This window comes from Cucumis melo, chromosome 3 (genome assembly GCF_025177605.1).
Source record: "Cucumis melo cultivar AY chromosome 3, USDA_Cmelo_AY_1.0, whole genome shotgun sequence".
Taxonomy (NCBI): domain Eukaryota; kingdom Viridiplantae; phylum Streptophyta; class Magnoliopsida; order Cucurbitales; family Cucurbitaceae; genus Cucumis; species Cucumis melo.
Window position 1 is genome coordinate 20,967,477 of NC_066859.1, and position 60,948 is coordinate 21,028,424.

The 60,948-nt window shown below is 32.1% G+C and overlaps 5 protein-coding genes and 1 long non-coding RNA gene across 10 annotated transcripts; 4 read left to right on the plus strand and 2 right to left on the minus strand.

Annotated features, from left to right (window-relative positions):
* The first annotated feature begins 3,575 nt into the window (after nt 1–3,575).
* On the plus strand, nt 3,576–6,040 carry LOC103496602 (BTB/POZ domain-containing protein At3g56230). The gene is made up of 3 exons (XM_008458534.3): nt 3,576–3,817; nt 5,166–5,345; nt 5,417–6,040. The coding sequence occupies exons 1-3, from the start codon at nt 3,638–3,640 to the stop codon at nt 5,873–5,875; spliced, it is 819 nt and encodes a 272-aa protein (XP_008456756.1). The 5' UTR covers nt 3,576–3,637; the 3' UTR covers nt 5,876–6,040.
* A 4,188-nt stretch (nt 6,041–10,228) lies between these two features.
* LOC127148637 (uncharacterized) lies at nt 10,229–13,320 on the plus strand. Its single transcript, XR_007819727.1, has 5 exons — nt 10,229–10,736; nt 11,562–11,665; nt 11,787–12,027; nt 12,803–12,884; nt 13,027–13,320. It is a non-coding gene; the product is annotated as an uncharacterized LOC127148637 (long non-coding RNA).
* Nucleotides 13,321–21,306: 7,986 nt separating this feature from the next.
* LOC103496601 (uncharacterized) lies at nt 21,307–22,802 on the minus strand. Of its 4 annotated transcripts, none has more exons than XM_051082793.1 (4): nt 22,534–22,802; nt 22,205–22,339; nt 21,900–22,067; nt 21,307–21,579 (listed from the first exon to the last, which is right to left on the minus strand). In XM_051082793.1, exons 1-4 carry the CDS (start codon nt 22,612–22,614, stop codon nt 21,481–21,483), a joined length of 483 nt encoding a protein of 160 aa, XP_050938750.1. In that variant the 5' UTR covers nt 22,615–22,802; the 3' UTR covers nt 21,307–21,480. The 4 variants fall into 4 exon arrangements, with proteins under 4 accessions (XP_050938750.1, XP_050938748.1, XP_050938751.1 ...); XM_051082791.1 differs by having other exon boundaries at nt 21,900–22,070; nt 22,534–22,798; XM_051082794.1 differs by having other exon boundaries at nt 22,205–22,336; nt 22,534–22,797.
* A 6,471-nt stretch (nt 22,803–29,273) lies between these two features.
* Nucleotides 29,274–33,541, minus strand: LOC103496600 (pentatricopeptide repeat-containing protein At2g27610-like). Of its 2 annotated transcripts, none has more exons than XM_017046485.2 (2): nt 33,313–33,541; nt 29,274–33,217 (listed from the first exon to the last, which is right to left on the minus strand). In XM_017046485.2, the coding sequence occupies exons 1-2, from the start codon at nt 33,388–33,390 to the stop codon at nt 31,004–31,006; spliced, it is 2,292 nt and encodes a 763-aa protein (XP_016901974.1). In that variant the 5' UTR covers nt 33,391–33,541; the 3' UTR covers nt 29,274–31,003. The 2 variants fall into 2 exon arrangements, with proteins under 2 accessions (XP_016901974.1, XP_050938752.1); XM_051082795.1 differs by having other exon boundaries at nt 29,274–33,059; nt 33,157–33,476.
* A 12,073-nt stretch (nt 33,542–45,614) lies between these two features.
* On the plus strand, nt 45,615–52,034 carry LOC103496599 (alpha-soluble NSF attachment protein 2). The gene is made up of 9 exons (XM_008458531.3): nt 45,615–45,809; nt 46,753–46,802; nt 46,884–46,956; nt 49,205–49,284; nt 49,462–49,613; nt 50,431–50,590; nt 50,703–50,750; nt 51,098–51,178; nt 51,714–52,034. The coding sequence occupies exons 1-9, from the start codon at nt 45,665–45,667 to the stop codon at nt 51,792–51,794; spliced, it is 870 nt and encodes a 289-aa protein (XP_008456753.1). The 5' UTR covers nt 45,615–45,664; the 3' UTR covers nt 51,795–52,034.
* A 1,987-nt stretch (nt 52,035–54,021) lies between these two features.
* LOC103496598 (uncharacterized) lies at nt 54,022–56,772 on the plus strand. Its single transcript, XM_008458529.3, has 2 exons — nt 54,022–54,396; nt 54,910–56,772. Exon 2 carries the CDS (start codon nt 54,912–54,914, stop codon nt 56,568–56,570), a length of 1,659 nt encoding a protein of 552 aa, XP_008456751.1. The 5' UTR covers nt 54,022–54,396; nt 54,910–54,911; the 3' UTR covers nt 56,571–56,772.
* Nucleotides 56,773–60,948: the final 4,176 nt, after the last annotated feature.

Here is a 60,948-nt window from a genome sequence, read left to right on the forward strand (position 1 = left end):
ATATTGACTTTTGACTTTGAAAAGTCAAACTTTGACCGACTTTATATTCAAATGTGATTTAAATTTTAAAAAAATGAATGTGGATTCATGCTCAAAGGTCAAAATTAGTCAAGATGGACAAAATTGTAAAAAGTCAAAATGTTTGATTTTTGTCTTAAAAAAGTCAGCTTGATTTTGACTTAATTGGTCAAACCATATTGCCCTTTGACTAAAGTTAGTAGGAAAAATCCAACAATTTTTTTGGATAATTCCACTAACACTTAATGGGATAAGTTTACATATTAAGATGTAAACATATAGTCCATTAAGTTTAAGTGGAGAATGAGATGTTGATTTTTGGAGTTATTATTTCCCTACATTATGTATGTAATGTTTTTATAAAAGTAAGTTTTGAAATTTTTTTTGCGACTTTTGAAAATTTTAGAAATTATTCAAAATTTTCTCACCTCTTTCACATAACCAAATTTTTTGGTTCCTTCCATTACAAGAAATCAAACTTTTCCCGTCGTCGAAAAAGACGTCGGCATAAAAGACGTCGGGAATAAGAGGTTCTCCCGACACATAAAGTAAGACGTCGGGAGAAAAAGCTATTCTCGACGCATAAAGTAAGATGTTGGGAATAAGAGGTTTTCCCGATGCACAATTCATGCGTCAGACACAAGACGTCGGGAAATAAGGGGTATTCCCGACGCTGTAAGTAATGCATCGGGAAAAGCCTCACGTGGAAAATAAGGGGGCCTAGGTTTTCCCGACGCCGTAAGTAGTGCGTCGGAAAATGTCTAGGTTTTTTCGAAGCCTAAGTAGTGCGTCGAGAGATCCTCTAAATATTTATTTCGTTTTTGTTTTACACATAACTGAAAACGAAAAGGAAAGGGTTCGGAGAAGAGAGAAACATTTGTCGTCGTCCGTAGCTCGCCGCTGTCCGTTCCATCGTCGTTGCCGTCCCTCGCCCCCGTCCCTCGCCGCGGCCGCAACTTTAGCTTCAGCCTTCCTCCGTCCGTAGCTCGCCGCCAACCTTCTCTTAGCTGTCTTTCAAGTTCTTCTCTCTCCATTCTCACTTTTTCTGGATCCCGACCCGTTTGTCACCCTGTAGCTAAGTCAGTCAATGACTTTCAAAACAAATATATCTTAAATGAATATTTTTTTTATTGAAACAACTTTCATTGAATGAATATGTGTGCGTCTGTGCATCATAGGGTTGGCCTAACATTGGACAAACAAGAAAAATCTCAAGTTTAACGAATCTTTTCAAGTGCCTTTTCTCGAGCTTTCAGTATCGTGTCCACAAAGCGGTTCCTTAACAAAGCTGCACGGTAAAGCTTGTCGGGGGAGGCTTTCCCGATGCAGTACATGGCTCGGGAAAGCAGATGAGGCTTTTCCGATGCCGTGGATTGCGTCGGCAAAGACGGTGTCGGGGGAGGCTTTCCCGACGCTGTGTTGGTCACGCGTCGGGAAAGCCTATCCCGACTCACTTCGCTCGACGTTTGTTCTGATGCCGAGGAATGCGTCGGGAGATCCTTTCCCGACGTATTTTTCACTTTCCCCGACGTTTTTCGGCGTCGAGAAAATCCCGATTTCTTGTAGTGTTCCTCCTAATTCCATATCCCTCTCTCATTTTTCCTTCACTTAATGAGTCCCACAATATGGTTCTATGTCTGGAGAATAGTGGATCAACACTAATAGTGGTCTCGATTCATGTTCGTGAGGAGATATCGAAGATTGGGAGGCTTCAAAGGTATGTATTTTTCTCCTAACCATAATTAGTGTAATTAGGGTAGTTATTAAGCATGTTAACTTCTAAATTAGTTTAGATGCATCTAAAGTAATTTTGATTCGTACTTCCTCAGTGCATATCTCCTTTTTCCATCATTACATACCCAAAAAAAAATGAAAAAAAAAGAAGAAAAGAGGAAAAAGAAGTAAAAAAAAAAAGTTCTTACAATTATTCACGTTAAATTGTGCTATTAATCTTGATATTTAAGCAAATTTTGCATAATTGAGTTATTGCATTAACTATTTCTATTTTTCTATCATTCCCTGGATCAATTGAATGATAATTTGATTGTCCTTTCACCTTTATGTAATTGTCACTTTCAAATCTTAAACTTTTAAACTTTCTTATTATCTTTCATTTTCTTTCTCTTTGTAAATGACTGAATTGGCTCTGTGTCCTTCAACAATCTTTTAAATCAGCCTCTTATCTTGATTGATGTTTCGTCCTTCAACAAGTTTTGTGGTGTCATTTTTGCTCCTTGCTCAATATACGGAAATATTCAAACTGAAAATTTATTTATAAGTTTTGATTAACATGTCACATGTTTGTACTATCTTACATTTCGTGATATATAGGTTAACTAACATAATATATCAATATTTACAAGATACAATTGACTGAGTAATTTGAGCAACATGTTGGTCAACGCATGGCAACGATGTTGTCAAGAACATTGGTACCGATGGACAACAGCTTTAACAAAATACATTTTCCTTATATTATTCATGATTTCAGATTATGTGGATCCTTTATTCTTCTGCATTATATGTCTTCCTTATTCTTCTATAAATAATAACTATTCTCTCCAAAATATATTTCAAACGCTAACCGTATTAAAGGAACTCAAACTTATGAAGAGTCTAAGTTGAAATAATTGAAGAGAAAGCTACAAGTGAGTAATAAAGAGAGAGTCTGTCATATAAGTACTTTTGTTATAATTGTTTAACTTTAAAATACAATGAAGTTTCATTCCATCGGTTACGTTATCCTCTAGACGTAGATGCACCGAACTAAGTTATCAATATTTGTGTCTTTATTTTTCTATTTGCTTCTGTAAATAGGTATCGTGTTGTAGATCTTTTTTTGGGAAATTCGAGGTTGAGATTGTGTTATGTGTTAGATTATGCGCGATTGTTTTTTTGGGTATACTAATACAAGTACCCTCATAAGTCAACTGAATAACCAGAAAAAGAGGATTGAAAAGTGGTAGAGACTGTCAACACAACAGAACATATGAAAGGGAAAGGTTGATTAACCGTAATTTAAAATTAAGTGTAATATTAAAATTCCAAAGCATGAATAGAATAGGAAGTAAGTTTTGAAGAAGACGTGTTTGCCTCAAAGGTATGGGCTGTGAGTGAGGTTGGAAAGTCCTTTTCCACTTCCAACCATTTTCTATTATATATTTCCATTTCTTTAAAACACACTCAACAAATCTTTCATTTCTCCCCCATTTACCCACCTACTCCCAACAAACCTCCTCACAAGTTGAAGGGCAAGGTAGTCATTGCACTCCCTAAAACAAAATGTTTAAGATACAAATTCAAATCAAAGCCCAATTAAGGCAATCATTCAATCAGATTCTTCTTTATCATTTACAGGATAAACCAACAAACAAACATTATTCAATCATTATTTAACAAACTCAATACTTTAACAATTTCTTTCTTTCTTTTTCTAGATTCCTTTAAGTTGAGAGCACCAAATAAATATAACAAACTTTTTTTTTTTTTTTTAATTTAATTTATTTTATTTAAAAATAGACAACCAACACTTCTCTGTTTCTTTAAACCCAAGACATTGTGTTTCAAAATTATTCAACCCTCATCTTGTTCCTGGTGATTCATTTTGAAGGTGAGTTATATGGACTGCTCAATCTGCAGCTCACTTCCGGTGATTCTCCGGCCGCCACGAAACACGATTTGTGGGTCGTGTTACGACGGAGCAAAGTGTGTGATAAATTTGATAAACAAGCTTCAAAATGATCGTAAACCAACTAATGATAATGTCTCTCCTGTTTCCCAAATTGGATCTTCCTGTAAGGCAAGTTCTTTCTTTTTCTCTATTTCTTTTCAACTGTTACACTTCCACATTTGCTTCTCTAACTACACTTTGACTTTTGTTTTTTGTTATATTATGAATTTGTTTGACACTTAATGATGTTTTTACTTTGTGCTTGATTCTCTCAAAATTTTACCTTCGTTGACTTACTCTACACTATCTTTTAAACATCTTTTGGAGGTAGATATAAATATTAAAAGATAAGTGTGAATTTATTAGATCTCGAAGATTCAACCATTCTTTGTAGAAACTAAAAATGTCTTATATATTAGGTTGACAATGTATATATATTTTTATGTTATTGTATATTTTTAATGAATTATATCGATTTTGTGGACTTATTTCTGAACATATATAGATTAGAATTGTATAATTTTAATAGTTTAAAAGATTTTAAAACTTGCTTCTAAGAAAATAAACATATAGAGAGAGGATTTGTTTTTTCTTTTTTTTTTTCTTTTTTTTTTTCTTTTTTTTTTCAATTTTAGAGAAAAAGAGAAAATTTTAATTAATTAAGTTTATGACAAATATGAGATATGTGGGCTTTTTCTTTAAAAAAAAAAAAAGAAAGAAAGAAAGAAAGAAAGGAAAAAGGCTACTTTTGGGTAGACGTTAAATGGGCCAACATTGCTTCATTTGAGTCCCAAGAACAAAAATGTACGGACTATAGGAACAAGTTTTACAACTTACTTACAAGCAAAACATAATTTTGGGTGTACTGTCCGCTTTATTACGTTACCGGTTCTCAAATTTCAAAACCACAACTAGTTTTTTAAAAATCAGTGATAAAATAATACATAGTAAAGGAAGAATTCACTCAAACCCCTCTAAATATTAGCAAATGTATTACAATGTGAATTTTTTTTTGCAAAATATATTGGAGTCTATAAACAATTACACTTTTATAGACATGAATATGAATAATTAACCAATAACCCAAAAGAAAAAAAAAACATTTATCTTGAATAGCAATTTTCTTTGGAAATCGTAGATAAGAAAATGAAAGAAGGAGTAATTTTGATAGAGATCACTATAGAGGAGACTATGAAGTTGATATAAGGACCACAACAATGTGTTGGAGATAATGCATGGTGTGAATTCAAGGACATACCACCTACAAAACCATGACTCATGAGACTCGAGATAGTAATCTAAATTTTCATGTGTTTTTTCTTTTTGTGTGTAATCAATCCACTGCTTTAAAAAATTAGATGAGAAAGAATTAAAAAGGTTTAGGAAGGATTTGAATTTAAAATTACTTAAGACTTAAGAGAGTATTATTAATAAAAATCTAAAATTGAGGAGTAATGGATCGGATCTCCTTCTACAGACACTCACTAATGCTTCAAAATGGATAATAGACTTAAAAAATAGAGAAGAAGAATTAGAAGAAAGAATCAATTTCCTTGCCCAGTTCACCGCCGCATTCCGCCACCGAATCCACACCGATATTCAACTCAACCCCGGATCACCCGCCTCCCCTTCCATTTCCGCTCACAGAGCCCTCCTGGTATATCCTCATCACCTTTCTCCAATCTATATCTGCACTCCATAACTTAATTTTCCTCCAATTTTATATAGGCCACACGATCCGATATCTTCAAAAACATACTCGAATCAGACGGATGCAAGGCTGCTCCAACCAACTCCACGATTACGCTGCCGGAGTTGAGCCAGGAGGAGCTGGAATCGCTGATGGAGTTTCTGTACAGCGGGGATTTGGCGGAGGAGAAAGTGAAGAAGCACGTGTATTCGTTGGCTATGGCGGGGGATAAATACGAGATTCCGTATTTGCAGAAATTTTGCGAGAGGTATATGTTGAAATGGTTGAATTGTGAGAGTGCTTTGGATGTATTGGAGATTGGGGAAGTTTGTTCTTGTAGAGCGTTGAAGGAGAGTGCGTTGGATTTCATTGTTAGAAACATGGAGGAGATAGTGTTCTCTTCTGGATTTGAAGCCTTTGCTCTCAAGAATCCTCATCTTTCTCTCCAGATTACTAGAGCTTCTTTAATGGATGCTAGAAAAAATAGACCTAATTAATTCTGCTTGATTCTGAATTTGGATTCAACTATTTAATTACAAAGCACCCAAAAAAAAAAAAAAAATTGGCGAGGAACCATGAGATTAGATTAAAAATGGAGACGTAAGCATTGCTTTGATTTAGAAGAAAAAATAAAAATAGAATGTGTATATAGTTTGGATGTTTTTGTGGTGAATTTGTGTGTTCAGAGGAAAAGATAATGATGGATGGAAGAAGTATTAGAATTGAATATGGTCTTAAATTTCTTTATCCAGAAAGCCTCAATGGGTTATTCATAGGTTTTTTTTATAAGTTGGTTAGACTCGATTTTGATTTGGGTTAACTTTGGTATTGCATTTTAATATATAATTATTGTATTTCGTAAAACTCAAGGAAGGATTGTGGGTTCAATCAAATGGGAGGTCCTAATTAATTAATTTAGAAAGAAAGAAAGAAAGAAAAAGAAATGCAATATATGTTGTAAAAGGAAAAAAGAAAACAAAAAAGAAAATTGAAAATTTGACGCGGTTTTGCAGAGAGCTGTGGTTGGTGGTGTGGTGACAATTGCCAAAAGAAGCTAATTAATTTTATTTATTTTATAATAGTTAATTCAAACTCACATGTCTCATTTGTTTCTCCATCATTTTCTTTTTTTCTTTTTTTTTTTTTTTTATTTATAATATTTCTTTACTACATTGCATATACTCCTGATTTCAACCTTAATATATAAAAATGCAAATTTTTCAATCATTTTATTCCTTAATGCTTTTATCATCTTTCTTTCTTTTTTGTTGTACCATATTAGTAATCTTGTTGAATCAATCTAATTAATTAATAAATTTACTCTTTTTTAAGTCACTTCTTTTTAACTAATTAATTTTGTTGGAGTCGTCCTAAAATAATCAAATCTAATCTCTATAAGATTCAAATTAATTAAATACTAACCCAAATTAAAGATTCAATTAAATTAACTCAGGCTCATAATATAAAAATAAAATACCAACACACACCTCTAATTTGAATAAGGCTATGCTTAGATCGAGTGTCTAAACGCAACGCATGATAGCTTTTCTTGTAGATCTCCTTTTCTAGATAGAACACCTAAATTGTTCACCAGATGTCTCTCCTTGTGTATCGCATGGTAGTTTGTAATACACTTTGTATATCGTTTGGTCAAAATTATGTGTTATAATCAGAATGTCTAAGGATCAGCTCGCTTGGTCAAAACGCCTCTGATCAAAATAAAAACTAGTTAGGAAAGAAATACTAAGTCACGGATCTCGCTTTCTTTAAGACGTTTCGCGAGCTCTGCTCCTTTGTGCAAATAGAATTTTACCGTCTCATTCTTCAATTAGAATTGCATTGAAACTGATTGAAATACCAACACTCAAATAAACACTTTTGTTTTGCTCAACAAGCTCACGAAAAGATAATGTGAAAGAATGATTTTCTTGTTTTCTCTTATCTTTCAAAAATGAAGAAGAAAAAGTATTTATATAGCGGAGGAAAAGAAAAGTAACGTGGTAATTAATAAGGAGATCTAATTATGAAAACATCGGTAATCAAGGGAAAAGAACGTTGGAAATTAATTATAACACTACTACAAAATCTGCTTTACTCTACACTAGTTGCTTTTACATACTTGACGTTTTTGTTAAAAAAAACGTCAAATATTGACCATTTTAAAGAAAAAACGTCAAGTATAGTCTTAAAAACGCGGAGTTTTCATGGAATTTTTTAAACTATTTTACGTTAGTTTTACTTGACGTTTTTTTCACATCAATTATGAGGGAGATTTTACTTGATGTTTTATTCGTGTCAAGTATCGCGAACATTTACTCGACGAAAAAAAACATCAAGTATGGTTTGAAGAAGACTAAATTTTCACCAAGTTTTTCAAATTATTTTACATTAGCTTTTACTTGACGTTTTGTTTCCCATCAAGTATCAAGTATAACGGAGATTTTACTTGACGATTTTTTAGCTTCAAGTATAACGTAGATTTTACTTGACGTTTATTTTGCATCAAATATAGTTGACATTTGTTTGACATGGAAACAACGTCAAGTATAGTTAAAAAATTTATTTGACACTTTGAAAATGTTATGAAAATGTGAAGTATAAAAATTTAAAAATTTAAAAATAAAAAGTATAAAGATACTTTTTATTTCTGTCAGTCCACTGAATAAACTTATTAAAATAATTTATTAAAATCAACTTATTAAAATAAATTTAATAAAAATTTCCCTTCAAACCATTCATCTCCCCTTTTCTCTCCTAAAACCCTTACGCGTGTTTTATCCTTCTCCATCTCCACAACTCTCCATCACCAGCCGTCGACCATAGCCCACGCGATCTCCACTAGCCACGGACCACAGCCCATGCGATCTCCACAGGCCGCTGACCACAGCCCATGCGATCTCCACAGGCCGCTGACCACATACCATACGATCTTTTCAACGACCGCAACCATAACCCACGCGATCTCCACCGGCCGTCGCGCTCCATCTCTATGCCATTCTCTCCATTTTCGGACAGACGACCATATAAACTTCGACAGCGACCCACAGCAAAATAGGTTTTCAAGGCTGGATAATTTTTAAATATACTTCTCTTGCTTCTTGTTGACTAATACATTCTTTCGATTAATATGTTTTTTATTATTTAATAATTCTTTTTACCCTATTCTTGTGGGATGACTACCTTGTTTTCTTATTGTTTCTTTAGTCTTATTGCCATTGTTTAAAAGATTAGTACGTTCTTGGTGTTCTTCATTCTGCTTTTAATGATTATTGAAATTGTTTGTACTTTGAAGTATCGAAAACATTGACATGAGAATATATTATTGAAGTTTTGGAAATGGGCCTAAAGATTCTTTATTGGTTTTGAACTTTGATTTTATTGATTGAATTGAAATTGATTTAAGTTTCAAGGTTCATTGGTATTGACTGTAATATTATATATACCATTGTGCGTAATATGTCCAAGAATTCTTCCTTGTGTCTCTATGTCTGTCAAATTTAATTCAAATTTTTCTCAACTCTCTTATCTCAAATTACCTTCATAATTCATTAAATGAAGTTGCAACTTTTAGGTTGTTTAATTATGTTGTGAAACACTTCTTGGATTTTTTTTATCTTTAGATTTTTCCCATTTTATGTTGAAGTTGAATGAAATGTTGGTGAGAATGATACTTACAAACGAGTGGAAGAAAATTCTTTATGAAATCCAAGTCAAGCTGACCTTCACCAAAAGAAAATTGAAGTTTTTCTTTGACAAATTTTAGATGTGGTAACAATGCATGTTGAAGAAGAAATTGGCATTCAGTTAAAGCTTGAGGATATGGTTGATCTTATCGGCTTCTTGGGCCAATCAACTCAATGCATAGTTTTTTTTTCTCCCGTAAGTTCACATTTTAATATATTTCAATGTTTGAAAATTTGGTAGTCATGACTCGTACGTACCCTAGTTTTCTTTTCAGATTCTTAAAGATCCATGATCGGTTAATTTGTAAAAGGTTTATTAAGAATCAAATTATTTGAATCAAAGTGTGGACGTTTACTACTAGGAATTAATGAATTAATATGACATTCTTCGTCATTTTTTTTTTCAATTCTTTAGTGGCATAAGGAATGCAACTATTTGATAAGATGTCGCTATGTGAACCCATTTTAACTTGACATTGTTGTATTTTGTTTTAGGTTGTGGGATTTAAATTTCTATTTGAAGCCAAGTTCATCCAAGGTCATTGAGTTTCAAGCTTCTACTACTACAAAATCTACTTTATTTGACACTAGCTACTTTTACATACTTGAAGTTTTTATTAAAAAAAAAAACGTTAAGTATTGACCATCTTAAAGGAAAAATGTGAACTATAGTCTTTAAAAAACGGAGTTTTCACGAAAATCTTTGAACTATTTTATGTTAGCTTTTACTTGACGTTTTTTTCGCGTCAAGTATAAAGGAGAGTTTACTTGACGTTTTATTCGTGTCAAGTATAGCGGACATTTACTTGACGTGAAAAATGCGTCAAGTATAGTTTGAAGAAAATAAAATTTTCGAATTATTTTACGTTAGTTTTTACCTGACGATTTTTTTAACATCATGTATAGTGTAGAATCTACTTGACATTTTTTTCGCATCAAGTATAGTTAACAATTACTTGATGTGGAAATAACGTCAAATATAGTTAACATTTTTATTTTAAAATGTTTTGGAGATGTCAAGTATAAAAATATAAAAAGAAAAAAAGAAAAAGTATAAAAATACCTTTTATTTTCATCCTTTCACACCATAACAAATTGGGCTTTTAATAGCCTTCCAAGATAGCTCATTTTAAATTGAGCTATTGAAAAAAAAAAAAAGTAATTAAATCAAAACCCGCGTGAGCCTCAAATTTGATTTTCGTCATCTCTTTTCTCTACGAGCACGATAGCCAACCGACCCTCACATTGGTCAATCAACTTCTTCATCTCCTCACATTATTCAATCAATTTCTCATCTCATCTTTTCATCGACCGACCTCTCAAGACTTCCGTTCAATCGACGACGACGTCGCTTCCATCTCTGTCGTCGGCTCTCTGTTCATCGGCACATTGTCTTGCTTCCATTCAATAGTTGTTTTGTTATATTCCCCTTTGACGAGCAAGTGCCTCATACATTTGGTGTTTGCTCATTTCCTTATGATATTGAATGATCTCTAGTGCCTCAAGACTTGAGAACTCCTCAAGCATTTTAATCTAAAAACTCGTCGTGACCTTCTTCTCGATTAGTTAGGGTTTTTTTCTATCTCTCTGACCTCTGTTCTGTAAAAATCTCTTCACATCTCTTTCTTCCGTTCTTAACCATGAGTAGGTCAAGACAGCCTCCAGATCTCAAAAAGTAAGTGTATTCCTTGTTCATTATATTTTGGTTCGATTATTTCAAGTATTTTCATTTGGTTTTCATTTCCCCCTTCTTTTCTGCAGATATATGGACAAAAACCTTTAGAGTAGGTTCTATTTCTTACAAGCTTTTTTGCAATAATGTTCAAATTAGGGTTTTTCATTTTCAACATCTCTGCTTCTACAATATTTTCTCTTTCTCATTGTTTTGCCCACAAAAATTTCACTTACATTTTTTTTTCAATTCCAATTTATCAACAAAGCACTCTCTTCCTTCTTTCCTTTTGTTTATGAATTTAGTTACCTGAATCTTAGCTTAGTTTCTTTTCACTTTGATGATGAAAACTCAATGAGAAGTTTAAATTATTAAGTGTTAAATCAATGCTACTAAACTCAAAACACACATGTTCATATCTATGATGAACTTCGACTATTACTTTGATCAAATTTTTGAATGTTAATTGTCTAATTGTAGTGTCTTATTCACTAAGATATATGTTTGGATTACTTGTAGATCTGATATTTTCTTTAAGTAAATGATTGAACCTATCAACCTTGAGTTTTTTGCTGATTAGATATATGAAATCACATACTTAGTCTTTTTATATTTATTCTTTAGGTTTCTTTCATATTGAAGTTTAGTGTTTAATTTGAAGAAGAAATAATATTGAGAAAGTTAGAATTCACAACCTTATACTTTTGATATTATGTGAAAATGCCACTGGATTGAAAACAAAATGTTTAATCATTTAAACATATTCTTAATTCATAAGAAGATAAACACTTTTGCATTTCTTTAAATAATTTTTCTTTTACTTTTTAGATGAGAACTGTCAAAGTCAGCAATATCTCAAAATTTACTTGTGAGAGAGATATCAAAGAATTATTTTCATTCTATGGTGAAATCCTTTATGTTAAAATGCAAAGGTCAGTGATAATATCTCCTATTGGGAATATGGTTTACTAGTGATAGACTTTGAGAGTTTAATTTAAATTTTAGTATATTGCAAGCATTCATTTTATTTTATTGTTATTATTTTTGGTGTAGAGAAAGTGAGAACACTCAAGTGGTTTTTGTTACATATAAAGATTCTCAAGGAGCTGATATTGAAATACTTCTGACAGTATGACAAAATGGCATAATTAATTTGAAGACATGGAAGCATTCTAGTTTATACAAAATATCTTGAATGAAATACGCCTCATCATTTTTGGATTGGGAACACCATTTTGAGACTAAGGGACAGTTAAACCAACAGCTGAACCAAAATGATCCCACGAGTCTGAAGGTTGTGTGTGTCAAATCATCGCATTCTTAATGTTTGCTTTAATTGATTAACACTGCAATAATCCAAGAATTGATCATCGTTTTGGCTTTTATTTCCTCAAGTTGTCGAGACACTCGTATGTTTTCTTTACAAATAACATAATAATTAGATGCCACACCATCCAAAGCATGAGTTATCTTCTCCTTGCCTCCTATGAAAAGGTTGTTTGTCTATGTTGAAGATTCAATGGTTCAAAAATAGTTAGAATCATTTGTTATAAACTTTGCAATGATTCAAAAATGTTGCAATCAACTTGCTGATTGTTACAAACTTTTTGGATGTTATAGAGATGCATTTGTTTGATTTTCTGTTTGGTTAAAGTATGTTCCTAGGATTGCCTTTAGGAATGACAATGGACCTTTCAAGTTAAGGAAAAGTTCTCGAATGTCCATGGGTATTTTTCAGTTATTCTTCTTCTATATCTCTACGTCGAAACAAATAATTTTATGAGTTGTGTATTGTTTACTCAATGGTATTTAATGGTCTTTAATGAAGGTCACTATGCAAAAATTCACTGCTAAGATTGCTGAGAAATGTACTCACAGCCTCTTCATTTGCAAAATATCCAATTTTTATAGTAGTGATTTTAAATTGAAGCTTAGTAGTTGAGGAGAACACATGTTTGCAGTTCGTATCTTTTATTTTTTCCTTAGACAATTGATGATTAATATAACCTACAATTTTTGTTTTTTGACTTGTTAAATACTTAATTTATGATTGTCCTTGTCTTTCTTAGGTACTTCCTAATATGGTCGTTGTTAAATACTTGAGTGATGGTTGTTCTAATGGTTGACTGGAAGATTCCTCATAGTATGAAGGTTAGTACAACATGTACATTCTCAATGTGCAACCCTTTCATAGTATCGTTTTATATGTGTATGTGTTTAGATGATCGGACTACAAACTTTTAAAGATGAATTGTTTTTCTTTTTTACTAAAACTTGCTAAATTTTATTGTAGGTTGTTGCTTCAAGAATTATTTTGTGAAACTTACTATGAGGCTTTATGAAGTATTAATACTCGAAAAAACGTAATTATTGAGGGTCAGAACATAATTTAATGTTTTAGAGTTTTATATTTAGTAATTTTATTTATCGGTGTAAATTGACAGTAGTTTGTGGAGAGACATGAATAGTCATACTACTTGTATAATATTATTGTAAATTTTGTATATTATTGTAAATTATGTATACATATGACTTATTGTTGAAGAATGAAATTATTGTTGATTTGAAGGTTTATTTTGTTAATGAATCTGTCTTTATTTGAATGAATGTAAAGTAAGAAATGAGAAATGTAAAAAGTGTAAAGTATACTACTTGACATGTAAAAAGAATCAAGTAGATTATCTTACTTGATGTGTAAAAACCGTCAAGTAAAATATCTTACTTGGCACGTAAACAACGTCAAGTATACTATCTTACTTGATACGTAAAAAGCGTCAAGTATGATATCTTAGTTGACACGAAACTAACGTCAAGAGATGTAATACTTGACGGTTTTTTAGTGTCAAGTAATATGACTATACTTGACAGTCGATTACTTGACACATTTTAAAACGTCAAGTATAAGTTTACTTGACATTGTATTAATGTCAAGTAATCCAAATTTTGTAGTATGTGTTCTTTAATTAAGTTTGTGCTTCTTGAACTAAAATTGTAGTCTTGTGATTTTTTTTTTTAATAGCATAGTTGGATTGGTTTTGTAATTTTGTAATTGTTGATTACATTGCTTAGAAAAATAAAATTATTGTTGGTTTAATTATTATATTAATTATTTTTCTTTTTCTTTTTTGTTGTGTAACTATTGGTTGGAGAGTTTATTTTGTTGATGGATAAGTTTTATTGAAATGAATGTACTTAACGCAGGAAATAAAAAATGAAAAAATTGTATATTTAATATATCAATAAACGGTATACATGACGTTAAATATATGTCAAGTATATTATCTTATACTTGACATGTAAATAATGTCAAGTGTACGATCTTATTTGACGTGCAAAAACCGTCAAACACAACATCTTACTTAACATGAACTTTGAAAGAAAAGTTGATAGTTTTAAAAAAGTCATACAACGGTAGTGTTTATAAATTTAATTTTAAGAACTAAGAACTAAATCAACTATTTACATTGTGTTAACTTATTAGGTTTCATAGTGTATAAAGTACCACATCAATATCTTATTCTAAAATGTTGTTTTTATATATAATAAAATTAACTAGATATAGCAAAATATAATGGATGGATGTTGAGTGTAAAAGAACGGGAGGGTTTATGCACGGAATAAATTTTACAAAATAACGAAAATCCAATTTTAATTGTGATTTGGAAATACGTGTATGGAAAGAATATAATTATAAAAGTTAGGCTAAAATGGTCTTAAGAAAAATTTGAAAGAAGAAATCTTACATACATATAGGTTGAAGTATTTGAATATAGAATTAATGTCTTTACGTAGAAGACCACCTACGTTGTGAGGTTTAATAATTAATGGAAGCCAATTTTGAAGTTGGGATATTTTAGAGATGAGAATTAGGAGAAAAAAAAAGAAAAAGAAAGAAGAAAGAAGAAATTTTTTATAACCATTATGTATGTACTAATATATATGTAGCTAAAAAAAAAAACTAAGTTTATTAGCATTATCTTTAGCTTAAAAACGCATACAAAGAGAGAGTAAGAAAGTGTGGGATCAACCTATGTATCCGTTCCGCCACTAAAATAACTCCGAGTTTTTTTTTTTTTTTTTTTTTAATTTTAATTTTAAAATTAAAATTAATGATTATGTATTTTATTAATTCATTAATTACACCATATTTATTTTATTTGTAATTTATCTGTTATTTGATTAAAATAGAAGCATTTGTAATTTTTGTAATAGGTTAATAATATAATAGTTTGTTTATCTTTTTATTTGGTAAAATCAAATCATAAGAAATTTTTGTGATGGGTAATAGTCTCTCACTCTCCCTCCAAATTCTTCAATGTAGAAATAAATAAAATGAGGCAACCAGATCAACCAACCCCAAAGTTTTGGATTGGTTAGATTCAACTTAGAAAATGTAACAAAGTTGGTCAGATGCTAACTCGACTTTTCGGATTGGTCCATAAACTACCTTAACTTAGCCCAACCTGAATTATTTACATCATTATCTCTTATAACCTATAGTTTTAGTGTATATCATATACACATTAATTCTTACTTATAGTTTTAAAATATGAACTTAATTCACATTAAATTAATATTATATTTTGAACTTTTAATTTTCAATATTTTACTCTCATAAATTAAAATATATTATATTATCTCCCTAAGTAAATTTGAACGATTCAAATTCTATTCAAGATATAGTAATTATCTCATTACTCTTTACTAGCTAAGAAGAGGATCTAACGACTCTAAATATCAAAAGTTACAACAATATGAAATCAATTAGCTAAACTTAATAACTACATTAATTAATATTTGTTAAATGTGTGTACACTTCACTAAAGACTTACAGTTGGACTCTTCTCACTGTAGATATATTTCTGTATCCACGGATATAGACCAATAACACAACAAGTTAGTCTTTCACAAGTGTATATATCATAAACTAGATCAAATTATTGTTTTACCTCTATGTTACTTTTTAGTTCTTAAATACCAATGTTCCTCTAATGAACAATCAGTTTATAGTTTAACCAATCATAAAAAAATATATTTCGTATCAGAGAGAGGTAAGAACCTTTATTCAAGTCTCCGGAGACACCATTTAAGGAAATACTCATCCACTTACCACAAAGTCGAGAATGAGTGAATTTCATCTTGTGTGATTATGTTCTTAACTCCCTACTCGGTCTTGTCCTCAAAATGGTAGACTTATAAGTCGACAATCTGACCACTCTCGCTTATACAAATCAAAGAACAATCCCTTGCAAATAGGAATTCATAATGCAATTAGGATTAAGGGGCATTTGCAAAAATAACAAAAATATTTATGATAATAGGGCCCATGACAAACTACATTTTCTAAATTGCAAAAGTAGCAAATTTAAAAACGGATAACCCTTTGATAGGCCTCTGATTTATCTAATTATTTGTCATATTTTCAATATGCAAAAAAGATGTGTTATAGTCTGTTTTTTTTTTTTTTTCTAAACTATATTTTGTCATATGATGCAATTTTTCCAGGATTAAAACTAAGTAATCTAAGTCACCTAAATCACCTACACGAACACGTTGGCTATCATTGTGTTTGTATCAAATACAAAGCGGATCAAATCACATAATATTATCAAAATAAGGTCCCTGACCTTATCCTTATATACTATAGACCTTTTGAGCTTAATTTATCTTGAACATTGTTCTCTTTGTGTCACCACATACAGTTCAAGACTCATAAGACGCTTTAGGATGTAGTTTATTGGATTTATGTTATTAAAACAAAACTAATAAAATAATTCAATAATATTTATTGAAAATATAATATAATAACATTTTATTAAGAAATTAGGTGAATGAATTACATTTACTACCAATAAGTTTTGAAACATAAAACTCGATAGATAGACATTGATAGACTACTACTATCCTCTATCATTTATTAGTGTCTATCATCAAATAGACTATGAATTTTTGTTGTATTTATAAACATCTCGAACAATTTTACTATTTAAAACATTTTCCGTTTTAAAACTCATTATTCTTTTATGAACTCACTAAAAAGGCCTTTTTTGATTAGTGATTGATAACATTTCTACTTGTGTTTGAAATTTTGATATTATATTCCTTGAATCGTTAAATTAAAAAGAAAAACTATAAACCAAAGAATGAGAACGTTAATGAAACGATACTTTTCAAAATTGATAAATTACTAGCTAATTATGAGAATCACTAAAGAAATTATAACAACTAATAATATAACATTTAATAATCAATTTAAGATTTTTTATATAAAAAATACTGTTTGAATTGTAGATATTGTTTTATAGGTGTAAATATTAAACATCTTAGATTTGAATGTAGTTTTAAATCTATGAAATAATTAATATTTAAATACAGGATAATTGATGTTTGAAACTAAAATATTTGTATTTAATTCAAAAGAAAAATAATTTATAATTATTTAACAAAAGGTTAGAGATCAACTAAATTTACATAAAATAATTTATTGTTAGGTTAATTAGTTACTTGGTTAACACAATAAAAATAAAAAATAAAAGAATATTTTTTAACTAACAATAATTAAATTAATTAATGAAAATAATTAAGAGAAATTGCAATAATTAAATTAATATAAATGAATTAAATTAACAATAATAATTTATTTTAAATAGTCAAAATAACATAAAATATTAACACCGATAAAAATATTAGTTGAAATTATCTCATCTAAATAACAAATTCATATTTTAATAATAAACTAAAATGAATAGTGATTAATAATTGATATGAATTTATAAAATAAAAAAGTTAAATTTGTAATGTTGATATATATAAAAAGTTTACATAAAATTTGTATTTGTATTAAAGAAATGTATGTGATATGAATTTTAAAGTTTGTTGGATTATAAGATTTGATTTTTAAAATGTGAAAGGTAGGTCAAAGAAACGAAAGATATTTGAATGAAATCCCCTTTTACCCATAAAGCAAATAGAGCCTTTTGAAAAAAATTTAAAGACAATAATCCTCTCATCATTTGGACAAAGTCTTCCTTCCCATCCAATTGGTGTGACGTTCTTAAAAAGGAAATGTAAATAAATACATTTTAAAATACAAATGATTAATTGTTAAAAGCTAGAAATTAAAAAAAATAAAAAAAAAAATTGCATTTATTTATTTATTTATTTATGAAGATTGATTAAATATAATATTTAATGAAAGCTACATCCTAGATTTTGCACCGACCACAAAATCCTTTACTGTCCCCTACTTAATTATGTTGGGGCTATGGCTAATTATATTGTTTAACTCTAATCTCATTCTCCTAGACCCTAAGTAGGGTTTGTTCATAGCCTAAATACTTTAATTGCTTACACACCCTGTCCTTTTCATTATGGGATCCTCTACTTAATTTAATTATACAATTCCTTATCATTATTATTTTTATATTTACTATAAAAACTATTCCCCATTTCCATGTTTCCTGGAAATGTATAATCAAAACTTTCACCTTCATATTCATAATATGCATATCTTCTATATTTCCTATTTCATTCTTTTTTCCCCTTTTTTTAATTTATGATCATCAAATAATTAATCCCCCCCTTCACCAGCCTTCTAAGTTTAAATTATATGTAAACATCTTATTATAATCTCATCAATTAATTCCCATTTTCTATAGTATTTGTTTGAGTCTTGACATCATTTATTTTAATTTTTGGTTGCTTCCTTTCTTAGCTGGATTGATGCGTTTTTATAGCGTAACAGTTCAAATATAATCTCTTGATCGAGCACATGGAAGTTGACTAACTTTGTCTCATAGTTGGTGCAAATATTTAGCTATAGTAAAAGGTTTTGATGTATTGTTATCTATATATCATCTTAATTTGCTGAGAGTATAACCTTCATGTCTATAATGTGCTACCTTATGGCTACCCTCAAGTAATTTCTGTTGTTGTAATGTTTGTGCAAATCGTTTGTAAGAGAAAAAAAAATGAAAAGAAAAGAAAAGAAAAGGAGAAATCTTAAATATGGATCAAATTAAAATTCCTTTTTCTAGAAGGAATAAATTCCATTTAGTCCTTCTTAAGTTCTCAAATTTTTTTCTATTCATGATCTCCAAAATTTCAATATAATATATCGTGATCTTATATTAACTTTCATATTTGAATTCTCTATATCTCTTATTCAATTTATTTCTCTAAATTTGTTTTCCCTCTTTAAATATTAATCTTTTGTAGCATTTTTCTCTCTAATATAATGTTTGTCTACCATCCACTCATTTTGTTCAATCTCAAATGTAACGTTTTTTTTAGTCACGTGATGATTCTAAAATTTCCTTTAAAAAAAACATAAACACTTAAATATACTAGTTAGTAACACATGTATTGCACATAAAATTTGTCGTTTTATTTTATTATATAAAAAATTAAATTTATATAAATAGCAGAGTATGAAATTGTATATATTCAAAACTAGCAGAATATCAGATTGTATGATATCATATTATTATAACATATATAATTTTTATGAACATGAAAGTAAATACACACAAGATACCACCAAACTTTCTCCAATTGAACTGTTCATAATTTGTCATAATTGATCACTTCTTTATCTTAAACCCTTCTCCATTTTGCTCTAGCCAAAATTGAAAGCATAAATTAACAAAATATCATTTTAATGTTTACTTCTTCCTTATGATGAAAGAGAAAAAAGTTAGGAAAATATTATAATACCAATTTTTTAATTAATTGTGAAAACAATGATTGAATTTAAAAAATTATTATCGAAGAAGAAAAACAGTTTTTAAACAAATCTCTTCATCAATCAAAATGAGTTTCAAAATTGATAGATTTTTTTCTTGATCGCAAGATTGGACGTTTGTTTTTTGAATAATTGTCACTTTAATTCTCCATGATTTGTTGAAGGGCTTCAAATCTCTAATCAAACAATAGGATTCATATGTTGACATTTTTCAAATCAATAGACTTTTAAATATATAAGATTTGAAGAAGATACCCAATAATGTTATTAGAAAAAAAAATCAAATGATCTTTTTATATAATAGTGAAAGTTAGAAAAGTGCTACAAAAACTTTTGAGATTTCAATTATTTAAATTTATATTATTAATTAGAATTAATGTTAGATATTTAATTTTAATTAATTTCGAAAATGTAAATAAAAAACCTTCGAACTTTTCACATTCTTCCTACTTTATTTTTTTAATTTTAATTTTTCACATCCTAAAATAAAATTATATACATTATTACAAATAAAAATAAAGTAGAGGGAGAGTCCATATGAATTTGTTAAAATAAAAAATGAATTTACCACTAAACCAAAAGAAGATTTAGAAAACAAAGCTTAAAACAAGGGTATAAATGAGAGAAAATAATTTCTCCATTTTCAAGCATTTATATAGGATATAGATTTTTAATTAAACTGAAATCACTTGTGCACCTAAGAAAAATTAATTATATTAACATGATTTACAACACTTGTTTGTCTAATAATGAAACAACCAACACAAAATAATAAAAATTTTCTCTTAATCATAAAAAAGGAGACCAAGTTGAAACATGATGTTCATCGATAAAACAATCGAGCAACCATCATTGTTAAAATAAACTAAAATTGAGTTAATGAAAAAAAAAAGAACATACATAAAAATAGAAGCAAAAAAAATGATATAAAAGATAGATTATTTGTTTTGTGATATGATACGAAAGAAAAACAATAAACGATCTGAATGACTTTTTTTATTGTTATATTCACTCAACAAAACGAATTTTATAATTTTTTTTTAATAATTTTAAAATCATTATGAAACATTTATTAAAAAGTACATATATCTCAATACTATGATTTTTGTATTCAAAATTGGCCAAATTTTAGGCTTAAATAAATGAAGTATGATATTTTGGTAATACTAAAAATTGAAGAAAGAAAGAGAGAAAAGTGTCAGAAGAATGGTAACCAAAATGAAAGTTTGTCGTCAATATAAATACTCTTTTTCACGTGAAATGGTTTTGTATGTTCAAAGAAATTAGCATTGTAATAAAAATTATAAAAATCATTTCCTCAAAAATAAATAATAAATCATAACCACTCTCTTGTTTCTGCTTCGACCAACATCCTTTAATAATAATAAATAGTAAAATATGAACAGTAAAATCATATACCCAAAATTCTTGGAAGAACCCATTTTTCTATTTTTTTTTATTTTTTTTTTATTTTTACTCTCCCAAAATCCAAATAATTAAAAAACTTTTCCTCTTAGATTTTATTTGTAAAAAAATTTTAGTTTATTTATTTCTACGTACTTTTGCTGAAATGATATCAGTTTTGTAATGATGAAAAACCCTCCCACCCTTTTATAAACTCAAAAAGAAAATTAATAAAAGAGAAAGAAAGAAATTGTTCCTCTTCGTACTTCAACTCCAAAAGTGATACAGATCATGATTTTTCAAAAACCTATGCTCATTATTCTCTTCTAGTAAAAAGTTACCAACTTGAACTTTTTTTTTTTTTTTTTTTTTTAATTTCTTTTAAAAAAAGAATATATTTGGTTATTATTATCTTTCCATTTAATTGGAAGAACATTAATCAATCGGTTTTTCCATTGATTAATTTTTACCACATTACAAACAGATAGAGATAATAATAATAATTAACAAAAAACGCCGCGATTAAAACAAGTTGGAGAAATTAAGGGTTTTCTTCTGGAGGGGGGGAATAATTAATTCTCCTTGTAGAGATTAGATTTATTAATCTTGTTCACCATTTTGGCTCCAGCTCTTTATTGCTTGAACTACTGCTTCTTTCACAGTTTGAGCATCAATGGCTTCTTCTCCTTCTTCCTCAATCTACCCCAAAAAAACAGACCCAATAACATTTAATTTGAAGTGTATGATTATATTAATTAATTACATGGAAAATTCAATTACTTTAGGTTAAATTTTGGAAAATCTTTGTAAATAACAAATTTCTTGAAAATATTTATAAATATATATAACACACAATTTCTTAATCTAATGTCTATAGTTGGTATTTTGTTATATATAATGTGTGGATGAAATTAATTAGAATTGGTGAAATGGAGAAATAATTAAAATGATAATAATAATTAAATTAAAAAAGATGGTATTATATAAATATAGAAAGAAGGGTGTATGGAAAATCTTACTTCTCCAATAGCTTGTAATTGGAAAGTATGAGTACAAGAAACCCTAGCTTCAATAACATTAAGTCCAAGCTCTTCAAACACTTCTAATATGGAGACAAGAAGACCTTGACAACTCTTTTCTGAAAATACATTTATAGAAAATCCCTTTACTACCCTTTCCACTGTTACCTGCTATATAATATAAACAAAAAAAACCACATAATAATATAGGTTAATTAATTTCTTTTTTTATTTTTCTAAAATTTAAATACACAAACAAACCAAATAAAAGAGGATATTATTTGAAATAATTGAAATTTATATACCATGGGAGAATATTGATGAGAAAGTGGATTTGAATTTTGAACGGTGGATATATCTTGATTCAATCTTTCTACTTTTTGTTTTAGCTCCTCGATATATTTCGATGCATCCACTATAATCGACGCCTTGTTTAGCTGCTTCCACACAAACAAAGTATACCATTTTCTTTCAATTGTGTTACAAAATCATTCCTTCTTCTTCATGAAAAAAGAAAAAACCCACCAAATTATATTACTTTTATTCAAATTCTGAATTGGGATAATTAAAAGAAAAATAGAGAGAGAGAGAGAGAGAGAGAGAGAGAGAGAGAGAGAGAGAGGAGAATATTTACAGAATGAGAGTTGGTAATAGAGCGAAGTAATTGGAGGTTGTCATGAAGAGCTGCAGCCTTCTTGTGCTCTCTAGAAACCATGGATTCAACTCTTTCAATATTTTGTTTCTCTTTATATCTTTCTTTTTCTTTCTTTCTTTTTTTCTTTTTTGTAATATATGATCTACAAAAATGAAAAAAAAAAAAAGTTAGGGGTGTGGTTTTATAAGGGTATGATGAGGAGGAGGCTGAAATTTATATGATCTTTTTTCTGTTTGTTAGCTTCCCACATGACACTGCATAATCAATATGTATATTTATATATTATACTTTGCCAACTGTTCTACTTACTAAACTACCCTTCTATATACTATTTCATTTTTATTATTATTTCAATTTTTTTAACTTTTTTTTTTTTTTTTTTCCTTTTAATGAGTCATCCATTCCTTATTAATTATAACAAGTGTACTAAAGTTTATAGTTTGTACATTCAAAATCCAACAAATTTAATTAACACTTTCATATGTATTTGTTATTGTTAAGTACTTCTTCTACTTGGATGTGTGTGGGCCAAAAGTTTTGGTACAATTCTGTGTTCTAACTTATACTTATAATCTTTCCCTTTCTAAAATAATGAAACCTAAACACTTCTAATGAGGTACATTTGACAATAATCCTATTTAATGTTTGGAAATTGCGTTTAAAATTATAATAATTTCCATTTTTATAAAGAAAATAGTTTGAATTTAAAAGTCAAATTTAAATATATAATTATAAAAATAACTCGGAAACTACTGTTTTTAAGTTGTGTTTACTATTTGAACTAATTTTTTTTTAAATGGACATGTGGAAGTAGGTATTAGTGTTTGTAAGTTTAATTTTAAAACATAATTCAAGAACAAAAACCAAATATTTATTAAGTAAAAGTATTTTATTAATCATTGCACTCTTTACATCCAAACTCTCCACAAACTAATTTATAAATTTTAAAAATTGAACTAGCTAGTTTGTTTTTGCTTAATTGTTTTTAAGTGATCTCGAACCAATTACACAATGTATTTTTTTGTTTGGTAAGGAATAAAAACTAGAGTTAATTTAAAATTTAAACCCTAATAATTATTGACCTAATTAATTAAAAGTGACAATAAAAGATTTGAAATAATCGAATGATGACTTGTGAAAAATGATTTGACATTCTTAGAATCTTTTTTATAGTATAACAATCTACGATTAAATACCATTATGTAAAATTCATTTTTGCGACATCGCTAGAATGAATCATAGGTGAAATAAAAAAAATGAAAACCTTGTAATTATGATAATGTGATTATATATATAAAGATATATGTGTGTGTATAAAAATAAAAAGAAATAAAAGGGGCAAAAAGGAGAAAATAGTGGGGGGGAAGGGGAAGGGGAAGGGGGAAGGGGGAAGGGGGGCTCGTGAAGATTGCGGATGGGAGTGAAAAATGGCCATCGAAAGAAGTGAAGGCCAAAGGAAGCAACCAAAAGGATGTTTAGTTGTGATTTTTGAATGCCTCCAAACACTCCTCACGGGGGACTTTTTCTTTTCCTCTTTTTTTTCTTCTTCTTTTTTTCTTTTTTTTTTTTTCCTTTTTTCTTTCAATTTTATTTTTTATTTTTCTTCCCTCTCTCTTTATCTCTCTCTCCACACGTGCCTTTCTGAATTCCTTTCATATTACATAAATTCCTCTCTCTCTCTCTCTCTCTCTCTCTCTCTCTCTATATATATATAATAATATTCCAACTTCTTATGTAGATCACAAATTTCCAACTCTCCAATCCTTCGTTTAAACATTATTAATTATTATTCAATCTTCTCGTAAATTGAATTTTAATAATGTCATGGATATAACAACAGTAAATATCTCATATCTCACTCTTCTACTGTAATTATTTGCATGCATGAGTACACACACACATGTTGGATAAAAGAAGACTAGATTATTGCATTAATTAATTTTGTTTCATATATATCACGAGAAAATCATTAATCAAAATACTATATTTGTTTTTTCTATTATTATTATTACAAGGAAGGAATTATTGGAATAATATTTTTTCGATTTTTATGTTTTGAGTTTAATTTTCATTTAGACTTGTAAGTTTTAAAATATTATCACATTTTAAATTTTGTTTCACTTGCATTTTAGGTTTTAAAACACTCTCAATTTTTTATTAAGCATTCACATTGTTCGATTATTAGGGAATTAATATCTATTAATTAATTTGATATAATTATGGACTGAAATTTAGACAACGATGAAAAATAATGCAACTTTAATAAAATAATAATTATTTAAAATTATTTATTGAGAATGAGAAATTGAAACAAAACTAAAATTAAAATTTAATTGTTTGAAATTTAATCTAAAGATAAAAGGAAAATGAGAGTAATAATTAAGAGACAGAGAAGAAACGTCGATGAGTTTTAGGGTTAATATTGGTTGAGAGAAAGTGTGTGGATTGGTGAGAGACAAATGAGGTACCCAGTCTGTATTCACATGTGTGCCCTTTAATCATTACAACAAAACAATACTCACCACACACCAACCCTTCTCCTACTCTTGTCCCTTCCCTTCCCACCAACAGTTGTACTTCCATATATATTTTGCACTCTCTCACCAAAAAATTTCTAGTATTATCGAAGTATATTAATAATCTACGACCACGTTATGTATAAATATAAACGTCCTTTTTTTAAACGTTTTAGAAGAATGATGGATATGTATATTATACTTATTTGATTAGTGATTTAATCTACTATGAATGAACAAGAGATCATTGTACTTTTTTGTTGGAATGTCTTAAATATGTTATCTCTCGTTTTGAATGGATAAGTACAAGGATGTCCTTGTGTTTTGTAATATGATATGGTTCTCTCTAATTAATAATTAAATTGTTGTCTCTCTTGATCTATCAGTGAACCACATAAATTAAATTTATGTAAAGATTCTACATCGTAGCCTTAAACTTTTGACTCTTGCATTGCGTCTATTATCCATATGATCTTCGAACAACCAAATGCAAAGGTATCTCTAACATCCTCTAATATCATATTACGTATATATGTTGGAGAATCTCTCTATCATTTTACATTAACGTTTAATGTTTATATCCATAATATATAAGTTTAAGTTTTTGAATTGATAAGTGATTTAACGGTTTTGTTTTTGTTTAGGGATGAAATTTGGACAAGTAATAGTGAAGTTGTGAGTGTGGTTTTTTATTTTTGTCGAATGAGGGTGACTGGATGCTTATCGATATATATATCATGATATTATGGAAAAAGAAGAAGCCTACAAAATTCACACAGATAAGCTCTTTGTCTTCACTTGTTTACAAAACAATACACTCTAACACAACCCCTATTATTATTACTGTTTTTCTTCAAATATATATATATATATATATATATATATATTTTAAAAATCCAATTTGGAACTATTTCCAAATTATTTAATATTATTTTTTGTTTTTATTTAATTTAATTTAATTTTTCTCTCTCCCTTTTGGCGTTTTGATTTGATTTTTCACATGCTTTACTTTCTTTGTACAGTCATTTAAAACCAAACCCCATAATTCCCTGTACACAATCCCTCAATAATTCACATTCCCATCTCCAAAATGTATACTTCCAAATCAATCAAATAAATTCTTTTATCATTTTTTTTATATCCATCTATTACAAGATATGTATTATATTATTAATCTTTTTTACGTCGTTTGTAAAAGGTGATCATATATCTTAATGAGAAGTTTGAATTATTTGAGATGAAAATTGAGTTGTCCTTGTTGAAGCAATGCATGGAAAGTCAAGTGTGTTTGTTACGTTGGATAATTTTAGATGGATGATGGGATACTCTAAAGGTGGAGTTTTTCATAATTTAGAAAAAAGGGGACAAGATGGGTTACTCAAAATCCTCAAGATATTAAGTTTACATTTTTATATAATAATGCATGCTTTGGTTGCTTTAAATCTGCTTGTCATCTTTTTCTTTTCTTTTTGAATGTATTGTGTTTCCATATTTTCAATACATTAACTTACCATATGTTCTTGCTAATTAAATTGAAATGTAATAATGATAGTTTTTTTTCGTTAGTAATAGAAATAATATAATATGACTTGTTATTTGTAGTTTGAATAACCTCAAACTAAATAATACACAACAAACAGATACTTAATTAATTCATATTCACTTAGAAATGATGATTAACTTTCTACTTTTTTATTTTTTAGAATCTAAAACTATTACTACTAATAATAATAATAATAAGTAAATAAATAAAGCATTAAAAAAAATGCTTTAATTAGACTCTCTCAAGAATGAGAGTCAAGACCGACACTGAGAAAACGTTTTGATAGATGAAAGTAATTTTGAAGTAGATGAAAATTATACTTTTTCTATAAATACCTAGTTTAAATTTGATCTAGATTCACTCCGTTTAAAATTACGTCAAATTTTTTATCGATCTTTTTACTTTTATACATAAATTAAGGACGTCATAGTAAACAATCACAAGAGCTTTAGATCGATAATAAATGTAAACTACCCTAAATATAATTTCATTTATGGTAGGTTCCAATGCATTCATATAAATAATATATATATTTTCCAATTTAAGAAAAATGGAAAGAAAAAAATATATAAATACAAAATTTGAAATTCCCTTTCATTCCATTTTTATATATAATTCACATGATAGCATATGGTGTGTATACATAAACCTTGAAAAGCTTTCAAATAAAATGTCAAATTACATCACTTAATTACAACTTTACAACTCAACTTTTGATGTTAAAAGTCACATATTGTAATCAAATTTCATAATCAAAATACATATAACTAGAAGAATTGATATGATAATTCAATATACCTCAAACTTTATTAATTTAATTTAATTATTATAATCCTCCAAGCTAATCAAGGCATGTATCTGCGTGCTTAATTAGGATTAAATTATTAAAGATTTAGATTCAAATCAACAAAAAAAGGTGAAGGCTTTTTCCAGCACACATTCTCTGTTTGTCAGTTGCAATAAAGTTGGAAACAACCTCGTGGGATGGAACAATGTTACCTAAAATTTGAAAATCGATTTCTTCTCCAAAGTTTCAACTTTGGCTAACTCCAACATAATTTTGATTCAATTGCCCAACAAAGGTTAAGATAATCGAATTGTATGCCTATTAATTGGGTAGTTGATGTAAAATGATAATATTTGAAAAATGAAACCATGCAAAAAGTATAATTACTTAATTCGGAAATATTTCTTGTGACATATTATTTATCCTAAATATAAGATTATTAACTAAGTAGAGACCGTACTATGGGGTGACGAAAAGTCTATTATTATTATAAACTAATCTAGAATGCAAGAAAAATTAAAAAGATAATTTGTAGTTTTGCGTGAATACGATGAACTTTATTGTTCTCGTTTCACCGAATAAATTCCTCGATATTGATGATATGATATAATTTAATGATATCCGATTCTATTTTTCTAATTTCTATGTGTAATTTAAAAAAGAGAAATTGAATTATATAGTTATCCGTTTTTGTGGAGTAAATTTATGGGATTCTTGTGACTTGCTACAAAAGGTCACGTGAGTTGCACTTTGGGAAAGTACATTCACATGCAAATGTACAATGGAAACAAAACTTAATAAAAGTATAAAGTTAGTGATAAGTGCCTCTCTTGTTCACTTGGGGCCGAAGAAAGAGAGAGCTTTGGTTGGTAAGGATCCATACAAGGATAATATAAACAACAAACACAACTACTCCTCCACTCCTATTGCTTCATATGCGTAAACAAATCCACAATCTAACTCTTTGAAAATCGACAACCAAATATAAATAGAAAACGTAAAACAAAGAAAATCAACGTAGAGATTTATGTGTTTCACTAACGACGTGTTGTTACGTTCATGAGACAAGGGAGAACAATTTTATTGTAGAGAATTATAGAACTTGTGCTCTTTTGAGTTTATATAACCGACTCCTTTAAATTCTAGAGTCATCAACGTGAATAACACGAAAATGACAAATATGTGAATAACATAAAGATTTACGTGGTTCACTAACAGTGTGTTAGATATGTCTATGAGCACAAAGAGAGCAATTTACTACTAAAGAGAAAATATCAAATTACAAATTCAAATGCGCCAAGGGAGTTAGAGAGAGTTAGCACACACTCTTCTAAATCTTAAGACACAAATCGTAAATAATATAAATACGAATACAATATTTGGTTGCTCAAAATAACAGAATCAAGACATTCCAATGATGTGATATTTATAATGAAAGGGCCTAAAAACAAAGTATAATTTGAATACTTTATGACCTTATTCAAAACCCAGATGCATCATTAAATATCAGGAGAAAATGTGTGAAACATAAATGAAAGGGTTAAAAAAAAGGAAAAAAAAGGGAGAAAGATGGGTTTGAAGCAGAAAGGAGAGATTTGAAAAGGGTCACTCTCAACGAGTCGTCAGTCTTAGAATTGTAGCAGCTACTCTGCTTTCGTCACCTTGTAATGCTCAGACAGCATATATAAACTTATGACAGCTATATAAATTTTGTCTTTGTATATTCAAACTCAGCATCTTTCTTTCTTTCTTTTTTCATTCCTCAATATACATAAATAAATGCATCTATTTAGATACAAACAGGGGATGGAAATGAAAGTATTAAGTTAAGAAGCATAAAATTAAGGTGGCCCAAACAGCAAATAAATCTGTATAAGTAGCAACAAAATTCATAGCATTAAGTTAGGAGACGTACCATATTGTTGTTATGTTTACCCTCTCACTGATGTTGACAGAAAGATTTCAACATTTTAAGTCACGGGGGCGGTTTGTGGCCTTGAAGATGCATAGATTTTCATTACAATATTTCCTTCTCTCTTAATTCATCAATTATATATATAAATATATAAATATATATATATATATATATATATATATATGCTCACTGGAAGTTGCTTGTCCCATCTTCTTCACATGTTAAGGAACCAGCCATATAAATCCAGCAAAAGGACCACATATAATGGCACAACAACAACAAGCTAACACTGGCGAGGGCCATACCCACAAGACATTTCATAAAAACAGCCTTTCAACTGTTGTGTCTCGTTATTGGTTTTTGGATAGTCTCTGGAAGGCACATATTTTTTGCCCTCTCCCCCATGCAATTCATTCCTCCTCCTCCTTTAAACCAGGAGCCTTTCTTCTTCCTCTTTGCTTCATAACTTCACCATCCAACCCTTCATTCCTTGCATTATAACTTTCCTTTCCCTACTCCAACAACAACAGTTTAAGTCAGTAAAATTACACATTAGATTCTATCAAAGTCATACAAGTCAGGTTGATTCACCTAAGTTTCAATTGTGATGCTTTCTAAAGGTAAAGATTATAAGGATTAACTCACTAAATGCATTATCTAAGAATAGACACTGTTTTTTGTAGTAGAGTAGTTTTTTTACCTGTCTGCCTGAGAAAAGAAGCAACTCATGAAGTGGTGGTTTCATTTCAATGCATAATAGATCAATCATATTACACCCCAAGAAGTTAGTGAGTTTATTGGTGGGAAGAAGAAGCATACTGATTAGTTATGATTATGAGAGATCATGTCAAAAGTATTTTATTTCAGTTAGCACTTCACTGCAGCTGAAAGAAATAATTGAAAAGCAATCTAATTCCTCTTATGGTAAAAATGGAAAATGCTATAATAAAAATATAAACAGTAAACTCATTTCAGCTAATTCACGGGAGAAATAGTAAACAGATTCTTGGCGTGATAAATAGAATTCAGGAAATAAAACAACTAGGCCACGTTTCCAAGGAAAAAAAAGGAAGGATAAAAGACAAATTTAGAGAGTTAAAACAAAAATAAATCAGAGGGAGAGAGAAAAGGGAAATATCTTCATTTCCTCTGCTGGATGAATTTGAGAAATTTCTCTCCAAAACTTATTTTTATGTAATGAAATGATAAATTTTACTACTTCGAACATGACAAGTTCAGTAGACCCCAGTAAAAATCATAAGCAGAAAGGCTCTATGATTCCATATTAGCACACCATAACAATGCATTACTATAGAAGAGGTCAAACTTCGGATAGCCTTCACCCAATAAAGCAATCATATTGTCAAAAAGTAAGAGATCTTCACAGAACCAAGCATGATCCGTGGCGCTTTTTATCATTCCCCTAACTTGAATCGTTATTCTTCCTTATCTAATGCAGTACATCATCATACATATTTCAGAACCTGCAGGAGATGAATAATGCAGACAATCATATCTGTAAGTCCCATATCCTTTACCCCCAAATTTAGTTCTTAAGCACCAATTTGCCTTTCACTGTTTAATTTGTTATCTTTGGCTGATGTTATTTTTGTTCTCCTCCATAGAGACTTGGTCGAAGGGACCGGGTTTTCCAACCATATCCGTATAACTTAACCAAGGTCCACATCTTACAGCTCATAACTTAAATATGGTACATCATCCAAAGAAATGAGTTTCAACTTCAACTCTTCTAGCTTTGCATAAATTTTATCTTTTTCCGGATGTTGTTGATCACCTGCATAAAACTTATGCAATGTACCATTCACAGAGATCCAACTAAATCCAGGTTCCTTTTTTACCCCCTGCTCTTTCATCACATGCCGCAAACTAAGTCCATCTTTGTAACTCCCTGATTCGATATAGGTGTTGGATAAAAGAACATAGGTGGCGGAGTTTTCTGCTTTGAAAGAAAGTATCTTCTGAGCAGCAAGCTCTCCCAATTCAACATTACCATGGACCCTGCAAGCCCCCAACAAGGTCTGCCAAACCATTTCATTGGGCTCTACAGGCATCTTACTAATAAATCCCATTGCATCGTTTAGACGACCCACACGACTTAAGAGATCAACGATACAGGCATAATGTTCCATCTCTGGCACCAAACCATAAGTTTTTTTCATTAGCTTGAAGTACTGTAGGCCTTCTTCTACCAGACCACCGTGGCTACATGCAAATAGAACACACAAAAAAGTAACAGCATTGGGCTCCACACCTAGCAGCACCATCCTTCTAAAGAGTTGAAGGGCATCATCGACAATACCGTGTTGAGCATGGCCAGCTATTATTGCAGTCCACGACACTGTATCAGCATTAGAGATTCTATTGAAAACCTTCTTCGCATCAGCCAAGCAACCACATTTGGCATACATGTCAACCAGCGCACTTTCTATGCATTTGTCCATATCCAAGCCAACCTTACAAATGATCCCGTGGACTTGCTGACCGTACTCAAGTAAGCAAAGGTTAGCACATGAAACAAGCACGCTAGAAAAGGCGAACTGATTGGGTGCATAACCTTCTGCTCTCATATTTGAGAAGATCTCTATTGCCTTATCCCATTCAGAACATTGAGAATAAGCAGTCACTAGGCTAGTCCAAGATATCAAATCTCTATCTTCCATCCTGTTAAAGACCTTCCTTACGTCCTCCAGTGATCCACACTTAGCATACGCATTAGCCACTGCATTGGAGATACTTACACAATTCACTTCCAATCCTGATTTTATAGCTCTGGCATGAACCTTCTTTCCCGACAACAAACACTTCAAAGAAGCTATAGCATTAAAAACACTACAGTAAGTGTAACGGTCCAAATGTATGTCACTTTGACACATTTTAGCAAACAATTCCAAGGCCTTCTCATTAAGCCCACTCTGTAAATACCCTGAAATCATTGCATTCCACGGTGCATTAAACCGACAAGTTACAAAATGTGAGTTAAAGATAGATCTTGCCTCTTGCAAAGATCCACATTTAGAATGCATATCAATAAGGGCAGTTCCCACAAGAGTATTAGAGTCCACACCCAACTCCAAAGCATAGCCGCTAACTTCTTTTGCCTTGTTTACATCTCTCAACATACCAATAGCTTTTGCAACACCGATAAACGTTTGTGCATCGGGTGTTACTCCTTCCCCCTTCATTCTGAGAAAAAGATCAAAAGCATCTAAGTAAAAACCGTTTGATGTGAACCCTGTGATCATAGCATTCCATGAGACTACATTAACTTCAGTCATGGTGTTAAACACCTTGCATGAATCCTCAATCTCTTGTAATTTCGCATACATATTAAGAAGAGCAGTAGACACAAAAGTATGAGACGTAAAGCCTCTAATAACAATCTGGGCATGCACCATTTTTCCCAATTCAACAGAATCCAGGCCAATACATATCTGTAATATACCAGAATAAGCAAAATGATCAGGGAAAATTCCCTGACTCTGCATTTCACAGAAGAACTCGAACCCATCAAGGAACAAACCATTTTCAGCCAATCCAGCAATTATGGCAGTCCACGAAAATATATTTCTCTGAGACATTTGATCAAACACTCTACAGGCAGCATCGATATCGGAGCATTTCGAATAAGCATGAGCAACATGATTAAGCAAGACCAGAGAATCGTGGTTGGAAAATTTTGATTTTAACAAAAACCCATGAACAGTTTTGGCTTGTTTCAGAAACCTAGCATCCACACAACCACGCAGAAGATCAACAAGCGGCTGAATTTCTAGATGGGAATCAGTTTTATCAACTTTAACCGAATTGGGAATTTTGATACCGGAGGTTGCAATAGCTTTTTGGGTAGCAGAATGTGTTATTGTTAAAGCTGAAGTCCTTATCTGCCAAAAATTTCAAGCATTACGAAAGTGAATTCCAATTCTGGAAGAAAAAGAAGAAGAAAAAGAGAAATTGGTTGAGGGAAAGAGAGACTGGCCTGGTAATTGGGTGTTCGTGGAGGGAAGACAATGGATTGAACAGGTTGAGAGACGGCAAAAATGATGGAGAAACTCATAATAGTTTATCGAGAAGCTTTAACAAGTAGACTCGTTACTGAAGCGCTTACAGTTCCGGCTTGAAATTAGTGGTTCTTTATGGTTTCAAGTTCATCAGTTGGAGATATCCCCATCCATTTCCCACTAAAATTCGGTTTAAACTTGAAAAATGACGTTTAGTAGGTTTTGTCCGGTAAAACTAACCTTTTATTTATTTTTAAACAGTTGAATAGATTGGTAATTTTAAAATTATGAAAAGAAAAAAAAATTAATTAAGATTTAAAACAAAAGGTGCATGTGAATGTGAGGAAGAATACGTTTGCTGTAGCATATTCTATGCTTATCCAAAAGGGTTAGAACCTAGGCTTTCTCTTTATTTTTATTTCTTCCATTATACTTCTAGCTCAATCTCTTGAATTTACAAAGGCATCTGGCTAAGCCTCCCACGAGAGAAGGACGAGGGTTTCAGTTTCCCACGAGGAGGATGAGGGTTTCAGTATTTCTTTCACCGTTCTATGGACCAACGCCTCTTTCCCCTTGTTTAGCAAGGACAGGGAAGGAAGGTTGACCTTTACCCCATTGTTCATTGAGGCAGTAGGAGATTGCTACACCCGAATTTGAAACAATATATTAATTTTATAAAAAAAATGATTATAAAAAGTGCATTAATTTTGGAAAAATATATTTCTTTCTTTCTCTCTTATATTTTGAAATCATGATTATAAAAAAGTGTATTAATTTTGGAAAAATATATAAAATGTATTAATTTTGGAAATATTGTAAATATAATCATATATTATAAATGTAGATATAACTTACCTAGGTTACAATTTTCATATAATTCTCACATTCAATTCCATATTGTAACATTCATCCAATTGAATTCCATAATGTAACTTATATCGTAATATGTTCTATAAATAGAGGAGTGTGGTGCCTTTGTAAGACACACCACAATTGAGTTCAATTGTCTTCTCTTCTTCCTCTCTTCTCTATTCTTCTATTTGTTTGTTTCATTATCCTTTATTTCATAACATGTTATCAACACGACACTCTACAATTTTATTATTTGCAAAATGTAGGTTATAATATTAGTTTGTTTTTTTTTTTTATATTTGTGAATATTGCATGAAACAATCCATGTATACATCATGCATAGTTTAAATGTTTGAGAATGTAATATTTTATACCTATTGCATGTTGTAATTCTACATATTACGTTCACATGGTTATTGTTTGTTAAAAAATATTTTTAGTTCATGATAAGGTTATGATTTAATTCATCTTTAATTTCTTTATGATTTATATAATCGTTTGTGTTTAGTTATTATATCAATTGTTTTAAGATCTATGTATAGTTTATGGGTTCTTTATAATTTGTGTTTATAATTTAGTTGTTTACTTTCTATTAGTATAAGTTTTGTAATTGTTTTTATGATCTAAATGCTTTTATCAATTTACTTAAGTATGTTGTAAAATTAACATTTTTGGTGTGTATTGTTGTTAATTTTCCATAATATGTATATGTAATTTTTATTTGTAATTTTAATTATTGTACATTAACATACATGTTTTGAATTATTATATATGGGTTCCATTGATTTTTGTATCATGTGCATAATATGATATTTATCTAAGTTGTCTTAGAATGCATGTCTGACATGTTTATTAAATTTCTAATATAAGTTAGTTTATTTGTTCTTTGTTATAGTTTTACCATGTCAAGTCTTACCAAATTAGAATTTCTAGCTCTTGATATCAATTGTGATAATTATTTATCATGGGTGCTTGATGTTGAAATTCATTCGGATGCCATGAATCTTGGAGAAACGATTAAAGAAGGAAACACGACTTCAAGTCAAGAAAAGGCGAAAGTTGTGATTTTCCTTCGACATCATCTTCATGAGGGACTAAAAAATGAATATCGTACGATAAAAGATCCCTATGAACTATGGCAAAGTTTAAAAGAAAGGTATGATCATAAAAAAAGTGTGATTCTTCCTAAAGCTCGATATGATTGGATGCACTTAAAGTTGCAAGATTTTAAATCAGTAAGTGATTATAATTCCACATTATTTAAAATTTGTTCAAAATTATTGTTATGCGGAGAAAAAGTTACTGATGAAGATATGTTAGAGAAAACCTTTTCAACATTTCATGTCTCGAATATGCTCCTGCAGCAGCAATATCGAGAAAGAGGTTTTAAAAAGTATTCCAAACTCATATCATGTCTTCTTGTGGCTGAACAAAATAATGAGTAATTAATGAAAAACCATGAATCTCGACCAACTGGAGCAACACCATTCCTTGAAGTGAATGTTGTATTTTTAAATAATATTAATGGTCGAGGTCGAGGTCGTGGTCGTAATCGTGGTCGAGGTCGTGACCGTGGTAGAGGAAGAAGTAATTATACTTTACGTGGTAATAATCATTTAGATTTCAAGAAAACCACAAATGATGATAATAGAAGGAAGACTCCACAAAATAAGAAAATTAAAAGTGGTAAAAATCAATGCTTCCGTTGTGGTATGAATGATCATTGGACTCGTACTTATCGTACATCCAAACACTTAGCCGACCTCTATCAAGCCTCATTGAAGGAAAAAGGGAAGAATGTGGAAGTAAACTTTGCCTATCAAGATGATGTATTTGACCCTTCCAACATGACTCATTTGGATGTAACAAACTTCTTTGAGTCTTCTGAAGAGAAAAATGATGTTAATGAAACTTATTGAGTTTCAAAGATATACGTCAAAATGGTTATCATGTTGAAACTAACAATAAAAAATAATATAGAATATCTTTATATTACATTTATTGTTTTACATGAGAAACGTATATTAGAAACATTGCCTGCCTTTTCTTTTGGATTATACTATACTCATATACGAGTAATTGAAACATATGCCACCATGAACTCGAAGTTCGTGAATTTAAATATGTTTACTGTTTGACATGATCGATTGGGTCATCCCGGGTTAATAATGATTAGAAGAATTATTGAAAATTCGCATGGTCATCCACTAAAGAACCAGAAGATTCTTCAATCCAATGAATTATCATGTATTGCTTGCTCTCAAGGAAAATTAACTATTGTTAGAAGATAAGGTCGATCAAATTAATTGTTGTGCCGTGACGAACCACTGCCTTGAAAGCAATTTCGACTGACCGTGGTACTAATCGTTATGTCGTTTACTCCCCAAGGTTAACACAGCTTCCCAGTACGAACGTGCACTCGTAAGTACAGGGAATAGAAACGAAAGGCTTATGTAAATGCTCAGAACGCAGGGTGAAGACGAGAGGAGAGGACGAGAGGAGGCAGTTGAAGTGAATCGTAAGTGAGTTCTCTCCAATTTATAGAGGGGCGAGGGAGGCAGTGTGTGGAGGAGAACGTTTATCGGGAAGAAGAGGACGCGAGTGAAGATCGCAAAAGTTTGGCAAAGAGTGAACGTCGGACGAACGTGAACGTGCACTACGTACGTCGGACGCCTTGACTGTCTAAATAGGTTACACGTGTCTAGCTGCCAAAAAATAAAAATAGAAATAAAATTATATTCCTATTTTTCGCGCAAGTGCGGTTGCCCAAGCCCGTCCGATCGGATGGACGGCGGCTGCGGCGCGCGTGTGGGACATGGTTATACTATCACCACTTACTTAGTTTGTAGTCCCCTTGAAAGATAGAAGTTTTTATGTTCTCATCCCACTTCAAGTTTTATCCACGTGGGACAAAGGTTAATAGCTTTGCTATTTTGATCAAGCCCAATAAGTCATTTCCAATAATTCCCCACAAATGACTGCTATAGCAAAGTTTTCGGGTAAGCGAAGAAGAACGAGATTTGTTCTGAGCGTATAGGAGATATTAAGCTTAGGCACCAATATCCAAAGATTTGAATTGATGCGTAGTGAAGTAAGACAACAACCTTGTTTAGAGGGAGTGAATTATATCTTGAACTCCTTGTAACACTTGGTTGAGACCCTTACGACACGCTCTATCTCTAGGAAAAACCTTTGTTTCTGCAATATAAAATTGTACCTTTTTTGCCATGCACATAGACTGAACCTCGGGTCGTCGTGAGAGCTCTAGAAAGAGATCTTTAAACTCTTTCATAGAAGGCGGCCCCACGTTCACTGTCACGTTATATGCTCCATCAAGTTCGTCAAGTCAAACCACTCAAAAAGAGCTATGGAGACTTCATTGTCCATACCGATTATGGACTCAACAGGTTTTGGATCATCCATCTAGTCCATTTAAGGACTGTCTACACTATGGGCTATGGACCATCAAGTGTATCGCAACAGACCACCCAATAAGAGGCTATGGACCATCAAGTCTATCGCAATAAACCATCCATTTATCAAGTGCTATGGATCTCCGAAGGGCTTCAGGCCCATGTTCACAGAGGAATCTAATACCATTTTCCTTATTAGTCCTTTGGTTAAAGGATCAGCCAAGTTCTTCTCAGATCGAACAAATTCCAAGGAGATGGTTCCTTCCTTTAGCAGTTATTTTACTACTGCATGCCTAAGACGTATGTGTCTACTCTTACGATTATAAACACTGTTCTTGGCAGTACATATCGCAGCTTGTGAATCACATTGTATGGACACAGGTACTGATGTCTCCCACAATGGTACATCTTCTAGTAGATTTTTGATCCACTCAGCCTCCTGTCCTGCCAACTCTAGTGCTATAAACTCGGATTCCATCGTGGATCTGGCTATACAAGTCTATTTTGTAGACTTCCAAGATATTGCTCCACCTCCGAGCAAAAATACATACCCACTAGTAAAGTTAACTTCATCATTATCTGTGACCCAGTTTGCATCACAATATCCTTCTAATACGGCAGAAAATTTGTTGAAGTGTAGACAGTAATCTATCGTCCCTTTAAGATATCTCAACATATAGCATAAGGCATCCCCGTGGTATCTATCAGGATTGTGTGTATATCTACTTAATCTACTGACATCATATGCAATATCCGATCTAGTGTAATTCATTAAATACATCACACTACCTATGATCTTTGCATATTCAGGTTGAGACACACTATCTCCTTTATTCTTCTTAAGATATTTACTAGTGTCAAAGGGAGTTCTCACAGGAGAAACATCAAAGGAATCAAACTTCTTTAGTATTTTCTCCACGTAGTGAGATTGACATAGAGACAAACTAGTTTTGTTTTTCCTAATAACACCTAGGATTACGTCTGCTTCTCCCAGGTCTTTCATTTCAAAGTGTGACGAGAGGAAAAACTTAGTATCAGTTATTAACTCCATGTTTGTTCCAAAGATTAACATGTCATCAACATATAGACATATTAATATGCAATCAGCTCCAAACATCTTTGAATAAACACACGTGTCAGAGGAATTTATTTTAAATCCGTTGGTTATCAACGTATTGTTAAATTTGTCATACCACTGCTTGGGAGCTTGCTTGAGACCGTATAGGGATTTTCTCAGTTTACACACTTTGTTTTCTTGCCCAGAGATTTTAAAGCCTTCTGGTTGTGTCATATAAATTTCTTCTTCTAGGTCACCATTTAAAAAGCTGTTTTTACGTCCATTTGGTGAATAAGAAGGTTATATATTGCGGCTAATGCAATTAAGGCCCTAATTGTGGTTATCTTAGTTACAGGGGAATATGTGTCAAAATAATCAATGCCTTGTTTCTGGGTATACCCTACTACCACTAATCTAGTCTTGTATCTTTCTATTGATCCATTTGGTTTTGTTTTTCTTTTGAAGATCCACTTACATCTAATTGGCTTGTTTCCCATAGGAAGGTCCACTAGGTCCCATGTATGATTCATGATTAGTGAATCCAGTTCACTTTTAATGGCCTCTTTCCACATACTTGAACCTACATAGTTCAACGCTTCTTGGTAAGTTTTAGGATCCTCATCTATTAAGTACAAGTTTGTGAAGTTACAGTCAATTTCATCACGTGTTTCCACTATGAAAGTGCTTAGGAAATCTGGACCGAAACTTTTCTCAGTTCTCTGTCTTTTACTTCTCCTAAGTTCTAATTCACATCTTAGGTTTGAAGTATCAACAGTTTCAGAAACAGGTGTTTCACTAACGATTGAGGGGTTTTCATGATCATGCATTCTTTTAGATAGGCTAGGAGCATACAATGATTACTTTAACGGAAATACATGCTCAAAGAATTCTACATCTCTAAATTCGTTTATAATTTTGTCATTTAAACACATAAACCTATATGCAGCACTATTTTGAGCATACCCGATAAAAATGCAGTCAAAAGTTTTAGATCCTACCGTAGATTTCTTCAATGCAGGAAATGGTACCTTAGCCAAGCATCCCCAGACCTTCAGGTAGGAAAGATTTTGTGCATGTCCTTTCCAGAGTTCGTAGGGAGTTTTGTCTAGCCTTTTGTGGGGAATCCTGTTAAGAACAAAACACGCAGACAACACGGCTTCCCCCCACATATTATCAGATAGGCCGGAGCTTAATAACATGGAATTCATCATTTCTTTAATAGTTCTGTTTTTCGTTCTGCTATGTCATTTTGTTTTGGTGAGTAAGGAGCAGTAAATTCATGGATGATACCATTTGACTCACAAAATTCTTTAAGAGTTTTACCAGAATACTCACTACCTCTATCTGATCTTAATCTTTTTATCTTCTTTCCTAACTGATTCTCAGATTCTGCCTTGAATTTTAAAAACATACTACCAGCTTCATTTTTTGTTTTTATCAGGTATATCTTAGTGAATCTAGAGTAATCATCAATAAAGGATACATAGTAGTTTTTACCACCTCTACTAGTAGTGGTTCTAAAATCGGCTAGATCCGAGTGAATTAATTCTAACATATCAGTAGTTCTATATTCAACTGGTTTGAAAGGTTTCTTATGGAATTTACTTTTTACACAAATGGGGCATTTGCCAGTTTCATGCGACTCAGAAGTATTAATAAGTCTCAAGTCTTTAAGTTTCCTAATTGATGCAAAGTTCACATGTCCTAGTCTACCATGCCATAAGTTAGCAGATTCAATCACGTAAGCAGAACTAGAAGCATTTGCATTCATGGAAATTGTGTTCAGCACAAACAGACGATTAGATATAACCCCTAACTGACAAAATCTCCATTTTTGGTAAGGACAACTTTGTCACCTTCCAGTATAATTTTAAGCCCAGCCCGATTCAACAGACTCCCAGACACCAGGTTCCTACGTAGGGAAGGGACATATAGAACATTACTTAAAGATAAAGTTTTGCCAGAAGTTAACTTTAAAATAACCTTCCCTTTCCCGATTACTCATGCAGTGGTTGAGTTTTCCATGAACACGCATTCTCCATCGGCAGTGTCTTCGTAGTCATGGAGAAGTTCAGCTTGGTGTAGAAGTGTCTCGAGGCTCCAGTATCGAGAATCCAGTCCGTCTTATTTTCTATTAGATTGGCCTCTACTATGACTGTTATGATCTCACTGTCTTGTTCTGCTAGATTGGCTTGAGGTGTTGGTTTCTGACTTGGTCTCCCTTTCCTCTGGTTACATTGGTATGATTTGTGTCCTTCCTTTTCGCACACGTAACAGACCAGTATTTTCTTCTTAATTTGTCCCTCAAGAGTCTTGAACTGTCTTTTTTCTGAGTTTTTCCCTTTATGCCCTTTTTTCTGCTTGGTTCTGTCTCTGTTTACAATAGACGATTCGACTAAGTTAGCATTAACTGAATTTAAATTTTGGGAGGCTAGCTTATCTTTCAGTCTGTTGGCTTCTTCCGTGTGCATGTGACTGATGAGTTCCTGGAGCTTCATATCCTTCTACTTGTGCTTGAGATGATTACGATAGTCATTCCAGGATGGAGGAAACTTTTCCAGCAGGACATTTGCTTGAAGTATTTCGCACATCTTGCCTTCAGACAGGACGTTCGCCACCAGGTTCTCGTACTCATGTATTTGTTCCACGACTGGCTTGTTGTCAGTCATCTAGAATTGCAGCTATTTTCCAATCATATATTTATTTCGTCCAGCATCATCTTCTTCATACTGTGATTCCAGGGTGCTCTAGATGTCATTGGCATATTTTTGGGCTACGAACAAATCGAACGTCGGGTCTGATATATGGTTTAACAGGTGTCCACGAACGATCTTGTTATCCTTTGCATATTTTTCAAGATCGATCACTCGATCCTTCTTTACTTGATCAGCGACAACGACAATAGTAGAAGGCCCCGTAGATGATTCTGGATCAGAAGATGTTGAAGTGGTAGCTGGGGGGTCAGAGGACGACAGATCTGTAGTGAGGATATAATCAACTTCTAGTTGCTCAAAGAAGATTAACAACTTTTGGAACCAACGACGGTAGTTCGTTCCATCAAGTGGCTCAAGTTTAGACAACGCATAAATGGTTGGGAATTCACGGTCAGGTAGGATTTTGTTGGAGGTCTTGATCGACATAACTTGCTTTCAGATTGTTAGAAGATAAGGTCGATCAAATTAATTGCTGTGTCGTGATGAACCACTGTCCTGAAAGCAATTTCGGCTGACCGTGGTGCTAATCATTATGTCCTTTGCTCTCCAAGGTCAACACAGCTTCCCAGTACGAACGTGCACTCGTAAGTACAAGGAATAGAAACGAAGGACTTATGTAAATGCTCAGAACGCAGGGTGAAGACGAGAGGAGAGGAAGAGAGGAAGCGGTTGAAGTGAATACGTTTTTGTGTGTTTTTGATGGAATGAGTTCTCTCCAATTTATAGAGGGGCGAGGGAGGCAATGCGTGGAGGAGAACGTTTATCGAAAAGAAGAAGACGCGAGCGAAGATCGCAAAAGTTTGGTAGAGAGAGTGAACGTCGGACGCCTTGACTGTCTAAATAGGTTACACGTGTCTAACTGCCAAAAAATAAAAATAGAAATAAAATTATATTCCTATTTTTTGCCCAAGCCCGTCCGACCGGACGGCAGCACGCGTGTGGGACAGGGTTATACTATCACCACTTACTTAGTTTGTAGTCCCCTTCAAAGATAGAAGTTTTTATGTCCTCATCCTACTTCAAGTTTTATCCATGTGGGACAAAGGTTAATAGCTTTGCTATTTGGGCCAAGCCCAATAAGTCTTTCCAATAATTATTAGGCCATTACTAGCCAAAGTGGGAGTTGAGTCACCTACATTTTTAGAACGAATTCATGGTGATATATGTGGACCAATCAATCCACCAAGTGGACCATTTAGATATTTCATGGTTTTAATTGACGCATGAAGTAGATGGTCACATGTATGTTTATTATCAAGTCGAAACCTTGCATTTGCACGATTACTTGCTCAAATAATCAAATTAAGAGTACAGTTTCCAGATTATACAATAAAAAATATTCGACTTGATAATGCTGGTGAATTTACATCCCAAGCATTTAATAATTATTGCATATCAACTGGGATAAATATTGAACATTCTGTAGCTAATGTTCAATTACAAAATGGTTTGACAGAATCATTTATCAAGCGTTTACAATTGATTGCCAAACCATTACTTATGAGAGCAAAACTTCCATTATTTATATGGGGTCATGCTATTCTGCATGCAGCGTCACTTATACGCATAAGACCCACATCTTATCATAAGTATTCCCTAACACAATTAGCTTATGGCCAGGAACCAAATATTTCTCATTTGCGAATTTTTGGTTATGCAATATATGTTCCAATTTCTCCACCACAACGTACTAAAATGAGACCTCAAAAAAGGTTAGGAATATATGTCGGATTTGAATTCCCATCAATTATTAGATATCTTGAACCCTTGATAGGGGATGTATTTACTGCACGATTCGCTGATTGTCATTTTAATGAGACAAATTTTCCAACATTAGGGGGAGGAATTAAGAAGTTGGAAAATGAAATTGATTGGAATGTATCGTTATTGTCTCATTTAGATCCTCGTACAAACCAATGTGAACTAGAAGTTCAAAAGATAATTCATTTACAAAGTTTAGCAAACCAAATGCCAGATGCATTTACAGATACTAAGAAAGTGACCAAGTCATATATTCTGGCTGCAAATGCTCCATCTAGAATTGAAATCCCAACTCAGCAAGTTTATACAATTAATAAATCAGCGCTGCGCCAAAAGCGTGGTAGACCGATAGGTTCAAAGGATAAAAATCCTCAAAAAAGAAAAGTAACCAATAGTCGAAATGACTTAATTGACAACAAAAACATTCAAGAAAAAGTCATGGACATGACTAGTGGTAAAAATTTAGAAGAGACTCAAGTATATGAAGATAACAATGAGATCTCGATAAATTATACCATAACAGGAAAAAGGTGGAATAGAATTAATGTAGTTGTGAACAACATTTTTGCGTATAATGTTGCACATAATATCATTCATGAAAATGAGGATTATGAACCTAAATCTGTTGACGAATGTTGTAATAGAATGGATTGGCCCAAGTGGAAAGAAGTCATCCAAGCAGAACTAAACTCACTCACGAAATGTGAAGTTTTTGGACTTGTAGTTTATACACCTAAAGGTGTAAAACCTGTGGGATTTAAATGGGTATTTGTGCAAACGAAATGAAAATAATGAGGTCACTAGATATAAAGCCGACGTGTTGCACAAGGATTTTTTCAAAGACCAGACATTGATTATGAGGAAACATATTCTCCTGTGGTGGATGCTATTACATTAAGATATTTAATTAGTCTGACTGTATGTGAAAATCCTTATATGCATCTTATGGATGTAGTTACAGCATACTTGTATGGATATTTGGAAAATAAAATCTATATGAAAATCCCTGAAGAATTTAAGATATCTGAATCATATAATTCAAACTCTAGAGAATTATGTTCAATCAAATTACAAAAATCATTATATGGATTGAAACAATCAGGACGAATGTGGTATACTTGCTTAAGTGAATATTTATTGAAAGAAGGTTATCAAAATAATTCAATTTGTTCATGTGTTTTTCTTATTAAGAAATCACAGTCAGAATTTGCGATTATAGCTGTATATGTTGATGATTTAAATATAATTGGAACTGCTGATGAGCTTTCAAAGGCAATAGAATATCTCAAAAAGGAATTTGAAATGAAAGATCTTGGAAGACAAAATTTTGCCTTGGCTTACAAATTGATCATTTAGCCGATGGAATTTTTATTCATCAATCGACATATCCAGAAAAGATTTTAAAAAGATTCTACATGGACAAAGCACACCCATTGAACATTCCAATGGTGGTTCGACCACTAGATGTAAAAAAGGATATCTTTCGACCTCGAGAAGATAATGAAGAATTACTTGGTCTTGAAGTACCGTACCTTAGTGCAATAGGTGCACTAATGTATCTTGCTAATAACACAAGACCAGATATAACATTTTCAGTAAATTTGTTAGCAAGATATAGTTCTTCTCCAACAAAAAGACATTGGAATGGAGTTAAGCATGTACTTCGTTATCTTCGAGGGACAATTGATATGGGTTTGTTTTATTCAAATAAATCAAACTTTGACCTAGTTGGTTATGCGGATGCTGAATATTTATCTGATCCACACAAAGTAAGATCTCAAACAGGTTATCTGTTTACATGTGGAGGAACTGCTATATCTTGACAGTCTGTAAAGCAAACCATGACGGCCACTTCATCGAATCATGCAGAAATTCTTGCAATTCATGAAGCTAGTAGAGAATGTGTATGGTTGAGGTCAATGACCCATCATATTCGAGAAACATGTGGTTTGTATTTCAGTAAAAATTTACCAACAATATTATTTGAAGATAATACCGCATCTATAGCACAAATCAAAGGAGGGTATATAAAAGAAGATAGAACAAAGCATATCTCACCAAGTTCAACGCGTGCAACTAGGAAAAGAAACCACTTGGCGATGCGTGGGGCTAGGGAATCACATTGGTCAGCATGGTCTAAAGTTGAAGGAGCAGTCTGTCCATGACAGTGACAATTTTGGCGATGCTGACGATGGCTATCGTCTGAAGGCGATCAAATCCTCCATTGGTTGCTCTTCTAGTTGGGTTCCATCAAGGATGGTTTTTAGGGTTTCATCATCACCTAATTCTTATACCATATTGAAAGAGACGAAAAAAAAAAAAACACCAATATATATGAAAATCCTAATACATGAAGAAGACTTTTCTTATTATTTTCTTACGAAACAAAAGATAGAAGAGATGGAATAGTTAGGGTAAAGTAATTTACGTTAATACCCTTGTACTTTCAACACAAAACAAGCCTATAAATTCTGACCATATTCCTTGTTCGATTCTTCAAAACTCAAACCAAATTCGACGATACTGTTTAAAGATGGCCGATCAACTTGCCAAGGCACAGGAATTCGAGAACAAAGCGGAGAAGAAGCTTAATGGCTGGGGATTGTTCGGTTCCAAGTACGAAGATGCCGCTGATCTCTTTGACAAAGCTGCTAATTGTTACAAGCTTGCTAAAGCATGTAAATTTCTCCTCTACTGCTTTCTTCTTCTTCTTCTTCTTCTTCTTCTTCTTCTTCTTCTTCTAGATCTTTGTATGATTCGATTGATTCCGTTTTTCATGCCCCCTTGCATTAATTTGGGTAGAAATTTATTGTCTGTTGCTTGAATTAAAAGCAATTCATCGTTGATCAAACAGAGAGCTGCTTGTTGGCTCTGGTTGGAATTTGACCTACAAATTTGCCTTTTCTGGAATTTGAATTTATTTGTTTATGATACATTTCTGGCAATAAATGCACTTATTTATGGTCGGTTTATGGATGCAACTGCCTATCCAGATAGAAAATATGAACGGTTATCCAGAGATGATAGATGGATACTGTATAAAAAGGTCTGGATGAGTTATCCGGATACCCAATTTGAAGGGTATTGTGGGGGAATGAGATACAATAACTGAAAACTATCTGCAGAAGTTCATAAATGTTTTAGCCATCTAATGTGTGAAGGACATAGCTTTAAATGGTTTTGGTTGCAAGATGTATCTGTAAATAGGTGAAAAAAATGAAGGGAAATTGTTCTTCATATGATTGTTTAAGACTCCATATGGATGATGATGGGATGTTGACATTGACAAATTCAATCTTATGATCTCTGATTTTTGGATTTTTCTTAATCTTTAAAAGGATTTTCCTTTGGACTCTGTGGAGGACATATATATTTCTAATCCCTGAGGCCTATTCAGATTTTTCTTTTATACAATTCTGTCAAAACCAGAAATGGAATTTGTTAGGTACTTTAAACATCTTAGAGAACCAGTCCATTTTGCCTACACATTAGAATCCCACAACAGTCATGGTCTCCTAATTTTGTAGTCTAATAATTTTGTTTATCATTCACAGTTACTTTACCTCTTCTCACTATGATACCTGTTATGTGGCTTTAATCTCTACACATGCTGTGTTTTAGGGGATAAAGCTGGGTCAATATACACAAAGCTGGCAAGTTGCTATTTGAAGGTATATGCTCAAGTGTGTGATAGTGCCTATTCCTCGTGTCTTAGCTTCTCCGTCATACTTTTAAAATCCTTTCTTTTGTAGGTGGAAAGTAAGCATGAAGCTGCTCAAGCATCTGTTGATGCTGCCAATGCCTATAAGAAGACGTCTATTAAGGGTGAGTTTAAAATTTTAATATCTCTTGATTATTCCATGTCATGGCAGTGATAAACCTGCATTGTTGATTCCTTATATTTCTACTAGACAACTTCACAAATGTTGGAATCCTAACAATTTATCTTTGTTTACGTGTTGCCTTCATTATATTAAAGTCACAATTTCTGCTTTGCCCTTGATATGGGTTTGCACGTAAATGAGAGACATGCATTCTTTTCATCTTGTGCATCCTCTTAAATTCAATATCACTTAAAGTTTGATGTGTGCTGATCTTGCTCAATAGTTCACTTTGGTAAGCTGCGGTGGTATGATTCCTCATCTTAAAGAGTTCATATGACCATTCATATGCAGAACTTTGTCAATGGAAATTCAATATTTCCCCTTCTCAAATACTTAATAACAAAATTCACATTTCTATTACTTGTAGAAGGGGGTTAATTGGTTTACCCAAAATCGCACGTGAACTTTTGTACACCTGCACTATTCAATTATGACCACTTACCTTTACGTTGCATGCCTTTTCTAGTGCTCCCTGCTTTGTTCATTATTTTGTTTGCTCTTTTTAAATAAAGAGATTCTGATGACTCATGAGGTTTTTTAACACCAATTTGATGTCCTGTTGGAATTGGACCTCCTTTGTATGAAAAATCAATTTAGTAGAACATGAATAGAGAACCATTTTGAGTGAATAGAAAACTAATACAACACTGTGTCCACAGTTAAATGGTTTGCTGGGATTGGATTTTATTAGTTTTCTTTTTCTGTCTGAATATTCTTGTTCACGGAGTGATTATCTTATGAAAATTGTGTTATTTTATTTTTATTTTTGTTACCAGACATTAATTCTCTGTGTTAATATAAGTTGCCCCAACTCAAGAGGACTTATGAAATAACTTTCATATTCTCCACATATTTTCTCTATCAATGTAAATCCATATATATTTTTGTTTCAGCTTAGTTTGTTTAAAATTTAGGGTAAATTACTTTTTTGATCTTTGAGGTTTGAGGAGTGTGTTAATTTGATCCATAGGTTTCAATATTCGACAATCAAGTCCCCCGGCTTTGAGAAACTATTTAGTTCCTCACTTAACAGAAACCGTTAATTAATTATTTAACTGAAGTTTGATGTGACACTTAAGAAATAAAAAACTACAATAATTTTTTCTTATTAAAACACAAGAAAATTGTCACCTCTCCACCTTTGCTTTCGTATTTTCTTACCTCAGCTCTCTCTCTCTCATCCCTCCTCCACAGCCACCGTCTCATTTCCCTTAGTTTCTTATTCAAAGGGGTTTTTTTTCCCTTTATCAGAGGGATTCTCGAGTTTCTGGAGAAAATGAAGGCATTAGGAGATTGTGTTTACTATTTTGGAGATAGATTGTATAGTGGGTCTTTAAGCCGGCTATTTCCTACGTTGCTTAGGAATTTACTACTTCGGGTTCTGAGTTATCTCTTTGTTAGCATTTGGAATTTTCTTTCTCCCCTCCTTGATCTTCTTCAAAACTGATCCTCACCTCACCCCCCTTTTTCTTCTTCCACTTCGAAAGACACCCTTACCCCACTCACCCCTTTTTCTATTAAGATTTGAACTTTTTTAAAAAAGATGGATTTCGGTTTAATACAGATTTCAAAAAAAAAAAAAAAAAAAAAAAGACGAAAAAGTAGAAGAAAGGAAGATGAAGGAAAAGAGACGACGGTGATGGTTGTCATTGGTGCCAGTGTCGGAGTTGACCTCAAATATGAGGGAATAGAAGGGAGTGGGACACAGTTTAAATATGAGAATAAGGGAAAAGGAAAGAGAAAAGGAAAGGGGTTGAGTGGGGCACAACAGTGGCATTTTCCAGAGGAGAGGGAGGGGAAGAGGAAATGGAAGATGGAGAGAAGAAATGTTTTTCTCTTCCCTTTATTTTAATTCTTATTTATTTTTTAATCAAAATATTATTGTTGTTGTTTTAAAGTTATTATTTTATTATAATAAAGTGTCACATCATCCCTCCATTGAATAATTATTGGTTTCTGTTTAGGGAAGGACTAAACAAAACTGTTTCTTAAACCTAGTGGACTTGGTTGTCGAATTTTGAAACATGGAGACTAAATTGACATATTCCTCAAACATTAGGGACTAAAAAGGTAGTTTATCTTAAAATTTAAATCATTATATAACCATGGTATTCATTTTTTTGTTGTTACATTGAACCCTAATAAGTATAAAAATCTGTTGAAGCTATATTTTTTTTGTCGTGTTGTAGAGGCTATTTCATGCATGGAGGTGGCAGTAAATCTATTTTGTGATATTGGAAGGCTCAGTATGGCTGCAAGATATTTGAAGGTGCATGCTTAAGATACTCAAAACTCAGCTCTTTGGTTTGGCAGGATTGTTTATAAACTAATTACTAAAGAATGCCTTTGGCTTTCTTTTACTAGATTCTTTTTCTTTTGCTTCCGTTTCTACTTTGACTGCAAGGGGTTGTAAGTTGTAAACTTGTAATTATCTTTAATGATGTAGGAAATTGCTGAACTATATGAGTCTGAGCAGAACATCGAAATGTCTATGAGTTATTATGAGAAAGCTGCTGACTTTTTCCAAAATGAGGAAGTAACGACATCTGCGAACCAGTGCAAGCAGAAAGTGGCACAGTTTGCTGCTCAATTAGAAGAGTAAGCATTTCTAATTGTTCTATTTATGTACCTTCTTCTAATATATTACTGTTATGTTGTCATGAACTGGCTAAGTTCTCAACAATACTTTGATCTTTTTGGCAACGATTTAAGTGGCTAGGAATATAGACCTTGGGGTATATTTGTCAACAAGGGAAAACTATATACACAATGTACTTGGTGTTTCTCTCATTAATCTCTGTATTGTAGTGGGAAATAGATCTTTTATCAATTCAAGTATATAAGAATAAGATTTCATACTTTAAAACAAAGTACTAAAAAGTTATATTTTTAATATTCTTTTTTCGCATTGCTAGAGAATGAATTATAAGGAATCATGTGTATTTTAGTCTTAATGGTGTATTTAGTTTTGAATTTTAATTTCCCCCTTAATCTCGTAAATGTTGCTATTTTGTTTACCTGTCTGGAGAATTATGTGATCCACATATAAGTTAATGCTGATAGTAGGCAAAAAGGATATAAAAAAAGTATTTTGATTATGTTTCGTTATGAACACACCACCGTAGGAGGGTTTTCTTTTTATTGTGTGTATATACCCATTACCCATTAACGAAATTGGAGTGCTTTTTTTGCAACTCATTTGGTCTCCGGTTGTACTTGTACTATCAGTTTTTTTCAAATTAGCCAGATGACAATATAGTATCAATTACCTAACAAATGTAAACAGAAATGCTGTGCATGAAAGAAATTTACATCTGAATTCTATGCTTCAATAGTGCACATGAAGTCTCTAACCATGATGTGGCTTCTATCCGATTCATAAGGTAATAGGTAATGAATTGTGAATTTTCCTTAGGTACGATAAGGCAATTAAAATATATGAAGAGATTGCTCGACATTCACTGAAAAATAACTTACTAAAATATGGAGTCAAAGGACATCTTCTTAATGCTGGCTTATGTCAACTCTGCAAAGGTGATATTGTAGCCATCACCAAAGCATTGGAGGAATATCAGGTCCAATTCTCAGCCTTCAATCTTGATGATTTGGAAACGGTTAATAAGAGAATGGATTGCATGTACCTTATTGCTACTGTCTTATTCAAGTGTTCTGTATATTGTTTTACAGGAGTTAGATCCAACTTTTTCTGGCACACGTGAATATAGACTTTTAGCTGTAAGTTATTTTGATCTTTTATTAACGTTTTTATTTAATGCTTGATTCTTGTCTATATGCACCGTGACATAAATTACCTGATTGAGGCAGATAATTATCATCTCTTTTCATTTAGTTTGATGGCTAGTTCAGCTAATTGGACATTTCCACATGGATTTTTATTTCATTCTTGCATGTTGTGTGGTTGTCTTCAGATTCCCAAGATTTCAATTAGATGCTTTTTTACATTTTATAATGCATCCTGCATTAACCTTTTGCTGTTCTTTTTGAGGTTTTTTTCTAATTTGTTTTAATATTGTTAATCAAAATTGTGCTCTCTTGAGCTGAATAAGTACTACTTCTGTCAGGATATTGCTAGTGCAATAGATGAAGAAGACGTTGCAAAGTTTACTGACGTGGTTAAGGAGTTTGATAGCATGACCCCTCTGGTAATTCTTTCTGTATCTGTGAAGTTACGTTGCATTATAAACTCTAAAGATATCCAATTTGGTTGATAGAAATTGATAGTACCGAGAAATCCTCATGCCAAAAACTTCACCTAGTCTAGAGTTTCCATGCCACGTGCTATTATCCAATATATATAATTGTTACTTGAAACATGATTGGGAAATAATTTTTTCATTCTTTCTCAACGGAAGCTGTTGTGTGTGCGTGTGATATATAAGTAGGGTATGAATTCAGTCCCACAATTGCTGGAAAAGGAAATTCAGTTTTGCCTTCATGTATAGTGGTAAATGCCTCTGTTTTGGAGAGTGTTTTCATCTGATGAGTTGAGTGCATGCATGCAACTATGGCAGCATAAAAGATAGACTTTGCTTCTGGAAACCTATAGACCAACTGAATAGGAATGGGAAGATTGAGTGCTCTAGAAACTGTTTCTTTAGAAAGATCAAATGTCCCTATGTTTTCAAGTTAGGAAATGCTGCTTTCTTGTTTACTTACATGCACAAATTGCTATACCAGGACCCATGGAAGACAACTTTGCTGTTAAGAGTGAAGGAAAAGCTTAAAGCCAAGGAGTTGGAGGAGGATGACCTTACCTAAATTTCTCTATAATAAAATGTTTTGTTGGGTCTCTGTTTGTTGATTGTTGAACTATATATGATGAGATTTATGTAAATTTTCACCACATTTGTAATATCTGTGATTCTAGAAAACATTACCTGGTTTGGGCTTCAATCAGTTTGCTTACACGAGTTTGTGAAGTTTGCCTATTTGAAACAATGCTTTCGTTTGGCTTTGCTTGAACATAAGTTTGAGACAATTGAAGATTACTTGATGACACCCCTTTTACTTTGACTCTTATTGGGGGTTATAAACCTATAGTTATATTACGAGTTTTAAACAGGTGCTCCTCACTTTTGATGAAAACTTGACATAAGAGGGAGGGAGAAAGAGAATTGAGTGAGAGAAGGATTCTTAACATGGAGATGATATTTTATTATAGAAAGTGTATGAGTTAGATTCCTACGTTCTCTTTCAAAACATATATATAATTGTATTGACAAGTCGAAAGTCAATGAGGTAAGCAAAGTCAGCCGTTACATGACGACTTGATTAAAATTTACTAATAATTATTATGAATTCGGCCACAGTTTAGGTCGGAAATGGCACTTAGCATAAATTAAGCTCAAGCGACTCTTTGTTATGGCAATTTTGTATTCTTTAATATCCAAAGCCTCCCGAGGAGGGTATTTTTTTATGTGCATTGTAATCTCTCTCTTTGGTTTTCCTTGGACGTTTCCTCTTGGGTGGTTGTTTGATTATTGCTATTTTTTTAAAAAATAGCAGATTAGAAACAAATTGTCATCTGTGCATCTTTTCTCAATTCTATGTAAAAAGATTACCGTTGACTGTTGAGTGCTGTCCATGGGAATATTCAAAATTTATGATCGAGTCCATGTCCATATGGTATTGGGAGGAGGGATAACGAAGAGAAAAGTTAGTTTCTTGAATGTCAAATCGATAAAATGAGTTTAATGAACAATTGAGTTGATACAGTATTCTCCAACCTTGAGACCTACAATTTTTTATGGTATTGTTGGTGTTACACTTAATTACTGGGGTTTTGCAGCATCCCTTATATCGTTGTCATAAATGTGTTAGAAGAGTCAATAGCAGACTTATAAATAGCTTCATTTGATCGCTCCAAAGAAGAAGAGTAAGCAATCTCTAAAGTAGAGATCTAGTCTTATTTTATTTTGTGTCTAGTTGAATTGACTACTCATAGTATTAATTTTTAAATATCAAACTGTAGCAGATTTGACAATACACTATTACAATGATCTTATGTAGGATGGTTTGGAGGATATCCAAACTAAACTAGAGGGAAGAGAACAGAATGTCTAGACCACCAAACACCTATAGCAAAGCCCGACAAGATCCGAGTGCCAACAGGCAACAAGGATGTTTGAGCTTGAAAGATCCTCATCTCTTAATTTTCATTCAAACTATTTCACAAACAGAAATTGGCACCTATAACGTATTAGTAAGTATGTTATAAATATGCAAAAATGGGGAAGTATTTGGATAGGGTTGTAACTGGTAAAAGTATTTAATATTTTAACAAAATAAAAATAAAAATGAGAACAAATCCCAAAAAAAGAAAAAGAAAGAAAACTAATAAATATTGAGATTAGTAACGTTTACTTCAAATTAACTTTTCATTTATTAAGAGAAAGGGGAAGGCTTGTTTTACAACCTACCTAACTCCAAAGAAAAGTCATTGAATTCCTCTGCTTTTCTTTTGGAATCAATACACCATAAAAGTCCTCTCATCTTTCTCCTTTTACCTTTTCCTTTCTCTTCCTCATATCTTCATCTTCTAATAATTGAAGTCTGGGGAATGCCCTTTGATAAGGTATTCTTTTTTCCTTTCCATGCTCCTACAGTATCAACTAAATTTTCCAAGAACTTTATCATTTGTAACTAGTAAAAACTACTATAAATACATCATTTGATTGATACGCAAAGTGTGTAGTTCTTATACTAGAGAAGACAAGACAAAATATGTTGGTAAATGAAAATCAATTAACAATTCAAGTCATTAAAAGGGATCAAAATAAAGATAGGTTAAGAAAGTGGGTGTCAGAAAAAGCATAGGGTAATATGAAAATAAATAAATGACTTCTGTTCATGTCATGAAACCAATAATTTAGACCATTTAATATAAGGTTTGAAACAAAACCAATAGGCTACGTTTGGTATATCAATAATGAAAGATTCGGTATTTATAAAAGAAGAAGGAAAAAAACCCAAAAAGGCAAGTTGTTGGGTGGCTGCAAGTGGCAGATGCCTCCCATTGAAAGGCAATGGGGTCAAATGGGATGCCTCGCTTGTAACGACGTCGTGCAATGAAGAGCCAAGCCCAAATTTTCACTTCACCCACCATTGCAACTCGCTTTCTTATTTGACCATTGCCTTCTCTCTGTTGACTCTCAGTTTATCGAACAATTTGGGCCCTTTCAATACCATTTTTTTGTCTTTCTTTTTGCTGTATGTGGTGGTGAACAACTCACTCTGCTTTAACCTTCAATATTTCTTTGAAGCTTTGCTGATGACGAAGGATACTTTTGTGCAATCGAATGATTGAACCCTCTGTTCTTGGGAGAATCCTCGTGGGATCCGCTAATTTTCAGTTTTTTAGGTAATTTGTATTGCTTCTGCCTTGTAAATTTTCCATTCAGTTTGTGGGTGGGGTTCTCTGCTTCTTCAAGAGGCTAACTGGTATTTGCTGAACTTTGGTATTTATGAGTAAACTTGTCTGTTGTGTTAATCAGACTTGAGTTTGAGGGAATTAGTGAATTGGGTTTCTCAATCATTTTGTTTATGGCGTTGGTTTCTTAGTTTTGGGGAAGGTTTGATTAGAAAGTTTGATTTGTTTTTCTGGGTTGGCTTTTGTTTGGAGTTTGGACTGTATATTTCATTCGCCCACGGTTCATGTTTCAGGGTTTGATTTTGTTTAGATTAATCTATTTTGGGGATGTTCTTGAGCTTCTCTGTTTCTAGTTTGTAGGCTTTCCATTTCTTGTGTTTAATGGAGTGCTGTTCTCCCTTCGTTATTAACTTCCAACATTTGACTCTGGCTGTAATGAGTAACAAATAGATATTTGGGCCAACCAATATTGTATTGATAGAAAATGTTTGAATCGTTGTGTAGGAATGGGCTCAACCAACGATAGAAATGGCAATCGTGAAATAGAAATATCTAACAGCAAAGAAGGAGAAGCTCAAAATGCTTTCTTCTCTACATCTCAAAGGACCTTATTGCATGATGAAGTCACACAAAGAAGATCCCCTGTTTCCATTACTGTGGTGGCTCCTATTAAGAAAAGATTCTTCAATTTTGGTTCAGCATCTGCTAGGTTCCAGCAGATTGCCAAGGAGAAAGATGACATTTCACGATCTGTGCATTCGTCAAGTGGTCATCATATTCGAGAGCGCATAAGTGAAGTATTTTCTAAGAAAATTAATTGGGATTCACTCTTGAATATGAGCAAAACATGGATCAGAGACCCAATGAACATAGCTCTTTTCATTTGGATCATTGGTGTTGCGGTGTCAGGTGCAATCCTGTTCCTTGTCATGACTGGGATGTTAAATGGTCCATTGCCGAAAAAATCCGAAAGAGATGTTTGGTTTGAAGTAAACAATCAAATTCTGAATGCATTGTTTACCCTTATGTGTCTGTACCAACATCCAAAGAGAATCTACCATCTCATTCTTTTATCTAGATGGAAACCTGAAGATGTTACCAGACTTAGAAAGCTTTACTGCAAGGATGGGACTTACAAGCCTCATGAATGGGCGCACATGTTGGTGGTTATAATTCTTCTAAATGTGAACTGTTTTGCCCAGTATGCACTTTGTGGTCTGAATCTTGGTTATAGGAGGTCTCAGCGGCCAGCCATAGGAGTTGGAATATGCATATCTGTTGCAATTGCTGCACCGGCTGTTGCTGGTGTCTATTCTATAATTAGCCCCTTGGGGAAGGATTATGATTCTGATATTGACGAGGAAGCACAGCTTCCAAGCCAGTCAGTTACTGGTGATCAACGGCAACGGCTTAGGTCAAAATCACTAGAGAGAAAATATTCACTTGCTACAAGAGATGAGCACAAAATTATCGAGACCAATCCACAATGGAGTGGTGGGATACTTGACTTTTGGGATGATATATCTCTAGCATACCTTTCCCTTTTCTGTAGTTTCTGTGTATTTGGATGGAATATGGAAAGACTAGGTTTTGGAAATATGTATGTCCATATTGCAACATTCATTCTATTTTGTATGGCTCCTTTCTGGATTTTTCTCTTAGCTGCTGTAAACATCGATAACGAAACTGTTAGGACACTTATGGCTGTCACTGGGATTGTTCTTTGTGTATTCGGTTTACTTTATGGCGGTTTTTGGCGGATACAGATGAGAAAGAGATACAACTTGCCAGCATATAACTTTTGTTTTGGCAAGTCTGCTGTGGCTGACTGCACTCTATGGCTTTTCTGTTGTTGGTGTACACTGGCACAGGAGGTACGGACTGGGAATTCATATGATATAATGCAAGAAAAGTTTTGTAGAAAGCACACAGAAACAGACGAGAGTAACTGTGTCTATAGTGAAGATAATAAATCAGGTTTGGGTTCTCCTCTGGCAAACATCTCCAGTCCATCTAAGAAAATCGGAGGTTCTCCTATTCCTAACTCAAAGGGTTGCTTTAGTCCAGAAAGGCCTCTTGCTTCAGTGAAAGAGGAACTTACCGAAGGTGCAGATAATACGATGATGCCTCCTTGTCCTTCTTTGATTCATAGAGAAACGACATGACTCAGTTCAAGAAAAGGTTTGTACTTGTGGTATGTGGATGAAAATATGTAGAGTTTTTTTGTCCTTTTTTTGTGTATTTATAATGAATTGGAATTGCTTCCTTTTTCTTGAATATTCTGTCTATTACACGTAGAGAGCTTGTACTGAAATTTGTTTCATACTTGAGTTTTATTCAAAGATCCATATCGGCTTTTTCTTCTTATTATGCACTATGATGATAGTTTGTTCTGGTTTGGCTCTGCTATAGGAAACACGTCTTTCTTTATATTGTTTGAAACAATTGAACCAAAGAGCTAACACATTTGTTGAGAGGGAAGGAAAATGCTCATCAGATTCTCTAGAGGAGTTAATAGTGAAACCTCACATTATAGCAGATATGATCATATAGCTACCAAATATTTTCTAGAGGGCTTCTCTTCTTATATTTCTATGATACGGATGTCTTAAGCAAATGAAAACCAAGAACTTGAATTATGGTCGCTTGAATTACTACTTATTAGAAGTCACTGTATGATTATACAAAGGGGAAGAGTAAGGAGTTCTAGAGAAAGATCAATGAACAAGGCTCAAAGAATTGAAGTTTCTTTTATTAATGAATTAAGGAGAAAGAATATTCTCAATTGAAAAAGAATCATGAATCCAGAATATTCTCAATTGAAAAAGAATCATGAATCCATGTCAAATTCTTTGAACCTTGTTCATTGAAACTTATATCTTATACGAAGAGCCCACACCACCTCCTCCTTTTCTCCTTCATTTCTGAATTCTCAATTTTTCTTGTATTTGAATAATGCTAAATCAAAGAATTTCCTTTTTCTTGTCTGGGCAAAGATACAAGTCTGTCTTGGTTAGCTGTGTGATGCTATGGTTGATTTAGCTTATACTAGTTCATTGAAGCTTATATCTTGGGATTTGAGAAAGGAGTTCAAGCCATTTTATGTGTTTTCTTGCATCTGCCATAGGTTCATTGCAAAATATCGATTTCCACTCTTTTGTATGGTTGTTGGGATGGTGTTTTTACTTCTTTCCCTTCTTGCTCTGAAGAAGGTGGGAGAGTTGATGTGGTTCCTTCTTGGTTTTCGTCAGCTCTCTGTGAGGAGGTTGGGTTTGTGTGATTTCAGTTATAAAAAAGAAAGGAACTATGCAGAATTTATACCCTTGTCAGTGACTACTCCATGTATTTCATCTTTTCTACCCTTTAGTTTAACCAAGAAGATTATCTAACAAAAGAGGCTATTACCTTTTGAAGTATGTTGATACCCTGGATATTCTTATTAATATCTTTGACCAAAATCCTTCCCTGTATTTATCTTAGTTAAGACTTCAAACGTTGTTGATGCCTCAAATTCTGTAGAGATGCTTCTTGTACTAAATATCTGATACAGCTAGAACTCTTGAAATTGACCCCTCGTGCTGTTACAATCAGAGGTCTCTCAATATTTCTACATCACATTTTAAGATTGGACTTGCATAGATTACTTCTGTAACTCTACCTTAATGAATTGTTTTGGGACGTTGTATTAGGTATTCTAGTCGGTGGTTATTATAGTTTAAGTTCTAATAGTCTGGTGTGGTGCTTGGGGTGTAGACTTTTTTAATCAAGATTACAAATGATAAGAGGGGATGACTACAAAACCATAAACATCGTAGACAATGAAAGTTTTAAAATAGTTTTATTGTAGCTAAGTGTGAGTTATAATAATTGACCACTTCAGCTATTATAATTGGACGTTCGGCTCACTCTACCCAAGGCCTGTGGGATTGTAAATACCTTTTAAATTCTTAGTTCAAGTAAATCTTTTCTATTAGACGATGATTCGTGCAAAATGAGAGGTAGGGATGCCCACGGATCAAATTGGATACTGTTAGAATTGGAATTTTTGTTGGACCAAACCAAGAATTCATACAAATTGGTTCCCAAACCAAACAACATTTTTGAGAGACCAACTTCAATATAAGAATCTGTTGACTGTTCTGCCCATTTAAATGGCTCTATGAAAAAAGGGCGCTTCTCCGAACCCATGAATTGGATGGAAATCCTCTCATTGAATATCTCTCTTATAAACTTTTCATATTAACTCACTTCAATCACTATCACAAATATCTTCTCTGCTAACGCTCCTGTGCAAATAAATAGTGTCTGTATCATATCATCAGATATTGCAAGTGCTGTTCTTTCTCTTTAAAAAAAACATATCATAAACAGTGTTTCTGCTATGTATTTGTCCATCATTGATTTTTATCTGCTCATTAGCAAGCGTGGGAAGGAAACAGTAGAATGAAGAAACAGATATGTTTGTGTGTAATAAAGAGTTTTGTTTGTGTTTAAAGTATCCCAATGACAAATTTGTATGAAAATTGTTACTGATGGGTCATTTTCATGGCTATTATTGGTCAGCTGTCCTGTGAAATGTATGCGATGAGGTGGAAATTCAATGGCCACTTTTAAGACCTTTAACATCATCCTCCACATTCCAATTTTGGCGTTATTCCTCATAAATTTTACATTATTTATTTATTTATTCAAATTATGGTCTTTAGAAAGATGTGTAACGAGAGGTTCCTGGATTGAGTTGGATCGAGGGATTTTAACTCCTATAAAGTCTAAAAGTATAGGCTTGATTTCATAAGAAATTTAAAATAACCATTTTTTTACGTAAAAAATACATTGACCTCCAAATTTACATAAAAGTAAGGTTCAAATGACCAACACTACTAATCAAATATTAATAAAGAAAAAAAAAATTCATAATCACACCAATATGGAAAAAAATTCAAATAATTTTCTTATTGATTGAGTGAATTTCAAATTTAACTTTGTGTATTTATTATTCGTTTTAGTTTAGAGTATTTAATGTAAAATAATACACATATATTTTTTAAATAGTAGGAGATTCAATTTATTCAATTTATTTAATGTGATGTAGTACATTCTTTTTTAATTTTAAATATTTTGTTAATTTTTTTTCTTTCCCATGTAGATTCTATTTATTTTAATTTTTTTATTGTTATTGTTGTATGAACTTTTACATGATTTTTTTTTCATTACTATTTTTATGTTGCTCAAGTTTTGTACAAATGTATTTACATTTTTTCCATTTTAAAATTTTTATTCTACAAATTCTATAGCTTTTTGAAAATATACCGTGATTTATTTTTTGCGTTGATAAACATATTAAAAAATGAAAACATATATCTCATATATTATTTGATAGACAAAATGATCTATTGTAAAAATTTTATATTTGTGCACTTATTTGGTTTAGTTATTAATTTTAAATATATACCATATTTATATCAAATATAATTATAACAAATATAGATTTTTAGTAAGTTACATAATAGTAAGATATATATTTACGTACTTTCTCATATATATACATGTATATTTAATTATTTTACATATTTATACCTTATATTATATAATAAACAACTGAAGTAATATTTTATATAAAATCTGGTATATCTTGAAAACCCAATTAATCTGATCTAATAATATACCATGTAATAAAATTAGTTGTTAATGACTGTAATATATATATCACTATAACGTTTTATCCACAATATCCCTCGTATATAATGAACAAACAAGTAAACTGAAACTAACTTTATGTACTTTTTAAAATACATGAATTATGGGTAGAATATAGAAGATGAAAAAAAAAAGAACTCACCAAAAAACATAAAGGAGGTGAACGACAAAGGAATATCATATTTGACAGAAGGGAAGAAAAAAAATTGAACGAGAGAGTTTTGTTGAAATATTGTAGATAATATATTTGTTTATGTAATGGCTCAACTCTTTATACTAAGCTGAGATCATTACTAAAATGAAAATAAAATTTCTTAAGTTAAAATAGAAAATATCAAATTTTCATAATTAAAATTTCAAATATTCATCAAAATTATAAATAAACTAAAGTAAGTAGAAATAAATCTAAAAGTAAGTTCCTAGCTCGGACCCTATTTAGTTTTAAAGGAGTAAAATAAATAAAAGTGCATAAATACTTAAATCAAAATCTAATAACATAAGGCAGAAGCAAAAGTGTTCCCCTATGGCACGCCGCGATCACTTCTTGTCATTCGCCAGCTTTTCTCTGCCCTTACCTTTACCTCTGCCTGAAAAATTAAACATAAGAGAGTGAGTATAAAAATATAATCAGTAAGAGACCTACTACTAGTCCCGCTAGGTGACTGTTAATTTCCTATTAGAATCCTGTAAAGAGGTATCCCTAACTGGCACGTTTCCGAACACGTGCAATCTGTAATCCCGTAGGAACATCTCTGGTATTTAGTGAACTCAAAGGGACACCTAGGACAAAACTGGTCTTCGGTGAACACAAAAAACACCTAGGACAAACTGGTATTTAGTCAATCT

What these genes read in the sequence shown, in the direction of transcription:
- LOC103496598 (XM_008458529.3), top strand. Translation starts at nt 54,912, where the DNA reads ATGGGCTCAACCAACGATAGAAATGGCAATCGTGAAATAGAAATATCT.
- LOC103496602 (XM_008458534.3), top strand. Translation starts at nt 3,638, where the DNA reads ATGGACTGCTCAATCTGCAGCTCACTTCCGGTGATTCTCCGGCCGCCA. An exon ending in AAATTGGATCTTCCTGTAAG is followed by an intron (nt 3,818 to 5,165) that starts GCAAGTTCTTTC and finishes CTCCTTCTACAG; the next exon opens with ACACTCACTAATGCTTCAAA. An exon ending in CCGCTCACAGAGCCCTCCTG is followed by an intron (nt 5,346 to 5,416) that starts GTATATCCTCAT and finishes AATTTTATATAG; the next exon opens with GCCACACGATCCGATATCTT.
- LOC103496600 (XM_017046485.2), bottom strand. Translation starts at nt 33,390, where the DNA reads ATGAGTTTCTCCATCATTTTTGCCGTCTCTCAACCTGTTCAATCCATT. An exon ending in CACGAACACCCAATTACCAG is followed by an intron (nt 33,218 to 33,312) that starts GCCAGTCTCTCT and finishes AATTTTTGGCAG; the next exon opens with ATAAGGACTTCAGCTTTAAC.
- LOC103496601 (XM_051082791.1), bottom strand. Translation starts at nt 22,614, where the DNA reads ATGGTTTCTAGAGAGCACAAGAAGGCTGCAGCTCTTCATGACAACCTC. An exon ending in CTATTACCAACTCTCATTCT is followed by an intron (nt 22,340 to 22,533) that starts GTAAATATTCTC and finishes TTTGTGTGGAAG; the next exon opens with CAGCTAAACAAGGCGTCGAT. An exon ending in CTCATCAATATTCTCCCATG is followed by an intron (nt 22,071 to 22,204) that starts GTATATAAATTT and finishes TATATTATATAG; the next exon opens with CAGGTAACAGTGGAAAGGGT.
- LOC103496599 (XM_008458531.3), top strand. Translation starts at nt 45,665, where the DNA reads ATGGCCGATCAACTTGCCAAGGCACAGGAATTCGAGAACAAAGCGGAG. An exon ending in TAAGAAGACGTCTATTAAGG is followed by an intron (nt 46,957 to 49,204) that starts GTGAGTTTAAAA and finishes GTCGTGTTGTAG; the next exon opens with AGGCTATTTCATGCATGGAG. An exon ending in TTTGCTGCTCAATTAGAAGA is followed by an intron (nt 49,614 to 50,430) that starts GTAAGCATTTCT and finishes AATTTTCCTTAG; the next exon opens with GTACGATAAGGCAATTAAAA.